At 46.5% G+C, this 72,089-nt stretch overlaps 2 protein-coding genes and 1 non-coding gene across 3 annotated transcripts in view; 1 reads left to right on the top strand and 2 right to left on the bottom strand.

Annotated features, from left to right (window-relative positions):
* The window catches only part of LOC103171960 (alpha-1B-glycoprotein-like), a 23,499-nt gene extending 15,455 nt beyond the window's left edge, over positions 1-8,044 (top strand). The window contains exons 7-12 of the mRNA XM_042345465.1: positions 2,311-2,595; positions 3,124-3,408; positions 4,795-5,079; positions 5,938-6,036; positions 7,230-7,257; positions 7,993-8,044. Coding sequence (XP_042201399.1) covers positions 2,311-2,595; positions 3,124-3,408; positions 4,795-5,079; positions 5,938-6,036; positions 7,230-7,257; positions 7,993-8,044 — 1,034 coding nt within the window. The remainder of the gene's footprint in view (positions 1-2,310; positions 2,596-3,123; positions 3,409-4,794; positions 5,080-5,937; positions 6,037-7,229; positions 7,258-7,992) is intronic.
* A 15,120-nt stretch (positions 8,045-23,164) lies between these two features.
* On the bottom strand, positions 23,165-50,383 carry LOC103171666 (immunoglobulin superfamily member 1-like). Its single transcript, XM_042345466.1, has 11 exons — positions 50,298-50,383; positions 46,778-46,926; positions 45,128-45,163; positions 43,280-43,615; positions 38,612-38,896; positions 37,344-37,628; positions 27,865-28,149; positions 26,557-26,835; positions 25,579-25,677; positions 25,267-25,299; positions 23,165-23,907 (listed from the first exon to the last, which is right to left on the bottom strand). Exons 1-11 carry the CDS (start codon positions 50,381-50,383, stop codon positions 23,843-23,845), a joined length of 1,938 nt encoding a protein of 645 aa, XP_042201400.1. The 3' UTR covers positions 23,165-23,842.
* A 19,788-nt stretch (positions 50,384-70,171) lies between these two features.
* On the bottom strand, positions 70,172-70,258 carry trnar-ucg. Its single transcript is given in 2 exon segments — positions 70,172-70,207; positions 70,222-70,258. It is a non-coding gene; the product is annotated as a tRNA-Arg (tRNA).
* Between the last annotated feature and the right edge of the window lie 1,831 nt (positions 70,259-72,089).

Genomic DNA, 72,089 nt, shown 5'->3' on the forward strand with positions numbered 1-72,089 from the left:
AGGGAGCTCATGAAAGAGGAATGAGAACACGAGAGGTGAGCACAGCGGAATGGTGAGCCCTGGGTACGGTAAGAAAAGGGGAATGAGCACAGGATGGAGAGCAGAGATATCGGGTCAGCCTACGGAAGTGAGCACAAGTGGTTGAGCACAACTTGTTGAGCAGAGGGTATGTAATTCAGGAGGAACTAGCAAACGGGATGAGCACAGGTGTAGGGTGAGCGCAAGAGAGTGAGCAGAAGTGGGTGAGCACATGCAGGTGAGCACACGAAAGGGAATTCAGGTGGGGTACCACAGGTTTCGAGCAAAACTGGTGAGCTCAGATGTACGGTGAGCCTAAGGGAGAGAGCACAGGGGGAGTATTAATACAGTGGGGATGCGCATACTGGTGGGAGATTAGGCGGGGTGTCAGGACAGGGAGTGGGAGAGCATAGGGAGTGAGCAAAGGGAGCTGAGCACACAGGCGTGAGCACTCTGGGGGATCAAGTTCGGGGGTGCGGGTGGTTGGTGTTTTTGAGCACAGAAGGGGATACGGTGGAAATGTTGTGAGCACAGTGCGGGAGCACGGGTTGGGGTTAGCACAGGAAGTGAACACAGTGCGGTTGAGCACAGGGATGTGGCGAGCACAGGGGGATTGAGTACGGAGGCGATGAGCGTAAAGAAGTGAGCATAGGGTGGAGTGTGATCATGGGATGAGCAAGCAGAAAGCAGGGGCGGGAGACGGCGAAAAGATCAAAGGGGGGCGTAGCACGGAGGGGAGGAGGGAGAATTAGTAAGGTGGGAGTGAGCCCATGGTAGCATCTTGGGGCCGCGGATCAGTTGGGATTGTGCCCAGTGTGTGCGGGTACACAGCGCGGGATGATTACAAGGAGGGGCGATTTATCACAAGCTTTTGAGCACAGGGTGTTGAGTACGGAGAGAAGGATGGGCACCAGGTGGGCAAAGAGGTGGTGACTGAAAACAGCGGGGCTCAATGCAGGATTGGTGTGCTGAGCACAGAGGGTTGAGCAAAGTTGCGGAGTACGGGGCGATGTGTTGAGCACACGGTGATGGTTGAGTACAGGTGGAGAGGCTGAAAACGGTGAGAGGGGCTGAGCCATGTGGGAGTGGCTCGTCAAAGCAGAAGGGGCTGAGCACACGGGGAGCGGCTGATCACCGGAGGAGGTGCTGATCACGGGGGGAGGGGCTGATCACAGGAGGAGGGGCTGAGTACATGGGGAGGGGCTGATCAACGGAGGAGGAGCTGATTTATGTGGAAGGGCTGAATTCATGGGGAGGGCCTGAGAACAGGGGTAGGGGCTGAATAAAAGGTTGCGTGGATGAGCACGGGAGGGGGGGGGGGCTGCGCACAGTGGGATGGGCTGAGCACAAGGGGAAGGGCTGAGCACAGGGATGATCAAGGGCGATGTAAAGACTCTGGTTCTCTTGACTTGTGACTATTGACATACAAACAATGACGGGACTCAGATCCTTACACCAAAACACACAAATAACCAGTGTCGCTCATGACGGTAGGATTCCCAAGGTGCTGGATGTGAATTTCCCCGACACCAGATGTTTCCATGGCAGGAAGGAATCTTTGAAACCATAATAATAAGAACAATAATAATTTGAGCAGAGCAAAAGAAGACACACTCGAGAAATTTGCTTCTGGTTTTGAATATTACACCAAGATCTGTAACGTCCACCTGAAAAGGCAGAAAAGAACTCATATTGAGTACGGAGAGAAGGATGGGCACCAGGTGGGCAAAGAGGTGGTGACTGAAAACAGCGGGGCTCATATTGATACCAAAGTGACACTGATCCCCAAATCACACTGACCCCCATCTCACACTGACACCCAGCTCACACTAACCACGAGATCACACTGACGTCGAGGTCACACTGAACCTAACTCAAGATGACATGGAATTGACACTTACCGAGCTCACACTGACCCCTTACTAACTTTGACCCAGAGCTAACATTTACTCCGACCTCACACTGAATGAGCTCTCAGTGACACCGAGCTCATACTGTCCCCGAGCCCAGACTGACCGCGAGCTCACACTGACCCCACGTTTAAATTGACTTCAGCTCACATTGAGTCTAGTTCACAGAAAAACTGAGACCATGGTCAGAAAATATTGTTTAATTACAGCAGAAACCCAGATTGCAATCACGACCCTGATTAGAATCAGTCAATCTTTCTGCTTTGTATTTCGCCTCAGACAGAAACAGTCTCAAAGGCTGAGGTTGGGTTCATTGTGGAGCGTGATGTTTTGTGTGAAAGCGAGAGCTTGTGAGATGATTTTTCCCGTGTTTTATTTCCAGATCCACTCCAGAAACCCACCATTTTACTGAGGTCAGGATACCGGTTGTTTGCGAAAGGGGAAAGCGCTAACATCTCATGTTCTGGGATTTATCCTGGCAGCAATTTCGCTTTACACAGAGATGGCGAATTTATCACATCTCAACCAGCTACAGAGAGTAGCAACACAGCCACATTCACTCTATCGGATATCAGGGCAGGAAATTACTCGTGTAAATATACTACGTGCATAGACGGCGCACAGTTCAAATCACCAGAGAGCGAGCGAGTGGGAATCTCTGTGTGGGGTAAGAGCGAGAGCCTGGACTCTCTCACCAATCTGTAAAATGGCCGCCTTACTGCCCCCCATGTATACTCACCTCGATCACACTCATTCCGCCCGCCCACCATCAGCAGCGAGTCCTCGTATCATATTTCCCTGTGTGTTACGTCGTTCCCCTAAACTTTATGTTTGATCCCCTGGTTTTGATCTTATTCTGTTGTTCAAAAACACATCTCAGGTTCACCAGAGAGTTTGAGAATGAATTCTCGGCCTATCGTCACTGGCTAGAATTGTGTTTTGCCGCAGTTCCCAGCCTCACTGCCTTCCTTAGCCACCCAGCTACTGGCCGTTGATCCCCTTCTCTCTTTGCAAGGAAACACTTGTTGTGGTCTATCCTGAACCTGCCCCTCAACCCGTCCAAACACCCCACCCACTCATAACGCCTCCTCCGTGTGGGAAATCAAGCAATTGGTCACTTTTACTCTGGCCTGAACAGTGCCTGGGTCATTTGGTGAGTGTTTGTGAAATTATCTTTGCTGTGTTTTAATTCCAGATCCGCTCCAGAAAACCATCATTTCCCTGAAGCCTGATTCCCGTGTGTTTGTGAGAGGGGAAAGTGCTGAGATCTCATGTTCTGGGAATTATCCTGCCAGCAATTTCTCTTTATACAGAGACGGCGAGTTTATCAAATCACAACGTGCTCCAAAGAATAACAAGACGTCAACTTTCACCGCATTGGAGATAATTGCAGGAAACTACACGTGTATATATACTAAACAAATAGATGGCCGAGAGTTCACATCACGAGAGAGCGAGCGAGTGGGAATTTCTTTGTCGGGTAAGAGCTGAGTAAAATCTGACACAATAACTTCTTTGTGTTTTGACCATTTTCGGGAGCTCCTGTTATAACCACTCTTTGCAACATCGACCATATTTCCATGTGATCTTCTGGTGTCCCCTATGTCTCCCTTTCCCACACCTCCCCACATGCTCTGCTGCCCCCAATCCTTCACACTTTAACCAGCACACACCCTACTCGCCGTCTCACTTGTACACCCCCATTTAGCCCCTCTGCCCAGCTCTGCCACATTCACGCATCCCACGACCCTTTCTCCCCTCTTTCCTCCCTCTCTCCCCGGTCTCTCTCCATTCCTCGCCCCACTCTCCCATCTCTTCCCCATTTCCCCCTTTTCCCCATCTCCGTCCACTCTTACCCCTCTCTTCCTCTTCACTTGTCCCTCTCTCCCCTGCTATCGCTCGCTGTCGCCCTCACTCGCTTCCACTTCTTTTCCCCGTCTCTCCCACCCCTCTCTTCACATCTATATCTGCACTCTCTGTCTCTCACTCCACTCAACTAGGATAATATTTCTAATCCTCCACGCTTCCGCTCCCCCATATTCTCTGCTTCGTCCCTCAAATTCCTCCACCCAAACCCCCGCACCCGCACACCCCCACCCCACCAACACGCCGCTGCTGACTGTGAACACAGCTTACCGTTAATGTGGCAGTTTGGCAAGATTTCCCACTGTTTGCCCAGCTGGGAGCACACTACCTGATAGAGCTTTACTTTGCAGAAGCATAGTGGGATGGTCCTTTGCCCCCAGAGACTAGCCTGACCTTTCCGGTCCTGCCGTGAGCCAGTGACTAATCGCGGTGGACTGAATTCTGATACTCTGTTGTCAAACGCATCTCCTTCGATCCAGTTCACCTGCTGTTAGTCGCTGCTAGTCGCTTTCATGTGAAGGACTCACTTCCATGTTGATGTTTAAAGATACGTCTGAATATCACACGAAAAATTTAGACGGATTTTCCGTCCCAAGTTGGCGCTGTGTATTACCCCAGTCCCCGGCCACACTGCCCTTCCTGGCCATCCCGCTCCCAGCCGTTGCTGCACATCCTTTTGCGTAAAGTGCAACGTTCTGTCCCTAACCTGCCCCTCAAATCTGCAACCATTCCCGCTCATCCTGACGCCTCCTTCTTGCCACGAAACGGGCAAATGGTTACCTTTACTCTGACCTGATCCATTCCATGTCACAGAGCAAGTGTTTACGAGATTATGGGGACTGTCCTGAATATGCCCCTCAAACCTTCAAACACCCTCTCCCTCACGATGCCTCTTTCATGCCGGAAAGCACGCAAATGTTCAATTTTACTATGACCTCAACAGTGTCTGTGACACATAGCGACTATTTGTGAAATTATCGTTGCTGTGTTTTAATTACAGATGCGCTTCAGAAACCCACCATTTCCCTGATACCAAATTCCCATATGTTTGTGAGAGGGGAAAGAGCTCAAATCTCATGTACTGGGAATTATGTTGGCAGCAATTTTGCTTTATACAGAGATGGCGAGTTTATCACATCAAAACGAGCTCCAGAAAATAACAATGCGGCCACGTTCCCTCCAACGGAGTTGATTGCAGGAAACTACACTTGTAAATATACTGCATACATTGAAGGACGAGAGATCACATCTCCAGAGAGCAAGCGAATGGGAATCTCTGTGTGGGGTAAGAGCTGAGTAAAATCTCACAACGTCACCTGTTTTTCTTTTGACGATATAGAGCAGCTCCTGTTATAATTATATTTTACACCATCGATCATGTTTCCACTTTATCTCCTGGTATTGGATGCAGTGTTTGTCCCGGGCGGAAATCCCATCCCCGTGGAAAAAANCTCTTTCGAAATCCAAAGTCCCGAGCGAAGATTCGAGATGTAAAGCCTCTCTCCTTTCCGTGGAGGGAGAGAAGCCATTCATGAAGCTAATATTTATCATACTATTGTGTGTTTTTTCTGTGAGAAAAGAGTTGGAGACCCATATCTTCCTGTAATAGAAGAGCTGTTAATTGAGCAACTGCACCATCTGGAACCCAAACTCTTCATATCCAGTGAGGAACAACCAAACCGCTCACACTGACTTGTGGTACTAAAGCCGAGGTGGAACATTCCCTACTCTTAGTCAGCAATCTTCTCCTCAAGCTCTGGCCGATGAGACAGGCTGGACTGTGCTGTCATCAGCAGTATCCTGGTATATTGCAGACGAGCCTGCCTAAGGGACCGGACTGGACACCAAATTAGAAGTTGGAATCTATTCCGTTTTTCCGCAGTTTGGAAGGTCACCAGCGTACACCGCAAAGAGTCCCTGCTTAGCACATCCTCCTCACTGTCAGAGGCGAGAGGCTTGTCCCATGAGGCCAGACAAGGGGAACATCGGCTAAATTAATTAGAACAAAGAAAACATTGCTTTCTGTAGCACTTTCACATCAGTATGAGATGTAACCTAAGAGATGTCTTTCAATGAGTAGTGTTTTCCCCCATATAAAATCTTCAAAGTCGATTATTAACTGTTTGTCCATTTCCCTCTCCAGCTAACTGGACCGGACTGCAAACTGTAGGACTGGCTTTGGGGATTGTCACTGCGTTAATGGTCACTGCGTTTATACTGGGATTATGTGTGTATAAGAGAGGTAAGTGTCCATTAATGCCAATGAATATAGTTTGCAATTACTGAGAATGAAGGCAGAGACAGCAATGGATCTGTGCACTTTGTTTTGGTGTTCTGCTATGTCAATCAGTGCAGATGTGGAGCCGAGAACAGAGATACCAAATCACTTTTCGCTTTTTGTCAACTCATTTATTCTTGGGAGAGATTAGACAACATGACGGTTCTGAGTTAGAAACACATAACACTGTTGATGATAGCACAATCGGCAATGGGCAGTTCCCCAATTAACTTAGAGTATGTGACAATATCGTGCATCATAGGCTGTAGCCAAGAATCTTCTTGGTTTGAGATCACTGTAATCAATAACCAGTGTAGAAGCTACTGCAGTTTGAAAATATTGTTCTAATGTTAAGTTCATCCGTCTGTACCAACGGTTAGACCGTTAAACCGATGTCCTGTCTGACAGATCATGAGGATGTTACACATCCTGCAGCACCATTGGAAAACAGCAAGGGGTTCCCCTCAGTATCCTGGCCAACAATCCCCACAATAAATTGTTCACTCTCTCCATGGCTATTTGTGGTACACTGCTGTGTGCAATTGGCTGCCGCATTTCAATTTTAAAAAATGCACAATCACTTCAGCTTCAGTAAGTCATCTGAAGCTCGTAGAGACACATCGACATGGTATTCAGGCACTGCATCAAGTAGAAGGATTATTATTGTTATTTAATCTTGATCAAAACCAATGCAGGAGAAGACTGTCTGAACAGACCCTGTTCTGTCACATTGTGTACCAAAAAGCAAAATGAATTCCGCTAGAGTCAGCAGATTACGTTTCAAAGCAAAATATAACAGAGAATATAATACAATAAGCTATCGTAATGATTTACAGTGTCATTACACTGAATAATAATAATAATAATATTGTTCGACGCTGTTGAAATGATGGATCTTGGGATTTGAGGGTGGGAGCGAAGGGTAAACCCGATGAAATCTGGAATGTAATTCCAAAGTGCGGGGCTGTGTGGCTGAAGGCACGTCCACCGTTGTCGGTAATCCGTGGAGGGTTGGAGGTGGCGACTGCTCTTGGTAAGCGGCCCTGTGAATGTCTTTGGACGCTGGATGAAAGGGGAGCATTATTATTAATAAAACCACGAAATGTATATCCAGTAATGATGAATATTTCATATTTATTACATGTTGGTACTTGCAGGTAAACAGAACAGTCCAAGAGGGGAAAGGTGAGTATATTTCTCCTCTATTTAATGCACACACACATCCTGCCTGTGCAAGTACTACCACCCCCATTGGAGCTCTCTATACTAAAATCCTATTCCTGCTCGAACCCCATTGTTTTTGCTGGTGCTCGCACCCCATTTCAGCTCTCCACTTTAATCACATATGTGCTCTCTCATACTGCCTGTAAAGCTGCTCACTCCAACACACATCGGCAAGATTCGTAGGGCAGACCAGTCATTGGGGCAATAAATCCTCCTAATCAGCTCCTGTTACCCTGCAAAACAAACCGGCAACGGGTAGGGTGGTCCTAACTCGAGAAGCAGAAGGAACTTTGCCAGACAGAACTCACAGCAGCAATCTATGTGGTTTTAGCTGGTAGTTCCACGACAGTTACGCCAGTGCACACTTTGAGGTAGCCAAACCCTGAGTTTCGCCAGCCTGTGTCTAATCCTCTTGGTGACTAGTTTCGCAGATGTACTCCACATTCATTGGAATCTCAGGAATTCCCATGTGTAGGAAGCATGACTGGAACTCACTGTCTGGTATGGATACTTGCAACAATGATGATGGATTTCCCCACTGGTCAGACACTTGACTGCCACCACCCCTCCACACTCCTACCCCAACCCTCGACCCCCACCAGCTCCGGTTAGTCCTTTGACAAGGACGGGGTTGTTTTACTCTCCAGTGAAACAACAGAGAATTCATCGCTCACAACTCTCTGTTTTTTTTTACAGGAATTTAGTCACGGGCGACGTCCCACAAACCAGCAACGTTACATGTGAGTGATAGATTTCCTGGGTTTCAGTCCAGGTGGAAAGTATTTGATGACATGGCCTGGTCAGCCATCTGCCCGAGCACCACACAAAGCTATTGCTTGCTCATGAATCTCCCACAAACCAGAGTTTATTGTCCTCTTAGCATCTCTCTGGCTCTACCTCTCCCCTTGTATCTTAGTCTAGGTGTCTGCTTGTTTCAAATTCCCTTCTCTCTTTGTCTGTCTTTGTGTCTTACTAAATGACAATCTGCATCTGCCACTCTCCTTTTTTCTTAGTTTGTCTGCGTGGCTAACTGTCTGCCTGTCTGTATGTTTATCTGTCTACATATTTGTTTGTGTGTCTGACTGTCAATCGCTTCAGGCAAAATGAGACACTTCAAATTTTTCTGTCCTTCAGATGTGACGACAAACCATGGTCTTTTAAATTCTGTTCTGGTGGATCTTACAGAACCCGCGGTGCTCAAAAAGAGAATTTGTCTCTCCCGGCCAACAATCTCTCCCCCGCCAGCAATTCCCCAGAAAAAAAAATATCGTTCCTACTGTGTCTGTGCGTTTTTGGGGCTGCTGTGCACGAACGCATGCATGATAATTAATGATCATTAATTTAATCTTTTAAATGCTTAATAATATTATTAAGTATCCTCTCTCTCTGGCTCTGCCGCTCCCCTTGTCTCTTAGTCTGTATGTCTGTTTGTCTCCAATCAGTTTCTTGCTTAGTCTGTCTGTGTATCCACTGTGTGTCTATCTGTGTCTTTGCCACTCTCCTTCTCTCTTTGTCTCTCCGCGTCTGTCTGTGTATCTGCCTGTCTTTTCTTCTATTTGTCTGACAGTCAATCGCTCCTCTCAATTTGAGCCACTTAAACTGTCATGTCCTTTAGATGAGACAATTAACTGAGGACCCTTCTGCCTGTTTGGGTGGCTATTAAAGATCTCACGTCGCTCTTCAAGAAGAGCATTTGTCTGTCCTGGCAAACCATCTCTATCTGGCCAACAGTCCCTCAGAGAAAAATCGATCACATAATGTGAGTGAGTTAGTGGGGCTGCTGGCATTAATGCCTGCCGCGATTCACTCACAAAAAACACAGTAACTCCAATATATCGTCAATCTTTTGAAGCGCTTTGCGACATCTCGTTGTCGTGATGAGTATTTTTTTTCAAATGCACTGATTATCTATGTATTACCGTTGGTTAGTATCGGCATTATCGTTCTTAATTATTAATTGTCATTAATAATATTATTATTATTCAATTCAATAATCTCACTACGATTGAATGATATTATTATCCTTAATAATACTATTCAATCATAATGAGATTATTGAATTGTGCTTGTGTTAAATCCAGTTTCCGTTGTTTCAGATGCAACGGTGAGAAAGGCTCCACGGACGGCGCCTGCAGCGGTGAGTAGTGACAGCATCATTGCCCTGTGTTAGCCCAGCTCAGCACGTTGTCAGCCCAGCTCAGTTCCTGTACAGCCGAGCTCAGAATATCTGTCAGTTTGGCTCAGGCCTTATACTAACCTGGCTCAACACAGCTCAGGCTCTGCTTCAGCCTGGATCAGCCGGCAGCACTGTCGACTAAGCCAGAAAGCCATCGGTTTAAGCCGAAGTCGATTCTTGGACATTACTGTGAAAGAGAATGGCGTATCTCCCATTATCTTGGCCGACACTAAATGCTCGCTATTTTCATCAAAATAATAATATTTTTTGCTTTCGGTATAATTACTTTTACATGATGAGGATATCTCAAAGCACTTCACAAGATTTATTATATAGAGGAGTGACTGTGAGTTGCAGGGACGTTTCTGTGCACAATTTGGTTGCTGCATTGGGTTATGATTTTACTGTCCCTACCATTGATAGAAAGTGTTGTAAACCACTTTCAGTCATACTCGCAAACTGAGAACCATGCAAAACATATATTTGTGTGTTTGTCTGTCCATGTTTGTGTGTGTCTGTCTGTGAATGGATCTGTGTCGGTCTGTTAGCTAGTTTTAGTGTTTGTCAGTGCTTGTGCGTATACCTGTGTGTGTATGTGTGTGTGTGTGTTTGTGTGTGTGAATGTGAGTCTGTATATCTGTATACGTCTGTGTGTATATTTACGTCTTACATAGAAGCAGCGCCATTCACATCAGAGGAAATACGTAAATGCAAGAATATTATCATTACTATCGGCTCCTCTTTATTTAGGAGGGAATTTAACAAGGATCACTTTACTTGATCACACTTGCATGCATTTTAACATCCGTAGGGATCGCATGTGTGTGGGAGGCGTTGGCGGAAGGTGTTTTCTCACTGAACTCCAGCAGATGTGTTAATTGTTGGCCCGTTTGCAGGACGCTGACATCATCTACGTCAATTTGACGTTAGGAAACAGGAGTAGTAATGGCCGTGAAGCTGATGAGGAAGAAGGTCCTGTCTACGCCACAGTGAGAGTTTAGCGCGGAGGCTAGCGGATATGAGTTTCTCACTCTCCTCACTCCATCTCCGCATCGTCGCCTATATTCAATACCAGATTTAGTCTGATTACAATGGTGCTCTCACATCACCTGTCACCCTAACGCAGATAGATACTGTGTTCGAGACTGAGAAAGAATGAGTGAAGGGGAGACAGAGTAACAGAGAGAGAGATAAAGACAGATTGAGTGAGAGACACAGAGACTGAGTGTGAGAGATAGTTTGAGAGATTGACAGTGGGACTCAGACTAAGAGAGAAACTGAGTGTGTGTGAGAGAGCGAGAGAGAGGCAGAGAGACTGGTTGAGAGCGAGACTGATTGAGTGTGAGTGAGAGAGCGAGACAGTGAGGGAGAGAGAGAAAGAGAGAGAGAGTCTGAGGTTGAGACAGCATCAGAGGGAGAGATAAAAAGAATGAGAGCCCGTGTGAGACACGTTGAGAGATTGAGTAAGAGTGAGGCAGGATGTGAGAGAGAGAGGCAAAGAACGAGACTGGGTGACAGTGAACGTTGTAATCCGAAATTTTATTGCATAATTTACGGGATGTTCCAACGGGCAGCCACAAAGGAGAGTGGTTGAGAGATATAGAGCGGTTGACAGAGAGAGAATGTGAGGGAGATCGGGAGAGAAGGGGAGAGAAGAGATAGAGTGATGCAGAGAGAGTGGAAGAGGGGAGATAAAGAATGCTTGTGGGAAGAGTCCTGTAGCTCAGTGGAGTCCTGTAGCTCAGTGGTTAGAGCACTCGCTTTGCAAGTAAGAGACCTGAGTTCAATTCCAGGCAGAGGGTGAAACCTTGGGCAAGTTTCCTTACTCCACACGCCTAATAATAATCCCTCCAAAACTAAAAACAATAATTAAATTGGTCATTTTCAATCTACGACTGTTTGTGGGACATTGCTGTGCGCAATTGGCTGCCGCGTTCGCCCACAAATATACAGTCAATTCACTTTACAGTGTGTTCTGTGAAGCGCTTTGGGACGTCCTCCCGACGTGAAAAGCGCTATATCAAATGCAAGGATTATTATTATTATTATTAAGAGTGTGTGAGAGCGAGAGTCAATGTAAGAGAGCGGAACAGAATGATTGAGAGGAGGAGAGTGATAGTGTACGATTGAGAAGTACCAGGGGGGCGGCTGAGCGAGAGAAGGAGAGAATGATTGAGAGGGAGCGTTTCGCAGAGAGAGAGAAACAAGAATGTTACAGAAGGACAGAGATAGGGATTGGATGGAGAGATTGAGAATGGTAAAGCGAGAGGGCGATTGAGAAAAAGATTGAGTTTGAGAGGGTTAGAGAGGGGGAATGGCTGAGGGAATGAAGTAGAGACTACGAGGGCTAAGAGAGTGTGAGAATAGAGATTATCTGTGTTTGGAGTTGGGGTGGGATTGCGGAAGGAGGAAAAGCGGGAGGGAGATGAGTAACCGAGAGAGGGAGGAAGAGGTGAAAAGTTTATGATAGGACAGAGAAAAAGGGGTAAAGTGTAGGAAACTATTGAATATGCACAGCTGCAGCTCTAATAGTTGTTGTTTGACGGCTTGTGTTCTTTATTCATAAACAGCTGATGGTAACCGTACCTGAGCGATTCCAACATCCAAGCCAATATATTCATCCGATTAACCAATTGCGGTGAACTTTACTAATCTGCGGTAAACTTTGATTTGATTACGAACACTTTGTAAACATAAATGTGATTCGAATAAATGTGTAATTTTGATTATGTATATGCTTGCTAATCTTTTATAACGTTTTACTATTTACAAGGAAATGTGTTGCAGTTCATACTTCAACGCAGGATATTAAATTAGATAACACTTACAACTGGAGGTTCTCGGTGGTTAAACCAGCTAGCAAATAACTGTCACGGTGAGAGCTTGCGGACTGACATATACCATCTTGATGCTAAAGCAAGGGACAGTGATAACAGAGGCGCTGTATAGTGCCTCACTGCACCTGGGCTGTGACTTTGATCAATCACAATTAGTTACAAAGGCGTTATTGCTGAGCTGGTCATTGTGGTGAAAGTGAACAGCTGGTCACCGTGGTGAACGTGCTGAGATGGTCACAATGATATCAGTGCTGATCTTGTCACCATGGAGTTGGTGCTGAACTGGTCACCATCATGTTAGTGCTGAGCTGGTCACCATGATGTTAGTGCTGAGCTGGTAATAATAATAATAATAATCCTTGCATTTGATAAAGCGCTTTTCACGTTATCACAGTGTTACTGCTGAGCTGGTCTCCATGTTGTTGGTGCTGAGCTGGTCACCATGATGTTAGTGCTGAGCTGGTCACGATGGAGTTAGTGCTGAGCTGGTCAGGATGGTGTTAGTGCTGAGCCGGTCACCATGCGGTCAGTGCTGAGCCGGTCACCATGCGGTCAGTGCTGAGCCGGTCACCATGGGGTTAGTGCTGAGCTGGTCACCATGGTGTTAGTGCTGAGCTGGTCACCATGGTGTTAGTGCTGAGCTGGTCACCATGGTGTTAGTGCTGAGCTGGTCACCATGTTGTTAGTGCTGAGCTGGTCACCATGGTGTTAGTGCTGAGCTGGTCACCATGGTGTTAGTGCTGAGCTGGTCACCATGGTGTTAGTGCTGAGCTGGTCACCGTGGTGTTAGTGCTGAGCTGGCCACCAAGGTGTTAGTGCTGAGCTGGTTACCATGGTGTTAGTGCTGAGCTGGTCACCATGGTGTTAGTGCTTTGCTGGTCACCATGGTTCTATTGCTGAGCTGGTCACAATGGTGCTTGTGCTGAGCTGGTCACCATGGTGTTAGTGCAGATGGTCGCCATGGGGCTAGTACTGAGCTCGTCACCATGGAGTCAATGGTTAGCTAGTTACCGTGCAGCTGGTGCTGAGCTTGTCAGAACGGTGATAGTGCTGAGCTGCTCACCATGTCGTTAGTGCTGAGCTGGTCACCATGATGTTAGTGCTGGGCTGCTCACCATGGTGTTAGTGCTGAGCTACTCACCATGGTGTTAGTGCTGAGCAGGTCACCTTGGTGATCCTGCTGAGCTGGTCACCTTGATGTTCGTGCTGAGATGGTTATCATAGTGTTACTCTTGAGCTGGTCTCCATGTTGTTGGTGCTGAGCTGGTCACCATGGTGTTAGTGCTGAGCTGGTCACCATGGACTTAGTGCTGAGCTGGTCACCATGTTGTTAGTGCTGAATTGGTCAACATGGTGTTAGTGCTGAGGAGGTCACCATGCTGGTACTGCTGAGCTGGTCACCATGGTGCTAGTGCTGAGCTGGTCACCATGGTGCTAGTGCTGAGCTGGTCACGATGGTGTTAGTGCGGAGCTGGTCACCATGGTGTTATTGCTGAGCTGCTCACCATGGTGATAGTACTGAGCTGGTCAACATGTTATTAGTGCTGAGCTGGTCAACATGGTGTTTGTGCTGAGCTGGTCAGCATGGTGTTAGTGCTGAGCTGGTCAGCATGGTGTTAGTGCTGAGCTGGTCACCATGGTGTTAGTGCTGAGCTGGTCACCATGGTGTTAGTGCTGAGCTGGTCACCATGGTGTTAGTGCTGAGCTGGTCACCATGGTGTTAGTGCTGAGCTGGTCACCATGGTGTTAGTGCTGAGCTGGTCACCATGGTGCTAGTGCTGAGCTGGTCACCATGGTGTTAGTGCTGAGCTGGTCACCATGGTGTTAGTGCTGAGCTGGTCACCATGGTGTTAGTGCTGAGCTGGTCACCATGGTGTTAGTGCTGAGCTGGTCACCATGGTGTTAGTGCTGAGCTGGTCAGCATGGTGTTAGTGCTGAGCTGGTCACCATGGTGCTAGTGCTGAGCTGGTCAGCATGGTGTTAGTGCTGAGCTGGTCAGCATGGTGTTATTGCTGAGCTGGTCACCAAGGTGTTAGTGCTGAGCTGGTCACCATGGTGTTAGGGCTGAGCTGGTCACCGTGGTGTTAGTGCTGAGCTGGTCACGGTGGTGTTAGTGCTGAGCTGGTCACCATGATTCTATTGCTGAGCTGGTCACAATGGTGCTTGTGCCTGGCTGGTCACCATGGTGTTAGTGCAGATGGTCGCCATGGGGCTAGTACTGAGCTCGTCACCATGGAGTTAATGCTAAGCTGGTTACCGTGCAGCTGGTGCTGAGCTTGTCAGAATGGTGATAGTGCTGAGCTGCTCACCATGTCGTTAGTGCTGAGCTGCTCACCATGGTGTTAGTGCTGGGCTGCTCACCATGGTGTTAGTGCTGAGCTACTCACCATGGTGTTAATGCTGAGCAGGTCACCATGCTGTTACTGCTGAGCCGGTCACCAATTTTTAAGTGCTGAGCTGGTCACCTTGGTGTTCCTGCTGAGTTGGTCACCTTGATGTTCGTGCTGAGATGGTTATCATAGTGTTACTGTTGAGCTGGTCTCCATGTTGTTGGTGCTGAGCTGGTCACCATGGTGTTAGTGCTGAGCTGGTCACCATGGAGTTAGTGCTGAGCTGGTCACCATGTTGTTAGTGCTGAGTTGGTCGACATGGTGTTAGTGCTGAGGAGATCACCATGCTGGTACTGCTGAGCTGGTCACCATGGTGCTAGTGCTGAGCTGGTCACCATGGTGCTAGTGCTGAGCTGGTCACGATGGTGTTATTGCGGAGCTGGTCACCATGGTGTTATTGCTGAGCTGCTCACCATGGTGATAGTACTGAGCTGGTCAACATGTTATTAGTGCTGAGCTGGTCAACATGGTGTTAGTGCTGAGCTGGTCAACATGGTGTTAGTGCTGAGCTGGTCAGCATGGTGTTAGTCCTGAGCTGGTCACCATGGTGATAGTGCTGAGCTGTTCACCATATAGTTAGTGCTGAGCTGGTCAAAATGGTGCTAGTGCTGAGCTGGTCAACATGGGTTTAGTGCTGAGCTGCTCACTACGATTCAAGTGCTTAGCTGGTCAACATGGTGCTAGTGCGGAGCTGGTCACCATGGTATTAGTGCTGAGCTGATCGCAATGGTGTTCGTGCTGAGCTAGTCACCATGGTGTTAGTGCTGATCTGGTCATCATGGGCCTAGTGCTGAGCTCGTCACAATGGAATTAGTGCTCAGCTTGTCAAAATGTGTTAGTGCTGAGTTGGTCAACATGGTGTTAGTGCTGAGGAGGTCAGCATGCTGATACTGCTGAGCTGGTGACCATGGTGCTAGTGCTGAGCTGGTCTCCATGGTGTTAGTGCTGAGCTGGTAACCATGGTGCTAGTGCTGAGCTGGTCACCACGGTGGTAGTGCTGAGCTTGTCACCATGGTGCTCGTGCTGAGTTGCTCACCTTGGGTTTAGTACTGAGCTGGTCACCATGGGACTCGTGCTGAGCTGGTCACCATGGTGTTAGTGCTGAGCTGGTCACCATGGTGTTAGTGCTCTGCTGGGGCGATTGAAAGCGTCATTGTTCTCGCGATTACTGCGACGTCACTAAGTCAACCAGAAAGGAAAAAGAGCCGGATACAACATCAATAACTTGCACTTCTATTGCGCCTTTCACACAGGGTGGTGTCTCAGAGTTTCGGGGTGAGGGGTAAACGAAGGGGGGTTGCTTTCTTAATTCGTACCTTAATTCATACTTAATTCATACCTATTATTATTAGTGTTATGGACAATGATCATTATTTCCAGCACTAACAGTCACTCGTAGCAGCACTGGTAATGCTCAGCCGTTCCACCAGAGACATTGCTCACTGGCATCGCAATCCTACTTCCTTCTCACACTTGAGCCGCTACTCATTCTTCTGCCCCTATGACGCGGTATACCTCCCTTCTCTCACATGTATCTTGTCCGATATGAAGCCAACCAACGGCTCGCTTGATGCCATCAGTTTGGATTCCCTCAAGGCCTGATAGTGAACCACAGCAAATACACTCTGGGAAATCCAAAACCAATTACTGGGGCAATATCCCTGGGGATTGCACAACTGAAGACTTTAGCAAACGAAATGATATTTTTGCAATGATACGTTCCCTCTGCAAAATCACAGGCCTTTGTTCAGGGCTTTTTTTTGTTGTTGTTGGGATTAACATGTAATTAACAAAGTGTTTTATCCATGTTTCTAAGATGGTTGGTCGCCCAGCTAACCAATCTGACAAAGAAAGCATCTATAAATGAGATATAAGGTGAACGCGTCTGAGGGGTTTCAGAAATATTTTGATGCCCTACTTTGTGCAGTATTGCTAAGTCCTGACGAGTTTGTTGTGCAAACAGACGCTCCATGAACCGGTAGAGCTGCGGCACTCTACGAAACATTACATAGATGGAGCATCTATCGTTACACCTCTTCGTAAAACTCTACTCTTGTGAGTCATTTGGCTCTTTCAGAAAGCCAGCACAGGCACTGGGACGATGAGCTGAATTGCCTCACTGTTTGCCGTAGAATTATATGCTTCTGTGATTTTGTTGCAAATTCAGCCACAACAAAGCTCACGTTTCCTACACTCAAGGAGTGTAATCTTAAATTGAGTAGTCTGGATTGCATAAACACTGGGAATGTTCTCAAGATCAACCTCTGCGGATTTACATGGATATGGTCCAGTAGTACCTCAAAGCACAGTCTTGCTAATTTACGTCTTTTGTTATCTGAAATTGGTAAATCAGGATACACCTCTTGGAAATTCCACTTCAATAAATGGGAATCCTCATGTGTATCTTATTTGCATTGAACAATCAGCGTTTGGTTTGGATACTCTTATTCGAACATGGCATACTGCTGAGCAAAATGGAATGCAGTAAGTCCATATCACGGCCACCTAACGGGCAAAATGTTTGGTGCCTCTCATTGGTTATGTGTCCCAGTGCTGAGGGTGGCGCTGTGCGTGAAAGAGTGTTTTGTGTCCCGAGAGCTGATGGTAGCGCTGCGTGTTTGTGGCTGTGTATGTCCATGTGCGTGTGTGTGTGTGAGAAAGAGAGAGAAGACAGAGCCTCTAATGTGCCCCAGTGCTGAAGGTGCGTTGTGGGATAGCTAAAGCGTGTGATGTGCCTCCTGAGCTCAATTTGCTGATGTATGTAATGTGTATGTGTCTGTGTCTTTGTGTACGAAGCTGTAATTGAGCGCCAGTTCTGAGGGTGGCGCTGTAGGTGCGATTGTGTGCGGCTGCATTGTGTCTCCGGTGCTCAGGATGGCGCTGTGGATGTCTCTTTGAGATCCTGTAATGTGCCTTCAGTGCTAATGATGGAGCTGTAGGTATGTGTGAGCAAAGCTGAAATGTGGGAGAAGCAGAGGAGAGCAGTGGGGCTGACCACAGTGTTATAGACAGAGGAGAGCAGCGAAGCTCATCCCAGTGTGAGAGACAGTCGAGAGCAGCGAAGCTCATCCCAGTGTTAGAAGCAGAGTAGAGCGGCGAGGTTATTCCCGGTGATAGAGACGGAGGAGTGCAGCGAAACTCCTCAAATCTTGGAGATCAAATTGTTTTCAAATTGTCCAGTGAATATATTTAGCTGCATTGTTATGTTTAATCAGATATTCTGTGTATTATTATTGTTACGTTGCCGATGTCCATGTTCCAATGAGTATACCCAATAAAATCAGCAGCCTCGAATGGGTTAGAATGGGTTAGAAAAAAGAGTTTTTGTGAAGTACGGAAGGTTATTCTAATAGTCGTTTTGATTTACATTTCGATGTTCACTTTATTTTAAAGTGCTCTCATACAGATGAGGCGGTGTATTAGAACGGGGATTTGCCCGCAGCGCTTGTTTTGGGTGAAAATTATGTTTTCAATAAAAAGTATTATGTATATTCCGTATCGCAAATGCGATTCACAGCGCTACGGTTTTCAATTAATTGTTTACCGTTGTTTAGCAAGCAGCAAGTAGTATCCCGGTTCTTAGTTGATTGGCGAATCGCTTTTCTGGGGTAATAATGCCTTCAATAATAATAATAATTATAGTAAGTTAAATAAAAGTAGTAAGATTGTCACTTCAATCCACGACTGTTGGTGGGAAACTACTGTGTGAAATTGGCTGCTGCTTTTCGCCCACTAAACATATAATAAAATCACTTGATAGTATATTCTGTGAAGCGTTTTGAGACATGTCGAAGGCGTGATAAGGCGCTATATCAATTGTAAAGATTATTGTTTTTATTGACAGCACTACTGATACTAATGTAGCATAATGGGCAGCAATTAAAATCATGGCCCGTACGGGGATTGAAACGGCGACCTTGGCATTATCAGCACCACGCTATCACCAACTGAGCTAACCGGTCTGACTTGCTGAGTGAGTCATAGTAAGCTCTGATTAATGATATATACTATGTAACCCTGTGAATGACATACTTCGGGATATTTATTGCACAATCGAGATTTAGGTTATTCAAGCAATTCAATCGATATACTAGAAATTGTAGGAGCTGATCTCTGTGATTCAGTGCATTTAATAAAGGAGAATATTTTCAACAGTTTTAACTTTAGCAGCATATGGATTATTTTTGCGAGTGACCCTATCATCCCGATCCTGCAAGACCCGTCTCAAGACTCTTATCTCAACACAACCTCCTAGCAAAGAGACACAGAGCTAGGCAGGAGTACACTGGAATGCGAACGATGACCAGGGAAGATAAGGACAGCTGGATCTGGAGGTTGGATGGTAGGCCAATTGCGTTTACAAGGGCAGGTGTCCTAGCTGCAGGACTGTTAGAAACCTGGGAAAATTGGAACAGGAGCATGAATGGGAGGATAACCAGCAACTTAAACTGAGAAAATTTTAAAGTGAGCAGGTCACATGGACAGAGATAGAAAGAAGGACTGAAACTTGAGGGACATGGAGTCAGGTGGTTTGGTGAGACTAGATAAGATGGAATAGGAGGCGTATTGTTCTTTTGCTGAGGACTCACTAGCTGATAGCAGGAGCAACAACTTCAAGATAGGGAAATAATCCCTGGAAAAAGTGCAGAGAGGAGAAAGAAATAACGAGACGAAAGGAAGTATAATACAGATGGCTGGCGAAAACGTGTGTAAGAAAGGTAGCCAAAACTTATAGGATTTCGAGCTTCTGAGGAGAGGAAGCGGACGGACACCAACGGAAAGGAAGAAGGTTGCATATGAGCGAAATAGGACCAGTACAGCTATCGCTGGAGTGGACCGCAAAGAGAAGAATGCGAGACTTTTACGATTAGAAACAAGCCATAAGCAAGCCAGAACATTTGTAACAAGCAGCACACAGCAGAGAGTGTTTAACTTCTGTATCAGCCTTAGAACTCCGTCACGATTGCCTCCCTGCTCGGCAGTATCTCTCATACTTAAGAAAACACGCAGCCAATATACATGCAAAACAGTTAGAAATCATTTTGGCACCTCTCATATCTCAGAAGCTTTTATGCTTTGAATTGTGGTATTTAGTGTATCTTGTTAAGATAGTGCTTTAGTAGTTATTTAAGCGCGACGAGTAATGATGATGCGTCGGGTGTAATGCTTGCTTATGTATGTGTGTGTTCATAATTGCTTTTAAAACCTTTTATTGATATCCTTGGCCTGGCTTCTGAAAAAAACAATTTTACAGAAGGCACATTACAGCTTTTCACACACACAAACAGCGCCATCGTAAGCACTGGGGGTACTTTACCGGATAGACACACCAGACTCCTGCATGTTATATCGTATTGACCTGAGCTGTTTGCAAGGCTCACTATTTTCATTTTGCTCAGCTGTGTTTCACGTTCTAACTTATAACGGTTGAGAATATTCAGACTAAACCCGAATTGTTCTCTGCAATCGATAAGGGAATATCTATTTGTTGGAATGCAATATGCAGTCTCTCACTGGAAGGATGCTTCCAGGCAAACCAATTGCAAACAGTTTAACGCATAAGATGGCAAAACGGTGTTTTCTCGCATACTCTGTTGTGTTGTTAGGCTACTGCTGGATTCTAACCATGAAAATCTGCAGATGATGGTACTGAGTGCACTTGTCAGGCAAACTTTCCCGAAAACTTTCGTAATCCGGATTACCCAACTCACGTTTACCCTTCTTTGTGGTACGATAAATGCGTCTCCTTGGCGCCGAAATGGTAACACAAACATAGAATCATTGAATTGTACAGCACAGAAGGAGTCAATTGCCTGTGCCTGTGTCTGTGCCGACTCCCAGAAAGCGAAGCCAACGGATGCTCAAGGGTAGATTTTCCCAATGATGTATAACATCAGATGATCAGCACTCAGAATGCGTGGGAGAGCACGTCAACCAGACCGATCTCTGAGCGGCCATTTGCAAAATATTCTCTCTTTGTACGTCAGGGCTATGTAACACTGCATACAATTATTTTATGGCATCAAAGGCTCGGAAACCGCCGCAGTCAAGTGCACCTTATTTCTGATTGATGGCTGGTTTCTTTTTTCTCTCTAACAGCCTTTGAAAGGCTAGTTTCAAAGCTGGAAACCGCCAAACATAAACTCCATTTGATTCCTGACTCTGTGGTGAAGCACGAACTGACCCAAATTGAACAATATGTAATAAAAGATTAGCAAGCTTAGATGTAATTAAAATTAAACATTTCATCAAACAAATGAATGCGTACAGCGGTTTAGCAATCAAATTAAAGTTTACGACAGGTTAGTGAAGTTAACTGCACTAGTTCCCAATTTCCATCACTCTATATCTGTTAGCCCCCTCAACAACAACAAGATTCCATTTATAAAGCGCCTTTCACGTCAGGAGGACGTCCCAAGGCGCTGCACAGTTGGGTCATGACTCGAGCAGGCGGGAAATGGTCAGGGTGAGGGGAGGGAAGGGAGGAAGCGAGGAGGGGGGAAATGGTCAGGGTGAGGGGAGGGAAGGGAGGGAGCGAGGAGGGGGAAGAGAGTCGAGAGGGGAGCTGAAGGCTCGGTCAAAGAGAAAGGTTTTGAGACCGGCCTTGAAGGAGGAAAGGGAGGAAGCAAGGCGAAGGCACTGGGGGATGGAGTTCCAGAGCCTGGGGGCTGAGAGGCTGAAGGCCCGACCACCGATGGTAGGGCGGTTGGGGCGGTGACGTGGAGCAGACCGGAGCCAGAGGAACGGAGGGTACGGGCAGGTAGGTAGGGGGATAGTAGGTGGGAGAGGTAGGAGGGAGCAAGGCCGTGAATGGCCTTGTAGGTGAGGATGAGGATCCTCGCTTTCAGAATCGCTCATACTCTTTCTCTGTCAATCACTCTATCTCTATCTTTCAACCGCTCTTCTTCGCGCTCTTCCTGTTGGCCCAGTATGTAAAATAAGCAATAATATTACTGATCTAACACCCACTCTCACTCGAATTCGCTCTTTTTTTCTCTCACTTTGTCAATCTACCTCTCTCTCATTCAATTTGTGTCTCACAGTCTATCACACAGGCTCGCTTTTTATCGCTCTCGGTCTCCAAATCACTGTTTCTTCCCCTGTCTCTCTCACAGACTCATCTCGTGCATTCTCTCTCTCACTCAATCTCTCGTACGTTGGCCATGTCTTATTCAATATCTACCATTCTCTCTCCGTTTCATTCAACCTCTTATCTGTATCGCACTTGGTCGCTTTGTCTCTGTCGCTCTTCATCGCTCTCTCCATCACACCCCGAAACCCCTCACCGCCCCCTGCAAACAGCCCAGCGATCAGTTTTGATGAGGATAAGGTGGAAAGGTACCCCCACCCGATCCATTCCTCCACGGGGATCCCAACCCACAGCTCTTTTGTGTATGTGTGAGTCTGTGAGTTTATATGTACGTGTGAGTGTCTGTAGGTATGATAATGATAATGAACATGTGGTTGTGTGTGGGTGTCTGTGAATGAGTGTGTGCGCATGTGTTTGTAGGTGTGAGTCTGATAGGGTGTGTGTGTGATTGTGCATATATGTGTCTTCTCACACCAGCGTCCCCGAGACGTACCGCGGATGTTAGCATTCTTGACTGGTGAATCAGGTAAATTTTTCGACGATAAATGCACCTCCAAGTAACCTGGTATTTCTGATATTCTCCTAAGCTGAAAGAAGCTGTTTGAATGTAAAGCCTACACACACATGAACACGCACAAACAGATAGACACACACGCAGTCACAATTCCACACATACTCACATACATACACAAACACTGAGACACACACACATACACAGAAAAACCGACACAAACATTCAATATAAAGTGTAAGAACTTTACAACCAAGTATAGCGCCAAATTGTGCACAAGCAACGTCCCAAAAAGACACAGTCACTCTACTCTATACTAAGTCATGCCAAGCGCTTCGATACCTCATTCTGATATAAATGGAGCCGAAGCAAATGCTTCAACTATTATTAAATAATTATTTAAAGTGAGCGAACAATATCGGCCACGAAAATGAAAGAACACTCTCTTCTCTTTTTGAGTATTGCCAAAGTCGCGACTTGGTGTTAAATCCACGATCTTCTGGCTCAGTCGAGACACGAGGCCTGAGCTGGGCTGATACAGGGCTGAGCTGTACTGACATAGGGCTGTGCTCGGTTGACACAATACTTAGCTGAGCTGACAGAGGGCAGATATGGGTTGACACAGGGCTTAGATAGACTCTGTCGGGATGACACAGGGCCTGAGCTGGGCTTTGCCTACAATGGGCTGAATCAGTGGTGAGCTGTAATGACACAGTGCTGAGCTAGGCTGACACTATGCCAGTAAAATGGATACAAGCCATCATTGGAGGAATGAATATTCATAGGTTCTCAATCACACATCTGAAGCACACAAACGAACACAAACATGATTTAAAACCGACACCTTTCAATAACACCCACTGGTATTTATTGATATTATTAAGGGTATCGGTAATTATGAGCAATTGTCAACGATAATGGCAATAGTAATGATTATACAAAGAGTAATGTATTAATAATCCTTTCATTTTAAATAACCACTTAACCATCATCGTTATGGCTGAAAGTACTTCGCAGGATAGACTGCACAATGAAGTGACTTTACTTTGTGTGCGAAACGTGGCAATCAGTTGCACACGACAGTGCCCCACAAAGAGTCATGGGGTGAGTGTCAGATTTTATTTGGCGGAGGATACCGTGAGTGAGAAATACAGTATTCAAGTAATGCTGTTGGATATTTAATTTCTATCTGAACAGGCAGACGGGACCTGGGTTTATCATCTGAAGAACAGAACTCTTGAAGCGGCTTAAATTGAGAGAAATGGATGACAGACAGACGCGCAATCAGAAACGTAAGAGTAAAACAGACTCATTGGCAGTCTCGCAGACATCACACACAGACACGCAGAAGATACACAGATATACACACGCTGACTCATGGACAGTAGGACAGACTAAGAGAGATGAGGCGTGAGAGAGCAAGAGTGAGGCTTAAAGAAAATTGCCTCTGGTTTGGGGGAAGCTCATCAGCAAACGATCAGTTTGTGTGGGGCTCGCGGACACGGCTGATTGTGATCAGCTCCACTCTCTGTAGGATCAAACCTAGAAAACGTTTAACTCAGGTGGGACTTTGCTGGTTTTATGTGTCGCCTGCTGAGGTTGTGTTCCTGAAAGAAAAACACAGAGAGGAGAGAGCGATGGATTCCCTGCTTTTACTGAGGAGGATTACAGAGCTCAGTCCTGGGCTTGTCACAGGACTAACCACCAACTATTTTCTCTCATCTGGGGGAGGGTGAAATGGTTGCGTCCTGTTCAGCACATCTATCTGCTGCTCGTGTTAGTAAAGCATCAGGTAGTTTTCCAGATGATGATTTTGAAAGCCGTTTAAGCGAAGGTTGAACGCAGAGTCCTGCCCTGATTTGGAAACAGCAAAACGTAATAGGTTTCTGTGTCAGAAAGCTCGGTGATACGAAGGTGTGTGGGAGAGGTGGGAGTCAATGTGAGTGGGGTGGGTGATTCCACGGAGCGTGTTTGTGTGGAGATGGTCTGTGGTGATTTGGATGAGAAAGTGAAGCTGTGCAATTATTTCCGTAATCACAGGAGAGTTGATTTAAGTAGGGCTGGACGTATAGGTGTAGATAGGGCAATCAGTTGCATGAAACATGTGGAAACACATTATCTTGATTGCAAATTGCAGTTAAACATTCTACACACCGAAATTCCTGTGTTTGTGAGAATGAGTATTTCTGCAAAGCCAATCGCCATGAGGATTAGGCACAAGCTGGAGTCCTGTGGAGTCCTGTAGCTCAGTGGTTAGAGCACTCGCTTTGCAAGCGAGAGATCCGAGTTCAATTCCAAGCAGAGGGCGAAACCTTCTGCAAGTTTCCTTACTCCCCACAGAGCCTAATAATAATCCCTCCAAAAAAACAATAATAAATTGGTCATTTTCAATCTACGACTGTTTGTGGGACATTGCTGTGCGCAATTGGCTGCCGCGTTCACCCTCAAATATACAGTCAATTCACTTTACAGTGAGTTCTGTGAAGCGCTTTGGGACGTCCTCCCGACGTGAAAAGCGCTATATCAAATGCAAGGATTATTATTATAAGCTTGCGAGATTCAGGCATGGCATCTGAGTGTGTAATGGGGTAACTGCTGCGGTCCAACCAGTTAAAGCCACATAGTTTGCCTTTGAGGGCACTGCCCTGCAAGGTTTCCGACCGTCTTTTCAGTTACAAATATCCTTCCCCTTTGTGGTTTGGCTTGCAGACTTGAAACCAACATAATTACCCTCCCCTCACCTAGTCCTCACTCAACATCCTCCACGCCACAAACAAAGCTCTCAATGAGGTAAATTTCATGCCACCATTGACGAGTCCGCACTATCTGGACCTGCCGAATTGTGGGGGAGCACAACAAAATTTGAAACGAGCATAGAGTGGGATTAGAGCAGTGAGCTCCATTGGGGGAGTGAACGCCAGCACTGACTATGAGCAGAGAGTAGAGAATGGGATTAGATTAGAAACCTCCAATGGGGAGCGAGTCCCAGCTCGGACACCCTGGGGAAAGAACAGAGAATGAATTTAGAAGAGAAATGTTCTCACCGTTACCCACTCGAACTGTTGTTTATACCTGCAGTTACAAAATGGATAAATTTCAAACATTCTTCAGTAATAGTTGTGCATTCTAGTTTTATTATTATGAATCCTTCTCTTTTTCCCAGTGTCAAAGGGCCTTCACACATACTTGTTGCCAAGTGCAGTTTCCTACCCCACGAACGTAATTGCTGTCTTTTCCTTTATTTCCAACAATTATATCCTAAATTTATGGCCACTTACCTCTCTTATACACAGAGAAGCCCAGTATAAGCACAGTTATCACTATCGCGGTGACAATCCCCACTGAAAGTCCTACAGTGTGCATCACGGTCCAGTTTGCTAGTGAGGGAAAAGGAAAAGCAGCAATTTGTCATCTTTAAAGAGATACAACGTACCAAAATGTATCATGTTCAAGAACTCAATCAGGTTTCATCTCATCCGGATGTGAAAGTTCTATAGAAAGTAATGTTTTCTCTCAACTTTCTCTTTTCCAATGAAAACAGCACTATTCCCCACCATTCTATCGTGATGAGAAAACTTTCTTGACCCTGAGAGGGGGAATCTGTATAGGGGCACTCTCCTGGCTGCAAATAAAGTTGTTTAAAATTTGAATCGAATCCAACTTTGATTGTGGTCTCCAGGCTGGAAACTGATCCAGGCGGATCAGTAGTATTCCAAGGCACTGCTGATACAGCACAGTTCAGCCTTGATCACCGGCAACAATTTGAGGAGAAGATCGCTTACTGGGAGCTGGGATTCTTCACCCTCAGTTCCGTATAATACCCCATTTAATAGGGAACTGTTTGTGTGGTCCTCGCTGAAAACGAAGGAGTTGTGTACCACATTGCTCTTCATGACAGGCTGTGCGGTTTAGCTTGTTAAGTATCAGCTGTGCTATAACAGCATGATATGGGGCCTCCAAACCTTGTCTCGCAGAAAAGCACACCTTAAAGACGTGACGATTCGGCAGCAGCGTCTCTCCGTCTGGGGAAAGGAAGCAGAAACACTCTTCACCTGTCGTTTGGACAACGCTCAGGATTTTGGATTTGGAATTATGTTTCATCTTGGGGATGGGTTTCCGCTCCACTCAAACCACTCCAGTCAACAACAAGAGATAACATAGAAATGTTATCTCTATTGTAAAGAGTGGTGGTAACAGGAGCTCTTTATGGTCAAGAGACAAACAGGTTATTGTGTGAGATATTACTCAGCTCTTACCGCGAACAGAGATTCCCACTCGCTCGCTCTCTGATGATGTGAGCTCTCGGCCGTCTACGAGTGTGGTATATTTACAGGTGTAGTTTCCTGCACTGATCTCTAAGGGGGTGAATGTGGCCGTGTTGTTATTCCCTGGAGACGGTTGTGATGTGATAAACTCGCCGTCTCTGTATAAAGAGAAATTGCTGCCGGGATAGTTCCCAGAACACGAGATGTGAGCAATTTTCCCTCTCACCAGGAAATTTGGCGTCATGGAAATGGTGGGTTTCTGGAGCGAATCTGTAATAAAAACACAATTAGAATACTGAGAAAATAATCTCAGAAGCACTCGCTCTGTAACAAGGGCTTGGATCAGGTCAGCGATAAAGTGACCGTTTGTTATTCTCAGAATGGTTGTGAGTTCAGGACGAGGGGAAGGGGATGAGGGGCAGGATCAGGATATGCTCCAACAAGTGCTTCTTTACAGAGAGGGTGGGGAAGGGACGACTGGGAGCGGGGTGGCAAGGGAGGGTAGCGGGATAACACACAGTTCCAGCCTGGAAAGGGAGGAAGGAAATCAATATTAATCTCAAATCGGTTCTACAGGCGTGTTTTTAAACAAAAGGATAAAATCACATACAGGGGATAAAGCAAAGCTTTTAGGAGCTACATATTCAGACAGCGGGAAACATGATGTTGGGATTCACTGCCTGAACCGGGAGTGAAGTCAGACAGATTACATACATTTAAGAGGACGCTATACCTTCAAAGTAAGTAAAGGCGAATAGAGGCTGTGCGAGAGAAGGAGATACACGGAGGGAGTGTGTGGGGAAGTTAATAATAATAATACACTTTGCATTTGATATAGCGCTTTTCACGTCTTCTAAACGTCTCAAAGCGCTTCACAGAATACACTGTAAAGTGAACTAACTTTATATTTGTAGGCGAACGCGGCAGCCAATTGCGCACAACAATGTCCCACAAACAGTCGTAGATTGAAAATGACCAATTTATTATTGTTTTTGGTTTTGGAGGGATTATTATTCGGCGTGTCTAGGAAGGAAACTTGCCCAAGGTTTCGCCTTGCCTGGAATTGAACTCAGGTCTCTCGCTTGTAAAGCGAGTACTCTTACCACTGAGCTACAGGATTCCATGCGGGGGGGAGGGCGGACTCTCTATTGCCCTCCCAGTCAGTGGAGGGTAATAGAGAATGGGGATGGGCGTGAGTGGAAGAGAGGTTACTGTTTTTGGTGTAAGGACCTGGGTCACGTCAGGGGCAGTGAGTGACAACAGGTATCCAGACACTGTTGTCCAGATATTCGCACTTACCCCACAGAGTGACTCCCACTCGCTCGCTCTCTGGTGATGTGAGCACCCGTCCGTCCATATTTTCAGCATATCTACACCAGTAAGTTCCTTCCCTGAACTCAGATGGGGTAAATATTGCCGTGTTGCTATTTTCTGGAGCTGATTGCGAAGTGATAAACTCGCCATCACTGTATAAAGAGAATTTGCTACCAGGATAATTCCCAGCACATGAGATCTCAGCACTTTCCCCTCTCACAAACACCCGAAAATCTGGCTTGAAGGAAATGGTGGGTTTCTGGAGCGGATCTGGAATTATAACATCATAAAATGAATCGCACAAACATTCGCTCTGGGCACGAACATGGATCAGTTCTAAGTAAAAGTGACCAATTGCTTGTTTGTCAATCTTGAATAGGTTGTCAGGACGAGTGGGACGTGGAGGGGTTGAGGGAAAAGTCCATGATCGATCCACAGCAAATGTTTCTTTGCAGAGAGTGAGGAGGGGCGACGACTGTGAATGCAGTGTACATGGATGTTGGTAAGGTCGGGGATTGGGATAACATGCAGCTCCAGCCTGGGACGGGGTGAGCGGGAATTCAATTCGGAAATCTCGTGTGATTTTATGATGTGGTTATAAACAGGATAAGATCGCAGATGATGAAACAGAAGATTTAACAAACAAATGTACGTGAAGTGATGCGACCACTCACTGCCTGAGGCGGGCCTGGAATCAGCCATTACATGCACATTCAAGAGGAAAGCAGCTATTTCCAGGAATTAAATAGGAATGGAGGCTGTGGGACGGAGGGAGCGTATGGGAGAGTGTAGTGGAGTGGTAGCAAAAGACGGTGTGGAGGGACGGCGGAGAGAGTGAAAGAAGGGGTAACCGACATTGTGCGCATGAAGGGGTGAGTGGGGAGGAAAGTAATAGAGGGTATGCAGGAAGGAAGTGGGCGACATAGGGGGAAGTAGAAGTTGTGGGATTAAGTGAGGTATAAAGTTCCTGAGAATCAGGGAGGAATAGAGGTGTGCATTAGAGTGAGAACTAGAGGGTTGTGAGGAATGGTATGGAATGGGGAGAGGAATAAAGGACTATGGGTGCGGATGAATAGAGTGTGAGGGAGGAAGGGAGGGACGAATGAATGGAAGATGTGGAGCGAGGGAGAAATGGGGAAAGACTCGTGTCACAGAGTGAGTGGAACAAGAAGAATGATGGAGGGAAGAGCTGTGATCGCTGTTCTTGGACACAAGGGCAGTAGCTGATCATTGGTGAAAGTCCAGGCTCTGGCACTTACTCCACAAGGAGATTCGCACGAGCTCGCTCTCTGGTGATGTGAGTTCTCGTCCGTCCATGCGTTTGGTATATTTACACGAGTAATTTCCTGCCCTGGTCTCCAATGGGATGAATGTTGCATTGTTGTTGTTCTCTTGAACTGTCAGTGATGCGATAAACCTGCCATCTCTGTATAAAGAAAAATTGCTGCCAGGATAATTCCCAGAACACGTGATCTGAGCACGTTCCGATCTCAGAAACACCCGGGAGTCTGTCTGAAGGGAAATGGTTGGTTTCTGGATCGGATCTGCAATAAAAGTGCAGTAACGATAATTGAAGCAACAATCTCTGTGTGGTATCAGTACAGTTCAGGTCCGAGTAAATGTGACTATTTCCTTGTTTCTCATCCTGCAGAGGTGTCAGGACGAGGGGAATTGGGCGGGGTTGAGTGGCAGGTTCAGGACAGACCTCAACATTTGTTTCTTTACACACTCGGTGTGTTAATGACGGCTGCGAGCGGGGTGGCCATGGAGGGCAGTGAGGCGGGGGATTGGGAAGGGAAGGGAGGACGGAAATTCAGTCTAAAGGTCTCGTGTGATCTTCAGGAGTGCTTTTAAACAACAGAACACGACCACGACAAGCGGGTCAAACAGAGAATTTAGGAGCAACGACAAAAAAGAGAGGGGAGTGTGGTGATGGGAATCACTTCCTGAAGCCGGGCTGGAATCAAATAGTATAGATACATTCAATAGGAGCCCAGATCTTCACAGAAGGGAAAGGGCAATTGAGGGTGTGAGAAGAGTGGAGCTGTGGGCGGTAGTGTGCGGAAGGATGGAGAAACCGTGGGTGTGTGAGGGAGTGGAGAGAGAGTGGGGAAGATCGGAATACAGGTCATGAAAGGAAGGGAGGAAATGATGGAGTGGGGGATATATTGTGTGGGACGATGGGAGTGAGTGGGAGAGATGTCAATTGTTTTCAATGTAAGGACCTGAGACATATCAGGGGGCAGTGAGTGACCATTGGTGATAGAATCCACACACTCGATCTTACCCCGCAGAGTGACTCCACTCGCTCACTCTCTGGTGATGTGAGCTCTCGTCCGTTCATCTGTGTAGTATATTTACACCAATAATTTCCTGCCCTGATCTCCGATGTTGTGAATGTTGCCGTGTTGCTATTCTCTGGAGCTGTCCGTGATGCGATAATATTGCCGTCTCTGTATAAAGAGAAATTGCTGCCAGGATAATTCCCAGCACATGAGATCTCAGCGCTTTCCCCTCTCACAAATACCCGGGAAGCTGGCTTCATGGAAATTATGGGTTTCTGGTGCGGATCTGGAATTATAAAATAATAAAGATAATCGTACAATAATTCGATCGGTGACACGAAAATGAATCAGTTCACAGTAAAACTGACCATTTGCTTGTTTCGCCGCCTTGAATAGGTGGTCAGCACGTGTGGAAAGAGGAGAGGTGGAGGGAATGGTTCAGCACAGACAATGAGTAAATGTTTCTTTGCAGAGAGTGAAGAAGAACGATGGCTGAGAATGGGTTGCACATGGATGGTGGTGAGGCCGGTTAAAGGGATTACATACAGCTCCAGTCTGGGACGGGAGGACGGGAATTTAGTCTGTACATCTCGAGTGATCTTCAGATGTTTGTAATCAACAGTGTAAGATCGCAGGCCATTAAACAGAGGATTTAGAAGCAACGACACCACAGAGATGGGAGTGAAATGATCAGAATCACTGCCAGAAGTAGGGATGGAATCACACAGCAAACACACATTGAAGAGGAAGCCAGATTCCACAGAATGGAAAGCGGAATACAGGCTATGGGAGCGAAGGTGCGGTTGGGAGTTAGTTTGTGGCAGCGATGTAGCAACAGAGTCTATGGGAGAGAGGGAGCAGAGAGTGCAGAAGAAAGTAATAGAGAGTGTGGGAGGAAGGGGCAAGTGGGGGAGAGGGGAATGGAGGAAGGGAGTATGTAGTATAGAGAGGAGCAGAAGGTGTGGAAGAAAGTAAGTTACATAGGGTCTGAGAGGGAGGGAGGAATAGAGGTGTGCAAGTGAGTGAGAGTTCGAGCGTAGCAACGAAGGGTGTTGGAGGGAGTGAGCAATGAAAGGCTGTGGGTGGTGAAGAAGAGAGAATGAGTGGTGAAGAGAGGGAGGGATGAATAGAAAGTTTGGAGAGCGGAGGAAAGGGGAGAAAGTTGTGTCACAGCGCGGGTGAAACAAGTGGGAGGATGGGGGGGGAAAGGCTATGATCGCTGTAATTGGACATAAGGGTCAGTATATGATACTTGGTGAGAGTTCAGGCTCTCGAACTTACCCCACATAAAGATTCGCAGTCGCTCGCTCTCTGGTGATGTGAGCTCTCGTCCGTCAATGCGTTTAGTATATTTACACCAGCAATATCCTGCACTGATCTCCGATGCGGTGAATGTGGCCGAGTTTTTGTTCTCTGGAGCTATCCGTGAAGCGATAACCTTGCCATCTCTGTATAAAAAGAAATTGCTACCAGGATAATTCCCAGAACATGAGATCTGAGCACTTTCCCATCTCATAAACAATCGGGAATCTGGTTGAAGTGAAATATTGGGTTTCTGGAGCGGATCTGCAAAAAAAAAAAGCGCAAAGATAATCGCACGAACACTATCTCTGTCATATGAGTGCAATTCGGGTCAGAGTAAGTGTGACCATTTGCTTCTTTCTCAGCCTGCAGAGGTGTCACGACGGAGAAAATTGGGCGGGGTTAAGGTGGAGGTGCACGACAGACCCAAGCAATCGTTTCTTTACACAGACGGAGGGTTAACCACGGATGGGAGCGTGATGGCCAGGGAGGATAATAAGGCCGCGTACCGGGATAACACACAGTTCAAGCCAGGTATGGGAGGACGGGAATTTAATTTGAAAGTCTCATCTGAACCGACGGGTTCAAACAGAGAATTGAGAAACAACGACAGCACACAGAGCGGAGTTAGTTGGTGGGATTCACAGCTTGAATCGGGACTGGAATCAGACACTATAGAAACACTCAACAGGAGGCCAGATCTTCACAGGATAGAAAGGGGAATGGAGTGTGTGGGAAGGAGTGCGGATCTGGGCGAGATTGTGTGGGAGAATGTAATAGCCGAAGGTGTGTGACGGAGGTGAGAGTGTGGGAAAGATTGGAATGCAGGGAGGGAGGGAATAGCGGAGAGCGGAATATATTGTATGAGAGGAAGGGAATAAGTGGGGGAAACGTCAGTTACTTTTGCTCCGAGGACTTGTGTCACGTCACTCTTTGTCTAAAAGAAGTCAATACAGCCAGAAATTTAAATCCACAGCGTTCAGATGCTACAACTTTGCTCAGCCTCATCTCCTGTGAAAAGCATCTCCCCCTCTGCTCAGACCCTCACCCTGTGCTGAGCCACTCCGCCTGTTCTCAGACCCTAACCCTTTGCTCAGCCACATCCCCTGTGGTCACCCTTCCCAATGTGCTCAAAAGTTTCTCTGTGCTCAGCTCCTTCTCACGGTGCCCAGCGGCTTCCGATGTGCTCTTCCCACCCCCACCAGTACTCCGCCCCGAGCTCGACACCTCCACTCACCCAGCCTTTTATCCGTCCCACTCTCCACACCAACTGTGCTCTCCCTGTGATCAAGTATGCTCAGTACGCCTATACTCATCCCGCTTTGCTCACCCCAGTATGCTATGCTCATCCCTCTTTTGTTGCCACCATTTCCTCAAACTCCTGTGCACACATCCACAATGCTCAAATGCTCTGTTTTTACCCACCTGTGCTCTCCCCACTTTGCTTGTCTCGCCTGTTCTTATCCACACTTTTCTCAATAGCCATTGCTCAACCAAAAGCTGTGGCTACCACCTTATGCTCCATCCACCCTCTGCTTACAGCTTTTGCTCATTCTCCCTGTAATTATCCACTTGTGCTCACTCCCCTGTGCTACCCCCCTTGCCTCGCCACCCATTACAAATCCTACCTGCGGTCGAACCACTTTGTTCCCCAACGCTCAACATCCCAAATGTGCTCACCCATCATTGTGCTCATGTACCACCTGTGATAAACCATCCCTTTGATCAGCCGAAGCCTATGCACAAAACCGCTGTGCTCAACCCCTGTGCTCATCCCCCGCTGTGGTCTCCTGCTGTGCTCATAACGCACTGCTCTCACCACCCTGTTCTTACCCTCTTCTACTACCCTAACCTGAGCACACGCTCCCGTGCTCCCAAAATGTTCTTGGCCCACCCAGTATTCAAGCTCTCTGTGGACACCCCACGGTACTCACCGACCCTGTGCGCATCCTCTTATGGTCACACCACTATACTCCTCCTCTGTGATCACCCGCTAGTTCTCAACCCCAGTAATGACCCCTCTTCTCCCTACCACACTGTGCTCGCCCTCCTAGTTTTACAACCCTGTGCTCACACTTTGTACTCACCTCCCATATACACACATCACCTACAATCACTCACACTACGCTCACACTACCCTTTGATCATCACACCACTGCGCTAACCCCCCTGCTCCGACACACCCGATTCTGAACTATTCTGTGCACACCCAACTACGATCACCTCCGTTTGCTAACACCCCGTTATTGATGCACTGTCCTGCACCCTATTGCTCTCACCGCCGCTGTGCTCTTCCCAGTTGCTCTCCCCGCCCCTACGATTTCCCGATTTTGCTCAGCCTCCATTGAACACCACCCTGTGCTTACGCTATTTCCCTCAACACCCATTGCTCTCCTCCACCTGTGCTAATGCTCTTGAACACAGCAATCATTACTCTGCACCCTGCGCTTACTCTTTTGTGCTCACCCACCATTGCTCTCCCACACCTGTGCTAAATCCTTGTGCTCTACCACCAGTGCACTTCTCCGGTGTTTGCTCACACAGTGTTCAACCCCCATTGCTGCCGCCACCCCTTGCTTAACCTTCAACCTCTAAACTCACTACACCTACGTTCATCACCGCTGTGCTCACTTCAGTACTGTGCTCACCCTTCCAATACAAAATACTTCTCCGCTGACCCATCGCTGTGTTCATCCCACCCTGTGCTCAACCGTCCTTGTGCTCACCACACACTTGTCCACTACACCTCAATGCTCATCACCCCCTGCATTAATCACCTTGTGCTCATTCATCTGTGCACGCAACCATGTTCTTGCTCCCCATGTGCTAACCTGTCGTGTCCCGCCCTGTGCTCCCACCCACTTAAGCTCCACACCCCCATGCTAACATTCCTTTCCTCAGCCGTCTGATGCTCCCCGCCACCCACAGCTCAAAGATCCGAAGCTTCGCTCCACGTTGATCTTAAACTATTGTACTCCTCTCCCTGCTCTCGCCCCACCCTGTGGCCACACCACTGTCCTGACCGACACTGTGTTCACCCGTCTGTGCTCAATCCGCTGCTTTCACATCGCTCTGCTCATCTCCCCTGTGCCGACACTCCCATATTCACCGCACACCACCGCCAATCCCACTTTACCGAACCCTGTTCTCACCATCCCTCTTTGCAGAAACTCCACATTTGCTCATCCCTCCCTCTGCACAAAAGCGAACTGTGCTGCCCCATTCTCTGGCTTACACCACGGTGGCCCCCACCCATGTTCTCACTTTCCCTGCGTTCATCGCCAACTCTCACCCATTGCTCTCGCCACCGTGCTCACGCACTTCGCTCATCCACCCTAAGCTCATCCGCTGATTAATTCTACGATTTGCTCATACCCCTATGCTCATGTCACCTAAGCAAACACAAACTATTCTCATCCCCGCTCTGCTCACCCTCGCTGCGCTCAACCAACACTTGTGCACACACCAATCTTATTTTAAGAATAATGAACTCATCCCCCTGTGTTCACAAACCTCGCAAACTGATCACAAAACCCTGTGCACACATCCTCTTTGCTCAGCTCCCTTTAGCTCACGACATTTGATCAACTACCTCTGTACATAAACCGCAATGCTCACTAACCATTGCTCACGAAACTGTGCTCCCACACTTCTCCTTAACTCCTAATGTTAAACCACAATTGCTCTCTGCATGCGTCTGCTTACCCCCTGGTGCTCACTCCCAATGATCTTAAACCTCTGTGCTATCCCCTGTTGTGCATACTAACTCGTATTCCACACCCAATTCTCAGACGCTTTTGGACGCCCACTTGTGCTCCAAACCGTTCAACACCTCAGCGGTGTCCACCACTACATTTTGCTACGCCCGCCCTGCGCTCAACCCCAAACAACTTGTGCTCTCCATACTTTTTCATCCCCTGTGCTCAATTTCATGGTACTTTAATGAAAGGCACCTTATTTTCCTCCCTTATGCACACACCTAGCCTAATCGATACTGTGGTCAACATTTACCGTGCTCACCCCATCCCTGTGCAAACCCCAATCCATGTACACAACCACCTATGCCCTCACACCCTTTGCTCAAATCCACTGTGCTCCCCCATAATAATAATCCTTGCATTTGATATAGCGCTTTTCACGTCTGGAGTACGTCCCAAAGCGCTTCACAGAACACACTGTAAAGTGAATTGTCTGTATATTTGTTTGCGAACGCGGCAGCCAATTGCGCACAGCAAATTCCTACAAACATTCGTAGATTGAAAATGACCAATTTATCATTGTTTTTGCAGGAATTATTATTAGGCGTGTGGAGTAAGGAAACGTGCCCAAGGTTTCGCCCTGCCTGGAACTGAACTCAGGTCTCTCACTTACAAAGCGATTGCTCTAACCGCTGAGCTACAGGACTCCACAATCTATGCTTAACCACTTGTTCTCTCCCGCCTTTGGTATCCCCGCTGCGCTTACGCATCCAAATCTCACCCTCATTTCTCTGCCGCAAGTACTTTCCACCGAGCTTATCAGCTTTTATGATACACGCTGTGCTAACCGCCTGTTCTCTACCTTCCCTTGTGTTCATCAGTCCTGTTGAAGTCCGCTTTTCTCCCACCATTCCGGCTGATGCACCCTGCTCTATTCACTGCTCCCCGTACTCCCCTCCACTCATTCCTCCAACTCTAACGGTGCTCACCCAATGCATATTCACCCCTCTTTGCTAACACGCATCTCCCTGCGTTCTCTCCACTAGTGCTGAACCACACTTGTCTCCCGCGTTCACACTGTTCCCCCTTTCGCACCAATCACTATGCACACCACCGCACTTCGCTCACACGTCTGTGCTCAAAAATCCTATGCTCATCCCCCTTTCTCACCGCTGTGTGCTCAAGCACCTGTGCTCTACCGCTGAGCCACCCCACCTGAACTTATCTACCTGTGCTTATCCCCATTGTAATCAACCCCCTGATTCTCATCCGTGCATGTGCCCGCACACCTGTGCATACCCTTCCACCTTTGATCAGGACGAGGGGGAGGGTTTGAGGGGCAGGATTAAAGACAGATTCCAGCACGTGTTCCTTTAAATACAGGCTGGGAAGCGACGGCTGGGAGCTGGGTGGATAGCGTAGAAATGCACAGTATCAGTCTAGAACGGGAGGGCGGGAAGTCTGTTTTAATCTCAATTCGGATCTACAGGTGTTCTTTTAAAAAAAGGACAATATAACATACAGGGGATTAATCTGAGTATTTCGGAACAACCGTTTCACACAGAGGAAAATATAATGGGACTCAATGGATGGACCTGGAGTGAATTCACACCGTTTAGGTGCACTGAATAGGAACCTAGACCTTCAAGGGAAGGAAAGGGCAATAGGAGCTGGCGAGGGAAGTAGAGTTTCGGCGGAGTGTGTGGGAAGATTATCGCAATAGTGGGAGTGGCAGGGAGGGCGAAGAGAGTGAGTGGGAGGGGAACAGAAAGTTTGGGAGCAAGGGAGTAAGTGGGAAGTAGAGGGCGCAAAAGAAGGAAGGAAGATGTCCAGAGGTGAATAGATAGTGTGGGAGCATTTGAGCAATATACGATGTGAGATGCAGTGAAGGATGGAGGAATAGACGTATGGGAGGTAGGGAGTAAGAGAGGGTTGGGAGGAAGGGTGTGTGAGGGAGTCAGGAATAACGGGTGTGTGGGGGAAAGAATAGAAGTTTAGAGGACAAGGGAGAAGGGATGAATACAGCGTGTGGAGGGTGCAAGGAATGACAGGAGATTCGTTTCGTAGTTTTGGTGAAACAAGATGGAGGATGGGGAGGAGGCGTGCTATATTTGCTGTGAATGGACACAAGCGGGCAGTGAGTAACCACTGGTGATAGAGTCCAGGAACTCGCACTTACCCCACAGAGTGACTCCCACTCGCTCGCTCTCTGGTGATGTGAGCTCTCGTCCGTCCATGTGTTTGGTATATTTACACCAGTAATTTCCTGCCGTGTTCTTCAACGAGGTAAATGTGGTCTTGTTGTTATTCTCTGGAGCTATCCGTGATGCGATAATATTGCCGTCTCTGTATAAAGAGAAATTGCTGCCAGGATAATTACCAGAACATGAGATCTCGGCGCTTTCTCCTCTCACAAATACCCGGAAATCTGGCTTCATGGAAATGTTGGGTTTCTCAAGCGGATCTGGAATTATATTATAACAAAATGAATTACACAAACATTCGCTCTGCGACACGAACATGGATCAGGTCAGAATTGACGTGAGATATTGCTTGCTTCTCAGCCTTTAATAGGTTGTCAGGAAAAGTGGGACAAGAAGCGTTTGACGGACAGGTTCAGGGTAGACCCTCAGTAAGTGATTTTTTACAGTGAGTGAAGAAGAGCGATTGCTGTGAATGGGGTGGACAAGGATGATGGCGATATCGGGGATTGGGATACCACTCAACTGTAGCGTCGGAAGGGAGGACTGAAATTCAGTCAGGACATCTCGTGTGATCTTCGGACGTGTTTACAAAAAAGAGGATATGATCGTAGGCCATTAAACACAGGATTTAGGAGCAACGGCCAGACACAGAAGGAAGTGAAACGATGAAACCCCCTGTCTGAAGCGATGGTGAAATCAAAGATTATAGAATCATTCTGGAGGAATCTAGACCTCCGCAGGAGGGAAAGGGACATATACGTTCTGGCAGCGAGGTAGCAAGTGGGAGGGACTGAGTGGGAGGGATACAGCAACGAAGGGTTTGGAAGTGAGGGGGCAGAGAGTGAGGGAGAGCGTAATGTGAGTATGCAATGTAGCTTGCAAGCGGGGGAGACGGGAATAGAGTGTATGGAGGAAGGAAGGTAGTGGGATAGAAGGGAGTAGCAGGTGTCTGATCAAGTGTGTTATATAGGTTCTGAGAGGAAGGGATGAATAGATGTTTCCATGCGAGTGAGAATTCGAGTTTAGGAGGAAGGGTGTGAGAGGGATTAATAAATGGCTGTGGTTGGGGAAGAAGAGAGAATGAATGGAGAATAGGGAGTGATGAACAGAATGGGGAGACAATCGTCTTAAAGAGCATGTGAAACAAGTGAGAGGATGGGGGGGTGAAAGGGCTGTGAAGGCTGCTATCTGACAACAGTGGCATTAAATGATCAATGGTGAGAGTCCAGGTTCATGCACTTACCCCACATAGAGATTCGCAAACGCTCGCTCTCTGGTGATGTGAGCTCTCGTCCGTCCATGTGTTTGGTATATGTACACCAGTAATTTCCTGCCGTGATCTTCAACGAGGTAAATGTGGCCTTGTTGTTATTCTCTGAAGCTGTCCGTGATGCGATAATATTGCCGTCTCTGTATAAAGAGAAATTGCTGCCAGGATAATTCCCAGTACATGAAATCTGAGCGCTTTCTCCTCTCTCAAATACCCGGGAATCTGGCTTCCTGGAAATGCTGGGTTTCTGGAGCGGATCTGCAATAAAAATGCAGTGACGATAATCACACAAACACACTCTTTGACCATTTGCTTATTTCTAAGCCTGGGGATGTTTCAGGATGAGGGGAATTTGGGCGTGTTTGAGGGGTTTGTTCAGGACAGACCCTCGCAAACGTTTCTTTAACCAGAGGGAGGGTAACGACGGCTTGGAGCGGAGTGGACTGGGTCGACAGTGAGTCCGGGGAGTAGGAAAGCATACAGTTCCAGCCAGGACTAGAGGACGGGAATTTATTCTGAACGTCTTGTTTTATCTTCGTGATTCTTTTTACATAACAGGATAATGCCACGACCAGGGTTTCAAACAGAGAATTTAGGAGTAGAGACTTCACACAGATGGGAATCAGGTGGTGGGACTCACTTTCTGAAGCGGGGCTGAAATCAGACAGCATAGATACACTCAAGAGTAGGCCAGTAGGGAAAGGGGAATAGAGGCTGTGGGAAGGAGTGAGGTTGTGGGCGGCAGAGTGTGGGAAAGATGGAGCAACCGAGGTAATGTGAGGTAGGAGAGAGAATGGGGAAAATTGGAATACTGCTTTTGGAAGGAAGAGAGGGAATGGTGGAGAGGCGAATACATTGTGTGGTAGAATGGGAGTGAGTGGGGGAAAGGTCATTTGCTTTAACGACCTGAATTACGTCACTGTTTGTCTGTAAACAGTCAAATGACCCAGAGAATTCACATCCACTGTTCTCAGTCCCTCCCCTGTGCTCAGCCACTCCCCCCGTGCTCAGCCCCTCTCGCAATGCTCCGCCCCTGTATTGTGGTCAGTCAATCCCGCTGTGCTCAGCCCTTCCCCAAGTGCTCAGCCATTTCCCTGTGATCTGCCACTTACATTGTGATCAGCCGCTCCCTCTGTACTCAGCCTTATCCGTTTGCTCTGCTTATCGCCTCGCGCTCCCCCAATTTGCTGAACACTCTGTGCTCAGCACCCAACGCTTCGATGAACCCCACCCCCCATTTTAGCGACCTCCTGCACTTAACTCACCCTGTGTTCAACACCCCTATGTTCAGCGCCTCCCCCTAGATCCACCCCTGCCCGCCTTGCTCAGGCCCTAGTTTTCATCAACTCTCCTGTGGTCTGCCAAATCCATATGCTCCAGTCCCAGCTGCTCACATCTCTTCGCTCAGCCTCATACCCCACCCTACTGCTTACCCTTTGTGATTTCAAATCCCTCACGTGCTTAGCATCCATGAGTTCATCCCTCCTCTCCTGTGCTAAGCAGCCCTACCATCCCGGGCGACACCGTGCACACAGCCCCCACTCTGTTCAGTGTCGCCCTCGTGCTCAGCTACCAAATGATTCTCAGCCCCCCGGTGATGAGCCAAAACCCAGTGTTTCCCCCTTTGCTCATGCCTCTGTGCTCACACCCAGTGCTCACCACGTGTGCTCAACCCCTCTACTCACCCAAACCTGTGCTCATCCCACTGTATGCACCGCCTATGCTCTCACTGTGATCATTCCCTGTGCTGTATTGCCCTGTACTCAACCCGTGTGCTCATTTCGAAACCCGGGCTACCCGTGATGTGATCACCTTCTGTGATCAGCAAATGTGCTCAAATGACCTACGCTCATCCGCTGTGCTCAACGACTATGATCAGGTCCTGTTCTCACTCCTCCTTTGCTCTCACAGCCTGTGATCACCCACCCCTGTGATCAAACCCTGTGATCACCATCCCAGTTCTCACCCCCTGTTTTCACCACCCTGTGCACAAACGCTGTGTCTCACGATTTGCACCACACCCACTGTACTCACCCTCTATGTACAGCCTCTGTGATCAATACCCCGGTTCTCAACACTTCTGTGCTCTCCCCACACCTATCCGCACAACTTCTGCGCTCACCTTCCGCCACCGATGATCACCACCCTGTGCTCAGCCTCCTATACGCACACCGTTGTTCTTACTCTCACTTTGCTGCCCCGTTGTGCTCCATCGTTATGATCAAATCTCTGCTCCCCCCTCGGGCTCAACACATTGATGCTCCCACCTTGAGCTCACCATCCTGTGTTCAGCACCTGTTCTCGCCCACCCTGCGCTCATTACCGTTGTGAGCACCACGCTGTGCTCAACGAACCTGTGTTCATCCATCTGTGCCACACGCTGCGCTGCTCCTCTGTGCTCACCCGTTTGTGCTCAACCCCGCCTGTGCTTAACCCTTTGCAAAACCCATGTGCACAGCCCCCTACTGTGCTACCCTCTTTGTGCTCACGTCCCCTATGCTTACCCTCCCTTTGCTCAATTCCGCTATGCGCACACTCCGTATTCTCAGCCAATTTTGCTGACCCTCCTCATGTTGCTCAACCAACTGTGCTCGCTTCCCCTGTGGAATCCGCCTTTGGTCACCCAACTATGCTGATCCCCCTGTTGTTTCTACCATGTGTTCAGACCTAGTCTACTCTGCTACACTATGCATAAACCCGCTATGCTCATCCCTTCTGTGCTCACTCCCCGTTTCTCACCGCAGTATGCTCATCCCCTTATTGTTAACACTCTGTACTCACATCCTCTGTGTTTACGTCCTCTTTGCTCAATCCCCTTTGCACACACTCCCTATGCTCAAATACCCTATGCTCAACCAGCTGAGATCACCCACCTTTGCTCACCGCACTGCACTCACTCCCCTGTTCATACCCACACTGTTCTCCACAGCCTTTGCTCTCCCCACCACTGTGGCAAAAATCCTGTGCTGACCCCACGCTGTGCTTACCGCTTCTACTCACTCTCCCTTTATTAACCACTTGTGCACGCTTCCCTTGTGCTTACCCCCCATCCCTACCCGCATTGCTCACCCAGTGAGCTCATCCTACCACTGTTCTGCTCAACCACCTGTGCTCACCAACCATGTACTCCCCCTCTCTACTCAGTCCACATTACTCAGCCCACTTTGATCACACCACTTTGCTCAAACTCCTGTACTCCCTATTCTGTGCTCACACATCTGTGTATTTCGTCCCCCTATGCTCACGTACCACTTTTGCTCAGATATTCTGTTCACTTCCCCAGTGCTCACGTCTCCTGTGCTCACATGTCTCGGCTCAGCCTGCACTGTGCTCGCCGCCTCCCAGTGCTCATGCACACGTGATTACGCCCCATTTCTCACACCCCTCCTCTCACTCCTCTGCTCCACTTCCGTGTTTGCTCAATCCCATGCTCACTCACATGTTATAACACCCATTTACTCAGCCATCTCCAGCAACCCCATCCTGTCCTCACCACACCGTGTACTCACTCACCCGGTGCTCACACGAAAACCTTTGCTGAACCATCTGTGCTCAACTCCCTGTCTTCACACCCATTTGCTCATCCACTCTATGCTCAGACCGCTATGCTGAATCCCCACTGTGCTCAGCACACTCTGTGTTCATCCACTGCTGCTTACCACCGCTTATGATCACATCATCCTGTGCTCACCCGAACGTGCGCTCATCGCTCCACTACTTATTCCGCTTGTCGGAACCCCTATGCTCACTCCCCCTATGCTCAACCTTCCTGTGCTCACCCGCTCTCCCTTTGCTCCCTCACAGTGCTCACACCCCTCTGCTCAAACACCCTGTGCTCACTTCCCTGTCATCACGCCCTACTATTGCTCACCGAACAGAGCACCCCGACAGTACTAACCCTCTTTGCTACCCCCCTCTCTGCGCTCACACAACTTTGAACACCACCCCTTTTCTCGTCTTCCTGAGCTCATCCCGATGCTCAAACACCTGTACTCACAGACGCATGTTCTCAATCTCCCACGCTATGCTCACCCGCCTTTTGTGTTCAATCTTCACTCAACCATTCCCCCCTCCACTGATCGCACCTTCCGCTATGTACATCCTCTCTGTGATCACTCCACTTGTGCCACCTGTACTCAAAGCACAGTGCATACAATCCCCTTTTGCTCTCCTCACCTTTGCTCACCCCATCTCCTTCGGGTTAACCCCTACTGATCCACCCCCTTTACTTGCCCACAACACTTTGCGCTACACCCCTTCCTGCTCACCTCCATTTTGATGAAGTTCCTGTGAGATCCCATGAGTGCTTGACCTTCCCAGTGTTCACCCCATTTTGTGCACCCTTATTTCTCCCTTCCTTGCTCCCGCCACTCTTCCACCCCGAATCCTCGCACATCGTGTTTACCACCCCGCCCCCACAAGAACGATGTGATGATCAGAGGCAGCGTTAATTAATTGAGCCTGAGACGTCGATATTATAGTAGGGTCACGCTGAATAGTTAGCACAGGCCCATGTACGTGACAAATCACATCCAGATTTAACAATAATAACCTCACATATTGTGGGATAGAAAAGTTATCATAGATGTGCTTTACTGAAAACATGAGAACGAAAGAATTATCAGAGACTGAACCATTTACCTGAGCAGATGACGCCGGCATCAGAGGAGTGTGACCAGGAATAGTGACCCCAAGTCCCTGATGGACAATCCCTCAGTGCACGTTCGCTCCCTTTGCACTGAACACCATAAGTGGAAATGGAACCTGAACCTCTGCCAAAGTGAGCGTCTCCTGGTGCTAATAACGCAGCTCCACAGCCCAACGCCTTACACACCACAGCCGCAGCCTTCATATCCCAGGTCAGATCATAGCCATAATAGCTGTAGCCGTAAACTGTGCCCCATTGTCCATCGTGGTAAACCTCCACCCTCCCGGCACACGGACTGCTGCCATTCACCAGCCTCACACTCACAGCCTCTGAAAAACATCACACAGTTTATTAAATGTCTGTTTCCAGGTTGATTTCCAATCCCCCAGCCCGTCAACAGGCGCAGATCAGCCTCTTCCATCCACTGTACAGCTCCCTTCAGAGCATAGCGAGCCCTCCGCTCCCACATCACGCCCCCAACCCCGCAGAACAGAGACCACTCCCCCAGGACATAACGCCACCCAAACAGGCGCCGCCCACCCAAGTGAAAGCTACAAGACCCAACGCTCAGGGCAAAGACAACCACCAAGGCACAATTCAACAGACATAGTCTCTTCTCCTGCAAAAGGACCCGCCCAGACACAGTCCTTCCGAAAAGGTAGAGCCACAATCTCCAAAGAATTGCTCACATCCGTAGCACAGCCACGCCCCGCACCCTCCCCATTCCAGTGTACAGCCATACTCCCCAGGACATAGCCACATCCCAGGCATAGTATGCTCCTGGCAAAGACCACTTGCAGAGGCGCAAACCCTCCCTCAGCGCACAACTCCCTCCTGCCACCCCCAACGGCATGATACCTGTCCGAGTCCCCGAGACATATCTGCCCCCCTCCCCCACCAGGGAACAGCAGAGACTCCACAGCCCAAAAGAGACTGGCACAGAACCCTCATACACAACAAATCCAATGAAGACTTGGACGTCCTCCCGAAATGAAAGCCGGAATAAAAACGTAATAACTTTGTTTTTGTTGCAGTTCTTGTTCTCCAAGGATCGGCCATCCACCAGGCACTGCTGCGTCGCCTCCTCGTGCAGAGTCGCTCCGAAATGCACAGACACCCCCCTCCACATAGTGACCAGTCACTTCTCCAGAGGGAATCAAACCCTCCCCAGGATACATCCTGTTAAGACGTCCCAGGGCACAGCCCCTCCTTACAAACCTCCCCCACAGGCACCACCCTCCCCATGGCACATTCGACATCAGGAGCCCTCTGCAGTTCACATCCCTTCCCCAGGGCAGAGGTGTCCCAACTCCAACAGCCTTTACCCCCCGGCATAGCCCCTCTCGGAAAACAGCTCTAATCATTATCAAACATTGGAGCAGTCCATGTAGCCGCACCCTCCAAACCACCCACCTCTCCCGCTCAATTTTTCACCATCCTCCCAGTTGACACCTTATCAAATAGCGTCTGTAAACCCAAAAACACAGCAGCCACATCAACACGAACTGTTATTTATGCAGCGACCCTCACAACGGATAGCGTTTCAAAGCGCTTGACAGAGGCGCAACAAGAATCTGAGCCGGTGGCTAAGGGAGCAGACCTGAGGCGCGATCGAATGGGAAGGTCTTCAGGCTCCCACATGCAGATGGAAAACGAAAGGGCAAGGCGGTGTGATGGAGGAAGATTGTTTCAGGGTTACTGGACTTTGGGGCTAAAAGCGCGGTACCGTTGGCGGCGCGAAGTTTAAATTGAAGTTGAGTGGAGTTGAAGAGAGGCCGAGTCTCGCACTCAGCAGCTAGTTTTCCCACAACAGCTTCTGGCTGTGAGATTGTGTTACGTACCTGCAGATTCCACAGTCTTTCTCTCCAGAAATATCACTGAACAAGGGGAAAAAACAAGAGATTAGCAATCATTAATTAGGTAATTCACACAATCAAGAATCTGATCTGCCCGATCTCTCACACCATCAATATTCTGTCCTGATCAACAGGGCAGCCATTGAAATTCATCACGAAAAAGGGCCCCAGTGGGGAACGCACACTATGACAGGCACGACAGGGAGAGAGAGGATGGCAATTGATCAGATGAGAGAGCAGCAGTGGAAGAGTAAGCACCAGCACAGACACGACAGGGAGAGAGAGAGCAGAGGATGGGGTTATAACAGAGCGCTCCAGTAGGGGCGAGCAACACCATTTTTTTCAATCAAAGCGTCGTAGAAATCTTTAATTCTCTCCCACAATTACCGTGGATGCTGGCGAATATCCATCCTTACCTTGAAGAGTGAGGTTGGTAGTGTTTTGTTAAGTCAGTGTATTCAGGGACGTGAGGAGAAAGCAAGGGATTGGAATTGAAAGGATTAGTTGAGGTACAGGTCAGGCATGCTCTAATTAAGTGGCGGATCAAGCTCGAAGGGCTGAGGGGCCTTCTCGTTCCCATGTTCCTTGACTCAACAGGGGGAGCATTGTGGAATGTGATCAAAGTAGAGAGCTCCATTGGGAGCACCAGCACAGACATGATGGGGAGAGCAGTGGGATTGGGACTGAACACAAAACTCTTCCACAGACCCACACACGCATCAACTGGTTGAACAAAATTTTTTGTATGCGAGGATTGCTTGTGTTTGTGTTTCGGATTTGCTTTTCGAAAAAGAGTATGTTTGGTGACGGCACAGAAACTGAAACTCCTTTCCTCACCTCCCTTCTCTCGCTTCTCCTTTCTGCTTTCCCCTCCCCGCTCTAATCTCCTCTCCACTCGCTCCTCTCTACACCATATCCTCTCCTCTCTACTCTGCTGATCCTGTCCTCTCCTCCCCTCTCCCCTCCTATCTCTCCTCTCCAACCCTCGCTCGTCTACTCCCATCGATCCTGTCCGTTCCACTCTCCACTTCACCACCCTCCTCTCTTCTCTGCTTCCTCATCTCCTCTTCCCTCGCTCCTCTCCTCACCTCTCTCCTCCCTTCTCTCCTCTCCCCTCGCTACTCACCTCTGTCTGCTCCCTTCTCTCTTTTATCAACTCCTCTCGCGTCTAACCTCTGCACCTTTTCTCGCACAACTCTCTTCTCCCCATCTCCGTCTCCTCTCTCCTCTACTCCCCTCACACATCTCTCCGCTCCCATCCTTCCTCTCCTCTCCCAACTCTCCTCGCGCTTTCGCCTCTGCCATATGACCTCTCTCTTCTCTCTTCTCCTCTCCCAGCTTTCCTGTTTCCTTTCTATTCTCACCTCTCTCTCCCTCTCCTCTCTTATTTCTTCTCCCATTTTTGCTCTCTAATTTCCTGCCTCTGCTCTTATCCCCCTGACTCATCTCCTCTCTGCTCTTCCTCTCGCTCATATCCTCACTCTCCTCACCCCTCTCTCTTCTTTGGCCTCTATCTTCCTTCCTCTCCTCTGCCGTCTCTCCTCATCTCATCTCTTCTCTGCTCGCCTCGGTATCTGGCAGGAACAACAACAAGTTACACTGACACTACGCTTTTGAGTCAAGGGACCTTCTCACGGCTCTGAACAGCCAATGATTTTAGGTGGAGGATCTTGAGACCTTCTCCCAATTCATCAGTTTTGCTCAGGCTCCACTTGCTCCCAAGCACCGAACGGATCGTGGTGCATGAGAGGACACGGACTGCAGATTTCTGGATGATCGGCAGCCTAAGGATGAAAGAGTTGGAGAGGCCGACAAGCAGGGAGATTGCGTAGTCGAACCTGGATGTGATACATGCGTGGATGAATTTCTCGGCGGCATTCAATGAGAGAGTGTGGCGGAGAACAGCAATTTTGCAGAGCGGGGGAAAGGCCCAGCGGGTCGTGGCATAGATGTGCTGATGAAGGAAGGCTGTGTATCGAAAATGAGTCGAGGTATGTTTCTCTGATTGAGTTAGAAACTATACTCACCGAGTAGGAACACAAAAAATGGCTTCATCGTGAGGACGAAGGCGGAGCTGGTGATAATCAAAGACTGAAGGCTTGTGTCTGTGTCTGGAGGGGCGGGGTCTCCACAGACTTGGAGAAAAACACACGGTGGAGAGCTCAGGAGCAGCTTTTCTGCGATCACTGAGCTCTACGATCCCCAAAGAATCACTTCCCTGAAACACACAGATTCTGAAACTTTTTCTCGGCACTGAACACAGGAAAGCAGCATAGTCATGGTGCTTTCACTGGAACTAAAACACCCCTGTCATGCACACCTCCACCATTGTGTATCTGTAGGGATGAGGGACAACATTTATCTGGAGACACAAGTCAAACTGGGAATGTTCTCCTTACAGCAGAGAAGTTTAAGGTGGGATTTAGTTGAATTAGGGATCAATATTATGAGGGGGTTTTGATGGCTTAGATAGGAAGAAACTGTTTCCACTGCCGCGTGGTTTAGTTAGCTGAGGACACATATTCAAGATAATTGGCAAAATAACTAGATGGAAAAATAGACAAGGAGAAATATTTTATCGAAAGTTGTTAAGGCATGGAAAGCATTGCCTGAAAGGGTGTTGGAAACAGATTCAATAACAACTTGGAAAAGGGAATTAGAGAGGTACTTGAAAAGGGAATTGGATGGAGACATGGGGGGACAGGTGGTCGATTGAGGTAATTTAAATGGGAGCATTTAAAAGGATATGGGGAAAGATTGTGGTTGCATGACTGATGGGGTAGCTCTTCCAAGGAGCTGGCGCATGGATGATGGGTAAAACGACTTCCTTTCGTGCTGAGAATATTAGCATTCTCGGAATATATAATTCACACACCCCGTGTCATTCTCGCCAAATTGCGACAGCCTGGCCCCAATTCACAGACCGTTATACAGAACAATCCACGGGATATAGAGTCAATTAGCTTTACAGTATATCAGACAAAGCGCTTTGAGGTGTCTCGAAGACGTGATAAATCGCGGAATCAAGTGCAAATATTGTTATTATTATGATTTTCATGCAGAATATTACACTGGATGTCGTGGATTCTGATCTTTCATTAAACTCAGCCTCACCTGGAGCCACGTCAACCCCCTGAACCTCCTCATCTAATCGCTATCCCGAACCCTGACCCAGACGCTGACCATCTCCCTAAACCAGCATTCAACTTCACCCTGAACCTAAACCTGACCCTAAAACCCAAATCCGACACTATACCTGACACAAAGCTGAGCCTCACTAGGCAATCACTAACCTGAGCTTCAACTTTATTTGGTGGAAAACCTAAAAACAAAAAAATACTGTAGGAAGCGAAATAGGAACAAGACTTGAGATATCCAGTTTGATTACGGTTCTAAGTGTACTCTCTATAAATACATATACTTGCGCTTTCCTCATTACACCACCAGAGCATCTCAAACCGCTTTACAGGCTGCCCAAAAGCAAACAAAATATGCTTGTCTGTTTGTCATTCGGTCTGTACGTATCTCTATGTTTCTCTCTCTCTCTTACACACATACATAAACACATACACACACAAAGTGTCTCTCGTACTCTCTATCTCTCTCTCACACACACCGAACATAAGGCCATAAGACATAATAGTAGGAGTAGGCCTTTCGGCACCTCGAGCCAACTCCGCCATTTAATAAGATAATGCCTGATTTCTACACTAATTCCATTTACCCACCCTATCTCCATATCGCTTAATCCCTCTATCCTTTAGAAATCTATCAACCTCAATTTTGAACAGGTCAAAGTACTGAACATCGATAGCATTGTGGGCTACAGAATTCCACAAGTTCACCCTTTGAGTGCCGAAATGTTTCCTAAATTCAGTTCGAAAAGGCTGATCCTTAACCTTGAGGCTATGAACCTCGTGTTACATTCTCCAACCCGGGGAAATCCTCTCCAGGCAACTTCCCTGTTAAGAACCTTAAGAATCTTGACGTTTTCTTTAAGATCACCTCTATGTCTTCTATATTGTCGAGAATATATGCCTAGTTTACTCAACCTAGCTCATAGGTCAACCCCCTCATCCCATTATTCAATCTAGTGAACCCTCTCTGAGGCGAGTATGGCCTTTCTAAATAAGAAGACGAAAACTGCACATTACAAAATTCTAGTTGCCGTCTCATCAAGTCCTTATACACTGCAGCAAGACTTCCTTACTCTTGTACTCTAAACCTTTTGCAACGAAGTCCAACCTAGACATTTTTCTTCCTTGTTGCTTGCTTTCCATGCCTGCTAAATTTCTGTGATTATAATCCGTGATTGGTGTACAAGTACAACCAAATACCTCTGGCCACTAACAATACCTCGGCTCTTCCCCTCTATAAAATCATCCACTTTTCTACTTTTACTACCTAAGTGAAAAACGTCACAATTCCCCACGTTATACTCCATCTTCCACCTTCTTTCCAAGCTACCTAGCCTGTCTACTTTCCTTTGCATTCTTCTCGTGCCATTCTCACAGGTTTCTCTCCCACCTAGCTTCGTGTCGCTCGCGAATCTAGACGCGTTAAGTTCTCTTCCGTCATCTAATTCATTGATATATATTCTGAATAATTGAGGTTCAAGCACTGGTCCTTGTGGCACTCCACTGTTCACCACCTGCCAATCTGAGAAGGTCACCTTCATCCCTGTGGTCTGTTTTCTTCCTATTAACCACTCTCAAATCCATGCGAATATATTACCATTAATTCCATAGGCTCTAATCTTATGCAGCAGCCTTTTATTTGGCAGCTTGTCGAATTCCTTCTGGAAATCAAAATACACCACAACTACACCCTATCTAACCTGTTAGTTGAATACTCAAAATTATCAAAAATATTTGGTAAAAATGACTTCCCTTTCGTAAAGCCACGATGAATCTGCCTAATCATGTTATGATTTTCTAAGTGCCGTACGACGGTGTCCCTATTTCAGCACCCTAGAGTTTTCCGCTATCACCGATGTCAGACTAACTGGTCTATCGTTCCCCATTTTTCTTGTCTCCTAGCCTTCTTAAACGTTACGTTTGCGACCTTTCAATCAATGGGAACGTTTCAAATCCAGGGAATTTTGGAAGATCATTAACAAAGCATCCACTATCTCTGCAGCGAACGTTTTTAATACCATAGGATGCAGGCTACCGTTCCGGTGGATTTATCGGTTTTTAATCCGATGAATTCCTCTAGTACAATTTCTTTATTGATGTTCATTTCTTTAAGTTGATCACTAACATTCGGCTCTATTTTCGGTAAGTTTTCAGTGTCCACTAACGTGAATAAGGAAGCAAAATATTTGTTTAATGACGCTGCCATTTCTTTATTGCACATTATAATTTCGCCTGTCTCTGCCTCAGTGGACTCACATTCACTGTTGATAGTTTCTTCCTGCTTATGTACTTGTAAAAAATCTTACACTCTGTTGTATTCCTAAATAGTTTACACTCATATTCCGTTTTCTCCCTCTTAATCAGTTTTGTGGTTTTCCTTTGCTGATCTCTAAAGCCCTCCCAATCCTCAGGTTTACTGCATTTTTGGCAGTATTTTATGCCCCTTAATCTTATACTTTTCCTAACTTCCCTAGTTATCCCAGCTTGAACCACTTTTCCCTTGGAATTTTTATTTTTCAATGTAATATGTGATCCTTAAGAATTATGTGCTACATCTTGAAACGTTTTCCACTGCTGCTCCACTGTTATGTTTTTCATCTAATTACGACGTCTATTTTATCCAAATCTTCTCTTATACATTCAAAGTTGATTTTATTTAAATTTAAAATTCTTGCTTCGGATTCGACTATATCAATCTCTAACTTAATGTTGAATTCCATCATGTTTTGGAGTCCTGTAGCTCAGTGGTTAGAGCACTCGCTTTGCGAGCAAGAGATCTGGGTTCACTTCCAGGCAGGTCAGGGCGAAACCTTGGGCAAGTTTCCTTACTCCACACAGAGCCTAATAATCCCTCCAAAACAAAAAACAATAACAAATTGGTCATTTTCAATCTACGACTGTTTGTGGGACATTGCTGTGCGCAATTGGCTGCCGCGTTCGCCCACAAATATACAGTCAATTCACTTTACAGTGTGTTCTGTGAAGCGCTTTTGGACGTCCTCCCGACGTGAAAAGCGCTATATCAAATGCAAGGATTATTATTATATTATTATTATTATGTTATGATCACTCTGCCCGAGAGGAACCTTGATTTACAGATTGCTGATTTGCTCTTTTCATTACACAAAACAAGTTCCAGGACAGCCAGTTACCTGTTTGGTTCCTCAGCATATTGTTCTAGAAAAATATCTCTAATGCAATCTATAAACTCATCCTACAATTTAGTGAGTGTATCTCTTTCACTGTGTGTGTGTGTATCTGTCTCATTCTGTGTGTATTTCTCTCATTCTGTGTGTGTTGTTGTCTCACTGTTTGTGTTTACTCTCACTGTGTGTGTGTCGCTGTCTCAATCTGTGTGTGTTCCGCTCAGTGTGTGCGTTCGTATCTCTCCCTTTCACTCCATTTATGTGATGTGTTTCTCTCCACACTGTGTGTGTGTGTATTTCTCTCTCTGTTTCTCCTTCGCGCTGTGTTTGTTTACTTCTCACTCTCTGTCACTGTTTCGCCCTTACTATGTGTGTATTACTGCTTCTGTCTGGCCACATTTCTCTCATACGGTGTGTTTATTTCTCTCTCTCTCTTCTCTCTCTCTCTCTCTCGCTCTCTCTCACTGTGAGTGTATAATCTCTTCCTGTGTGTGTGCTTGTATCTCTGCCCCACTGTGTGTGTCTGTTTTTCTCTCTCACTCTGTGTGTGTCTGTGTATGTCTCACCCTCTGTGTATGATTAACATCTCTCTATCTCTCTTTTTCCCTCGCTCGGCGTTTGTATATCTGTCACACAGTGCTTGTGTTTTTCGCTCACTCTTTTGGTATATATATATATATCTTTCACTCAATCTCTGTCTATGTATCTCTAAGTCTGTGTTTGTGCATTTCTCTATTACTCAGTTTGTGTGTATGTTAATCTGTGAGTGTGTGTATCATTTCTCACTCTCCGTTTGTGTTTCTCTCTCACTCCATGTGTTCCTCTCACACACTGTCTGTGTGTTTCTCTGTCACTCTGTGTATGTTTATTTTCTCTTTTTCTGCGACTGTGTTTCTCTCACAACCTATGCGGGTGTTTCTCTCTCAAGCTGAGTGTGTTTTTGTGTATCTCTCTATCACTGCTTGCGCGTTTCTGTGTGCGTATTTATGTATACATTTCACTCTGTGTGTGTATCTCTCTCATTTAGCGTGTGTGTATTTCTCTCTCATTCTCTGTGTATGTATTCCTCTCACAGTGTGTGTTACTCTTCCACTCTTTGGATGTGTACCTTTCTTATTCTGCGTGTATAAATCTGTGTGTGAGTGTGTTTCTCTCTCATTTTCTGTGTGTACTTTTCGCGCTGTTTGTGTGTTTTTCTCTCTCACACTTTGTGTATTTTTTGTCTCATACTGTGTGTGTTTTTCTGTCTCACACTCTGTTCGCTTCTTTCTCACACTTTATGTGTCTCTCTCTCACACATTGTGTGTGTCTCTCGCACACATTGTGTGAGTTTTTCTCTCACACTCTGCGTGTGTTTCTCTCGCACACTTGTTTCTCTCTCACTCTGTGTCTCTATTTCTCTCTCACTCCATGTGCTTGTGTGTTTCTGTCTCTTTTTCACTTTAACGCTGTGTGTGTATTTCTGTCTCTCTCTGTTTCTCTCTCATATTGCCTGTGTGTGTTTCTCTCTTTCTCTAAGTCTGCGTATTCCTGCCACACCCTGTATCTGCTTCTCTCTCATTCTGTGTGTGTTTCTCTCCCATTGTGAGTGTGTTTCTCTCTTTTTGTGTGTGTGTGTTTCTCTCTCACTCTGTATGTGTTCCTCGCTCACTCTCTGTATGTGTTTCTATCTAAAACTGAGCTTCTTTTTGTGTTTTTCTCTCTCACATTTGTCTGTGCTTCTCTCTCACTCTCGGCGTGCGTTTCTATTTCACTCTGTGTGGGTCTCCCTCTCACTTTGTGCGTGCGTTTCTATTTTAATCTGTGTGTTTCGTTCTATCACTCTGCGTTTGTTTATCTCTCTTCATCAATCTCCGTGTATTTCTCTCAAAGTGTATTTGTGTTTCTCTTCCACACTCTGTGTGTGTTTTTCGTTCACACCGTGTATGTACTTCTCTCTCTCCGTGTTTCTCTCTCAAACTGCGTGTGTTTATTTGACTTTATGTGTTCTCATTCACACTGCGTGTGTAGTTCTCTCTCTCCATTACTCTGTGAAACTTTGTGTGTATTTTTCCTTCTCTGTCCAGCACGTTAGGCAGTCCTCCAGAAGTGAAAATTGCCATAAAAACGCAATTTTGTTGTACGTTTTGCTGTTTCTCTCTCATGTTGTGTGTTTATTTCTCTCTCTCTCTGTCTCGCTCGCTCTCGTTATCACCCACAAATACATACATACACACCACGCACGTACGCAAATTATCTCCCGTACTCGCTGTGTCTCTCACATACACAACGAACTTAAGACCATAAAATATAATAGCAGAAGAAGGCCATTCTGCCACTCGAGACAACTCCACCATTTAATAATATCATGGCTGATCTTCTACCCTAAATCCATTTACCCGACCTATCCCCATATCCCTTAATCTCTCTATCCTTTAGAAACCTATCAACCTCAGTCTTGAATGTGTAAAAGGACTGAACATCCATAGCCTTGTGGGGAATAGAATTCCACAAATTCACTACCCTTTGATTGACGAAATATTTCCTCAATTCAGTTCGAAAAGGCTGATCGTTAACATTGAGGCTATGACCCTCGTGTTAGATTCTTCAACCATGGGAAATCCTCTCACGGCATCTTCCGTGTATTTCTCACTTTCCATCTCTCTCCTCCTCTCCATCTCATGTTTGCGTCACCCTCTCTCTCTCTCTCTCTCTCTCTTCGCATGTGTGTTTCTCTCTCACTCTCGCTCTGTGCTTCTCTCTCTGTGTGTGTTTCTCTATCACTCAGTGGTCGTTTCTCACGCTGTTTTGTGCAACTCCCCCTCTCTCACTGTCTCTCGCTGACGCTGTTTGTTTGTGTGTGTATTGTTCACTCTCATTGTCTCTCTCTCTGTTTGTCTCTCACTCGGTGTGTGTGATTCTATCCCTCTCCCTCTGTTTGTATTTTTCTCCCTATCACACGGGGTGTGCTTGTCTCTTTCTTTCACTCACTGGGTGCTTCTCTCTCTATTACTCTCTGTGTTCCGCATTATGTATATTTCTCTCTTTCTATTCTCTCTGTCACTACTTCTCTTTCTTTGTTGTCATATTTGTATACCCCCCACTGTAGCTATCTACTTTAATCCATTTGAATACACAGACTGGCCAGGTTGTGGCTGGCAGCAAGGTTGCAGATCACGTTAACTGGTATACGAAATTCTGATGGACAGTCGTACAACATTGCCATCTGGAAGGGTTAGAGACACTGTCAAGCTCCCTCTACACTGTGTGTCCACACTCCCAGGTCAGAGTTAGAGACACAGTAAAGCTCCCTCTTTACTGTGCCTCCACACTCCAATGTCAGGGTGAGAGAAACAGTAAAGCTCCTCTACACTGTGCGTCCACACTCCCAGTTCAGGGTTAGAGAAACAGTAAAGCTCCCTCTACACTGAGCGTCCACACTCCCAGGTCAGGGTTAGAGACACAGTAAAGCTCCCACTACACGGTCCGTCCACCTGCTGAGGTCAGATCAGGGATATTCAGTCGCCATTATTTACTTTCCTCTCGATATCAGATCAGCGAAACCCACCCGATGCTTTTGCTCTGTGTGTAGCCGACAGGACATCACTAAGGGACTCTCACAATAACAACATTTAGAGTATCTTCCTGTCACTGGAAACAAATCTAACTTTCTGTGTCAAACTGAGTGAGTTCAAGCCTGCGGATTGTCAGAGAGCAGCAGCGGAAGGGAGTTGCTGTGTCCCGGTTTCCTAGCTGACAATCCAACAGATAAAATCATTAACTTCATGGCTGTTTGTGGGACGTTGTTGTGAACAAATTGGCTGCTGCGCTTTGTAAGGTTTCTGTTATTAATGTGTTAAAACAATATATGAAACAATTGTATGATATGAACCTATTTTCGGTAAATGCTGCTGTTAGCAGCAATGACAACGGAACAAAACAATTGAGGGGAAGCTCAATGTCAATAACAGGAAATGATACTGTACAATGGTCTGTCTCTACCCCCCCGCATGCCCCCCCTCCGCACACAACCACCGCCATCGCACCTCCCCCAACCCACCCACCACCTCCACCCCCCCCCTCCCCCCTTCCACACACACATACCCAAATCTTCTAGTCCATGCGTCACTCGCACAGTGTCTCTCTCACACCTCCCCCCGGTTCTCTCTCTCCAACCCCGTCTCTCTCTCCTCCCCGAGTCCACTGGCCTCCACCCGCGTTTCTCTCCCATCCCAGAATATTTCTCTAATTCCCCCCAGGATTCTTTCCCCTCCCCATGGTTCTCTCTCCCCTCCCACCAGGTTTCTCTCCCCTCAGCGTGTCTCTCCCAAACTCCCGGTTCTCTCCCGTCCCCGGGGCTTTCTCCAATCTCCCGAATTTTTTTCCGCTTCTCTCGCGTCTCCCGTATCTCTTTCCCCTTCCCCTGTTTCTCCCCTCCTCTCTCTCCACGTGGTATCTTCCACCCGGTTCTCTCCGCAACCAGATATCTCCTGCCCCTCGGTTTTCATCCTCCACACCAGTGTCTCAACCATAGTTGTCTCGCTCCACGGGTCACTCCGCCACCCTCAGAATTTTACCCGTGTTTCTCCCCCCGGTTACCAACACCAGGTTTCTCGCTGCCCTATTCCTCCCAGCCTCGAATCTCAACCCCACCCGGTTGTCTCTCCCCTGAATCTCTACCTCACCCTTGGTCTCTCAGCCCGTTTATCAAGCCCCCGTTCTTTCCCACCCTGTTTCTCCCCTCGTTTCTCACCCTCGCGTCTAACAACTGGTCTCTCTCCCGCCGCGATCGCCCAACACAACAGCCCCCAACCCGTTCATTCCCTCCCCTGGTCACTGCCCTCGGAATTCTCCAAAAACTCCGATTTCTCTCGCTCCCCGTTTCTTCTGCCGGGTCTCCACCTACCAGTTCATCCATCCAGACAATCAGGTCAAAGTTTGAGACCCCAAAAAACTCCCTCTTCACTGAGTGTCAATGCCAACATTCCCAGCTCAGCTATTGAGACACAGTAAAGCTCTATCTGCACTGTGTGTCCAAACCCCCAGCTCAGGGTTAGAGACAGAGTAAAGCTCTGTCTACATTATGCGTCGACACTCCCAGTTCAGGGTTAGAGACACAGTAAATTTCTCTCTAAATTGTGTGTCCAAACTACCAGATTAGGGTTAGACACAATAAAACTCCCTCAACAATGTGTGCCTACACTCCCAGATCAGGTTTGCAAGAGAGCAAAGCTACTCCACGTTGCCTATCAACATACCTATTTCAGAATTTGCGACGGAGCAAAGCTACCTCTGTAAAATAAGTCTACATTCCCAGGTCATCGTAAAATACACGGTAAAGCTGCCTCGGTAGATTGGGTTCACACTCACAGTACAAGGTTAGAGACAGAGAAAATCTATCACTACAATGTCGATCCACTCACACAGGACACCACAGCGACAGACGTGAAGTGTAGCGACAATTTCTTCCGTTTCTCACTGTATAAGTTCAGCATAAACCTACCCGATGCTACAGCTTTGTGTGCAGCTGAAAGCAATGAAGGACAACCGCAATAAATGTATGTAGAGTCAATCAGTTACAGTTTCAAACTGAGTCTCCTCAATGCTGCAGATAGTTAAAGAGCTCCATGGGAAGGAAGTTTCTCTCTTCCGGTTTCCAGACCGACAATTCACCGGATAAAGTATTCATAAAGCTATCGGTGGGTCATCGCCCAAAATTGGTGGAGCTTTGGATGTTTTCGGAAAAAAATTGAGGAAAATTTCAGGGAATTGATTGGTGTTATTGGGGTCCACTTTATAGCCCACCAAACTTTTTTCACTTTATTGATATAACTAAACATAAGGAAATAACGCATAAGACTGTTACAAAAGATATAAATTACTTCTTTCGCATCAACTGTGCCGCCCTTCCTTTTTTGAGAGAGGTGTTTTGTGGTGCATATCTAGCTGCAGGAGCTCAACACTTCCTGTCTCTCAGGAGCGACACAGCAGGCAGATTCGGAGAGAAGTAAATACTGAAATAAACAAATGGACTCATAGACACAAGAGAGAAACCAAACTGACACAGACAGAGACACAGACTCACAGAGATAGAGATACACAAACACGGTCACAGACAGAGGAAACACATTCACTGATATATCGATATATAGACGCAAACAGATAATGAAGAAACATATCCACATTCACACAAAGATGCTCAGAAACACATACACATACAGACGGCACACACACGTACGCACCGAAAAACGTACATTCAATGGAGATTGGGACATACAGGCACATGAAGTGTTATACTCCTGTCTCCTATTCTCGCTTCTCCCCCTGGTTCACCACCCACCTCCGCTCACTGAAGAGCCAGGTGCGGGCCGCTGAACACTCCCACACTCCGACTACTACCCATTCTCCCCTACACACCTTCGTACCCGTATCCCCATCCTCTGTCACCAAACTCATCCTCTCCCTGAAACCTACCAACCTGCTCCCTTGAACCCATCCCCAATCCACTCCTTATCTCCCAGCTCCACCTCCTTGCCCCACATATCACTGACATCGTCAACCTGTCCCTCTCCTCTGGCTCTATTCCCATTCCCTTAAAAAAACCGTCCCTTTATGCGTCGCAGCTATCAAGCTACGGGCCCATCTCCAACCTCCCCTTCCTATCCAAGGTCCTGGAACGAGTTGTCGCCTCCCAGCTGCGCTCTTTCCTCTCCAACCACTCACTATTCGAACCCCTTCAATCGGGTTTCCGTGCTGCCCATAGCACAGAATCTGCCCTGGTCAAGGTCACCAATGACATCCTGACCATCTGTGAACAGGGCTCCCTCTGCCTCCCCGTCCTCCTCGAACTATCGGCAGCATTCGATACGGTCGACCACGCTATCCTCCTCCACCGCTTGTCCTCCCACCTAAACCTTCAAGGCCCTGTCATTGAGTGGTTTAGGTCATACCTCTCCCAACGTCTTCACTTTGTCTCCTCAAATGGCTTCTCCTCCACCCCCCGCACTGTCTAGTGCGGTGTCCCTCAAGGCTCTGTCCTCGGTCCCCTCCTCTTCACCCTCTACATGCTCCCCCTTGGTGACATCATCGGCAGACATGGGGTTAACTTCCATTTGTATGCGGATGACACCCAACTCTACCTTTCCTCCTCTACCCTGAATTCCACAACCACCGATGTCCTGACAGCTGCCTGTCCGACATCGAGTCCTGGACGAGAGATAACTTTCTTCAGCTCAACGTACGCAAAACCGAGGCCCTCCTGATTGGCTCACGTCAGCGCCTCCGCACCTCAGGCGCTGACATCATCAGCATCCAAGGCTGCACTCTCCACCTCTCAAAGCCGGTCAGGAACCTCGGGGTTCTGTTTGACCCTGAGCTGTCCTTTCTCCCCCATATCCGCGCCACAACTGGCACCGCCTTCCATCACCTCCGGAATGTTGCCAGACTACGGAACTACCTCACCCCTCACGCTGCTGAAACTCTGGTTCACGCCTTTATCACCTCAAGGCTGTACTATGGGAACTCTCTCCTCGCCGGCCTTCCCGGCACCTCCCTCCACAAGCTGCAGGTCATCCAGAACTCTGCAGCTCGTGTACTGTGCCGCACCAGGCTTCGGGACCTCATCACTCCCACCCTCGCTCGCCTCCACTGGATCCACATCCCCCAGAGGGTCGAATTCAAGATCCTCATCCTCACCTACAAGGCAATTCACGGCCTCGCTCCCTCCTACCTCTCCGACCTACTATCCCGCTACCTAACCGCCCGTACACTCCGTTCCTCTGGCTCCGGTCTGCTCCACATCCCCCGCCCCAACCGCCCTACTATTGGTGGCCGGCCCTTCAGCCTCTTAGACCCTAGGCTCTGGAACTCTATCCCCCAGTGCCTTCGCCTTGCCTCCTCCCTTTCCACCTTCAAGGCCGGTCTCAAGACCTTTCTCTTTCACCGTGCCTTCAGCTCCCCTCTCGACTCTCTACCCCCTGCTCGCTCCCTCCCTCCCCTCCCCTCACCCTGACCATTTCCCCCTTGCTCGGGTCGTGACCCAACTGTACAGCGCCTTGCGACGTCCTCCCGACGTGAAAGGCGCTCAATAAATGGAATCTTGTTGTTGTTGTTGTGTACTCATACATTCAAAAACATGGAGACGCACAATGACATTCACGAAGCATAGAGAAACCCACAGACACGCACCATCATACGGACACACAAAGCCACTCACAAACATGGAGAATCATACACACACTCACAAACATAGAGACACACACAGACACTCACAAACATGGAGAGTCAGACACACATTCGCCAACATACAGATACACACAGACACTCACGAATGCAGCAAGACACTTAAACACTCTCAAACTGGGGAGTCACACACACGTACTCTCACACGTACAGTGAGACGCACACACACACACGCAAATAGAGAGGATGACACACCCAGTCACTCACAATCTCAGAGGGAGACACATACACACTCAAACACATACACACACACACACACAAAGAGACAGATAGAGATACACAGACACTCACAATCACATACAGACAAAAACAAAATTGAGCGAAGCGCATTTGACGCCTTTGCCATGAAGCATATTTATACGGAGCTTTTCTGCCCCCAATTAAGTTAAACGTGAAAGATTTCGGGCCACAAAAAAACATAAAACATTGTTCCTGTAACTGAACTGAATTCTGCTATTGCTGCAGTTTTGAAGCAAGTGATGTGATATGAACATATGGAGGGTCGGTACCTGTTTAACATCAACTTCACGAATCATTGCAGAATACAATCAATTGAAGTGAAAGAAGTAACTATGAAGATGTATATTGCGCTCAATATATTTTCATTTTATCATAAGATGTCATTTGAGTGTTTCCCAATCACAGTCAGATACGGATACTCGTTTTCTTACCATTGAACAACAACAAGTTACATTTCACACAAGACAATACAGAGTCGGAGGATTTGATCTGAAACTACACCGAAGGAAATATTAAAAATAAGGCAAGGAAAAGTGGGCGATTAGGTTTTACAGTGGAGACTCAAGACAATAGTGAGAGATTGAGCTGCAGTACATTTCCAGAAGCTGATGCCTTGTGCCTGAAAGTCAACACCACTTGTGAGACTGAAAGTTCGGGGCACCCACAGAAGGTCAGTGTTAGCTCAGTGCAGGAGTTGGGTAGAGATACACAGGGAAGGTCAGGATTAGTTCACTATAGTTGGTGTGCAGAGACGTGGGTGTCAGGAAATCAGAAAGATAGCGTGGTGCTGGGTCATGAAGGTGATGGCCTTGAAGCAGACCGTCCAAATACAGGATTAAGTGGAGCCCCGGGGAGATGTGGAGTAAATCTTGCTTTTACTCCACGTTAGAAAAGTTTCACGTCCGATTGACTGCACTAAGTTTTCATGTTATTTTTCTGGTAAGATTTATTCAGATGTCACCATGCACATATTTATCTTGGAAAGAAGAAACTGAGGAAGTTCGTATACAAATACGATATTAATCTCATACTTAATTTCATCTCTATGATAAAGAGGAAAAAGTGAATAAGCGCTTGAATATTATCCCTTCACCGCCCCAATCACCCCAAACAAACAAAAGTAAAATTAAGCCGAAACAGTACTTGAACTCTTGGACCCTCACGTTGTCGATTCAGCTATCCGGGCTCCATGATCTATGTACAACACGTGTTTTGTTCAAGGCTGGACTATGGGAACTCTCTCCTCGCCGGCCTTCCCGCCACCTCCCTCCACAAGCTGCAGGTCATTCAGAACTCTGCAGCTCGTGTACTGTCCCGCACCAGGCTTCGCGATCACATCACTCCCACCCTCGCTCGCCTCCACTGGCTCCCCATCCCCCAGAGGATTGATTTCAAGATCCTCATCCTCACCTACAAGGCCATTCACGGCCTTGCTCCCTCCTACCTCTCTGACCTACTATCCCCCTACCTACCTGCCCGTACCCTCCGTTCCTCTGGCTCCGGTCTGCTCCACGTCCCCCGCCCCAACCGCCCTACCATCGGTGGTCGGGCCTTCAGCCTCTCAGCCCCCAGGCTCTGGAACTCCATCCCCCAGTGCCTTCGCCGCTTCCTCCCTTTCCTCCTTCAAGGCCGGTCTCAAAACCTTTCTCTTTGACCGTGCCTTCAGCTCCCCTCTCGACTCTCTTCCTCCTCCTCGCTCCCTCCCTTCCCTCCCCTCACCCTGACCATTTCCCCCCTCCTCTCTCCCTCCCTTCCCTCCCCTCACCCTGACCATTTCCCCCCTGCTCGGGTCATGACCCAACTGTGCAGCGCCTTGGGACGTCCTCCTGACGTGAAAGACGCTCTATAAATGGAATCTTGTTGTTGTTGTTGTTTTCTCGTGATAACAGTGCTGGTCTCTGTATAATTGTCCTGTTGTCTATGTAACAAGCCTGATCTCGGTATAACTTGCCTGGTCACTGCATAACGGGCCTGGTCTCTGTATAAGAGGCTTGTTCTCTGAATTATATCCCTGGTCTATATAACAGACCAGGTCTCTGTATAACATGCCTGGTCTCTTTATAATGTGTCTGGTCTCTGTATAAGTGGCTGTAATATTCAAGATTGGTTAGATGTGGAGAGAGAAGGTTCAGGAGCATGAATAGTGAATCGCGGTAGATATTTTGCAAGAAACATCTACCATTCCCCCGTAAAAAAATAAGGTTTGGTTATGACGTGCAACAATTAGTATCGGAGACACATTACTTGATTTATTTGCATCTATGTTCCGCATATTCCAGGTGATTCCACGTCCACTGCTCATCTCGCCCCACAATCGGCTTTCAACTTTTCTGCCTCCAAGCTTTGGAGTTCGTTCCCATAGTCTATTCGTCCTAAAGCATCACTTGCCTCCCTCAATCCAGCTTTCAATACCCTACTGTTCGACTACGCTTTCTGCCACCAACAACCCTTAAACTACCTGCTGCCCTCCATGAACGCTGATGTCAACAACAACAACACAATTATAATTATAAAGCGACTTTCTTGTCTGGAGAAAGTTCTGTGGCGCTGGACAGACATATTTCCGACACGAACTGGGGATAGCGATGTGGGAGGGAGTACGGAAGTTGGGGGAAGAGGGGAGTTGGAAAGGATGGTCGAAGAGGAGTGTACTCAGATGGAGGGCGCGACACGGAGAGCGAGGGAAAAATATTGCTTCGCATGGCTGAGTCTCACAACCACTTTGCTCGTTTCCCACCCCTTACTTCTCCATCTGTCAATCCCTCTGATTCCCAAATCTGCTTTCAACCGCGGTGTCTCCCACCTCCCCCCCTCGTTCCTTCGACTCTGTGTCAAACCACTGTCTGATGCCCCGAGTCGCTGCTCCGCGGGAATGTCTGTCGTCCTCATCACAGGGGCCAAAGTTGATGAAGTCTTTATGTTCGAGAGACATTTTAATATTCAATCAAATCACAGCAAATTTGATTTGCTTCCTGGATGCTGTTGCGTTTGAGTAAATCATGATAGTTTTGGATGTAATGAATCAAAATATTCTTTATTTCTTTCGTCTTTTTAATATATAATTGTACAGAATCGTTGAAGCCACATGAAGCCATCAGTGCACAAACTGATTTTCACACACGCATATTGACACATATACATTGAAACACGCAAAAACACAGAGATACACATATGCGCACACACTCACAGATGGTGAAAGAGAGACACAGAAATAAAGCTGCGCTCAATCATACTATACACATAACGGCAGACAATCGCCAACATACGGAATTGTTGATATGACATTTGTGCTAACAGTGGGTCTTCCGGGAGGGGAGGTAGAGAGAGACAGAAAATGAGAGATGGCCTCACAAAGTTACCATTGCGGATATACAAGCAAGAGTGGTAAGAGTCACGGAACGGCTACTGCTCGCGTATTCACACACACAGGCAAACACATTCTCACACACTGTCCTACACGCACATGCACATAGTTACTCACGCACTAACCCACACATGGACACATTGACACACACAAAGTAAAAGGTTCATAAACACAGGCACAGACACTCACAAACACAAACTGACAGACATACACTGACCGACAAACGCACAAACACAGTGACCAACAAATTCACGTAAATTCACTCACTGACCTACAGGGACACAGTCACTCCCACACACTGAACGACAAAAACACACACAAACAAGCACTGATCTTCACAAGCACTTATTCACTTATAAAACCTAAATAATACAAAAATGCAGAGGCGCGCTCGCACACACACATGAAGCCAAACGTACACAAACTGACTTTCACACTCGCACATTGACAAAAACACACTAAAACACACAAAAATACAGAGATACACATATGCGCACACACTCACAGGTGCTGAAAGAAAGACACAGAAATAAAGCTGTGCTCAATCACACCATACACATAACGGCAGACAATCGCCAACATTCGGGATTTACCCTCTCAAAACATCTCTCTTAAAACACCCTTAAACGAGTGTGCAGACGGAGAGAGTAGAGGGAGTTTCACTCTGTCTCTATGCGTGACCTGGAGATTTGGGTGGTGAGATTGGAGAAAGCTTTCTTACGAAAACCCAACCTAAGTGTGTGGACAGACCGAATATCTGATATCCGCTCATAGAACAGGTTACCAGAGTCACTTGCAAATTTAGCTGAGGTAATATCTAACAGATAAAATGAATGGAAAAGTCACCACTTTGCTAAGCTCCTCCCTGAATTTTGTCAGGGTAACGGCGTAAATACATGTGTTTGTGCAGGAACTCAAAAGCTGCAGCATGTAACCAGTTCGGCAGGTAATATACAGAGGGTCACCGGGGACTGATTTGTAATCTATTTTAGAAATCCTCCAAGAAATGAAACATAGAACATACGTTATCCATAATAATATAAAACTGGTGGAAACAGCAAAGAGTAAAACAATGGATTTTTTTCGATTATTCATCTCCGGATCACTGTCACTTTCTCCTCTATTCCTGTCCATGTTACTGTTTCCCCGCAATCTATTGCGGGCTCTGCTGGCCACCAGTATGTGCCGGACCGTCAGGGCGTTTAGCAGCAAAATCAAAACGAATGGGGCAATTGGCGTTAAAATATAATTAATTGTATCAAACGCTTTCCATGCGAGTGAAGTGAAATAGCTTGTTTTTGGTACGCACCCCCACGGTATATTATTAATTATGTACTGCGGTTCAACCACAAAACCCCAGGGAATGTTTACCACAACGCAAAACACACTCAATGCCGCTATTACTGTAACAGAAGTTCTTTTTGAACAATATCTTGTTTTCAGGTTTGGGCAACAAATGGCCACATATCGCTCAAATGTGAAAGCCACAGTTAACCAGACAGAAACTGATGTTGTTGAACCAGCCAGGACCATAAGGAGCCCACAAACAGGTGTGATGGACACGACTGAATGTGGGAGATAAGAAGCAATAACCCGAAAGAAAATCACTGATGTGACAATCACCATCAGATCTGCTGTTGTCATGGCCAACAGATAGCAAGAGATACATTTGGAGAGACCGCACCGCCCTCGAGACAGGATTACAATCGACACCAGGTTAGCTAAAGAGAGATAGAGAAATGCCCATCACAACAATTCAACGACTTGCATTTATTTAATACATCGCAGCAATTGAAATTGTGAATTTGATATGAAACGGGACAAGACCTGACGCAAAGGTAAAAGTCAAGAAAAGAGTCATTAAATCACAAAGATACAGAGACAATCAGACAGCGAGACAGATATAGTGACAAACATAGATGGAGAGAGACAGGTACTATTACAACAAAAGCTTATATGTAAATAGCGCCGTTCACGCGGGGGAGCGTATTGGAGCACTTGATGCAGAGAAACACACAGAGACACAGCCCGAGAGACACAATAACAGACGCAGACAGAAGACACAAAAAGACAGATATCTCGTCAGTGGCTGCATCACTGGTTTGAAATTTGCGTTATTTTTACATTGCCTCTTTACAGTTTGTATTGTAAGTAAAATAGAGTGAAACTGTAATAATGTTAAACAATCTCAACACAGGATTTCTATATGAATCTAACGGGTTATCCTTGTGGAACGGAAAGACAGAAATATTGCTCTTGCCATCGAAAGCAGTGTGAATGTAATCCAAACCTGGCCAGATCCGGAGGTAAAAATATCAGCACGAACTTAGCAGCACAAATTGTCAATCATTTTTAAAAAGGTAACCGAAGAGAAATTCACTGACACAGAGGGACACAGTGAGAGAGACAACATGCGCTAACAGAAATAAACCAACACAGAAAGAATGAGAAAGAGACAAATGGAGAGAACGAGATATACACACGGATAACGAGAAGGAGGGAGAGACAGATAGGGAGTGAGAAAGAGATGGGGAGAGGGAGACATTCAAAGATTTACACACAGAGTCAGAGAGAAGCACACGCGGACTGCACGGGAGAAATACACGGAAGGTGATACACAGATACAGAACAAGAGAGAGACAGAGCAATAGAGAGAGAAAGCGACAGATTGAGACACACAGTCACACACGGATTGGTAGAGAGTTAAAGAGATCAACAGAGACAGATTCAGATAGATAGAGAGATATCCATTGTCAGAGCGAGACACAGAGATAAACACACACAGACTTAGAGATGGAGAGATCCTCAGGGAGAAATATACATAGGCAGATAGAGATACTGCATGTATACAGTGTGAGATACGAAGAGACATACAGACAAAGACAGATACAGAGATATACACAGAAACAGAGAGAGAGAGAGAGAGAGAGAGAGATTCAGAGACACACACCGAAAGTGAGAGTGACAGATATAGTAACACACAATGACATACAATTCACAGACACAAAAATACAGTGACATACACAGGCAGAGAGAGAATCACATATAAAAAACTCACTACCGATAGAGGGACACATAGAGGCAAGAGACAGCCATAAATACACATGAGATACATGGATACACACAGACACCGAGATACAGAGGAACATAGAGACAGAGCGACAGAGATAGAGAGAGAGAGAGAGAGAAAGAGAGAGACGCAGATAGACACACACACAAAAAGACAGATATATCATCGCTATCAGAATTATTGTTTGACAATTTAGATGAATTTTTACACTGTCTATCTTAAGTTTGAATTAAAAGCAAAATATAGGTACAGAATTTCAAATATCGGATTTCTGTAGCATTCTTACAGATTATGTTTCTGAAAGACATCCAGGAAACTATTACTTATGTTGCTAGCATTCGGTCCTCGCTATTAATAGTATTATTAACAATTAATACTAGGAAAAATGCTGTGGATTCCGCGCGTTATGATGTCGTTTTGATGTCTCAAAGCAGTTCATAAAATATCCCAAAGTGAATTCACTGCTTTTCTGGGCGAAATGCAACAGCCGACTGCGCATATTATTAAAATTCGACAATTGCGGTTAAAATGCAAGAAATCGCCTGCAGCCCAAAACTGGGACTGTCGTGGTTCGACATTCAGCTCAACAATGTGAGCCTCAATTCATAAATCTCTGACAAAGGGCCAAGAGCCCCAACCAATGAGACAGACCGATGCTCAAACATAGGTTAACACATTGTCTAAAAGAATAAGACGTGCGATTTTCCGATCTTATTCTCCCACACTATTTTGCTCTATGTAATAAATAATAATAATAATGTCCCCAGAAGGATCAGGAAACCACATATTTCTGAGTCACAATGGAATGCGGTATGAGCTGAGTCAGGCTGCAAATTTTGCTGCAATCTAATCTAACTATCATATTAATTAAAACACTTACCAAGAACTCCGAAGGCAGCGAGAACCGGATAGTAAATATATTCTGTCCTGTTAATTTGCGCAATTGTCATCTTCGCAGAGAACCGATGGTACCTCCTCTCAGTACAGACTGGAACGCACACTAGTAAGATGATACACAAGAGCAGAAAGACAGTCTGATTTATACCAAGTGAGTGCTTTATTTAGTTGATCGTGAATGAGTTTCAGCCTTGTGAAAAAACATGTAGTCTCCCTGAGTTGTGCAGCTTACGTCAATTATTTTTATTTAACCAGCTTGTTACGGCATCCATGCGGAAACCTACCATCATGCTTTCGACATTCGAGAGGACTCTGCATGAAGGGCATGAAGGTTATTACGTAAATGCTGATTATTGCTATTAATATATCAAAACCAGAAAGAGAGATTCACATATTTACGCAATCACAGATGTAAAACTCTGTGTCTGAAATTGAAGGCTCACTCTCTCGCTGGAGGCCCACAACCTCCTGAACTAATTATGAAGAGTATTGAGTACAGTCTGATAAGGAACACTGCTTTACGACACCAGTCTCTGTCGTCCTTAGAGAATTTTGAACTAAACGCCAGCTGTGCAGGGAGGAGTAGCCTGTTGGTTTGAGCCGTAAAATGTCACAAAGTTGGGGTTTGAGGCCTTGGAGGGATATAGTGGTGAGGATCGAGTGATGATCTTTAACTCTTTTGGGGAATGGGGAGCCAGTAATGCAATTTGACTGTACATTGTGTGGGCAGAGGCAGCAGCCCATTGTGCACAACCATATCCCACAAACCGTCGTGGATTGAGTGATCAAATAGATTTTTTAATTTGAAAAAATTATTACCCAGAGAAGTGCGATTTGCTGATCGACTAACAACGTGGTTCCCACTTACTGGTTGATAAATAGACGCGTGGGGATTAAGGAAACTGTTGGGATAAGACCATGTTCATGTAAAATGCATGAAACTTTTATCAATATAAAATGTGTTTGGGTTATGATAAAACGAATGTTTCCTTTCTTTGTTGATCCATGTGTTTAATTGTTGATTGTGGAGACTCAGCAGAATGTCGAAAGAAGTACCAATACAGTATTCTCACAAACAGTTCAAGATGGAGGTTATCAGCAATGAATCAGGACAATAATCAGACAAAATATCAACAGAAGCAGTTAGAAGGAACAGAAGAAAAACTCGCAGGGGATGAGCACTCAAAATATGCATACATAGGCTAAAGGAGGGAAAACGTATATTTCGTAGGGCGTGGTGGAGTGAACACGTAGCAATAGCGTTTGCTGGAGAGAGACGGGTAGCGGTAACATGAACGGTGCGGAATTGGATTAGCGAAGATAGGTTTCCTCCTCGGGCCTGTGTCACGCTATCCTGGTGGTGGAAATTAGTGATGAGACCAGCAGTGTAGCTGTTGTCAGACAAACGATAGGGTGTACGACCACCCCACCGCATGCCCGACGGAACATAACCAGGAGAGAGGCTCTGGGAGAGCCAAGAGTGAACGAAGGCTTGGAGGCCATGGAGAGAAGAAAATCCATCTGGAATATTGCAGGACAGGGGAGAGTAATGGATTCATATTGGGTGTGGGGTGTCAGCTAGGATCAGGGGTTGCAGCCGAAACTCACAAGCCGAGATGAGGAATGGGGGAATCAGAGGATAAAGGGCGAATGGTCAACCCATTGATATTGAGGTGAAGACAGAAACTAAATTGCTGGTCAAAGATGACAGTCATCTGGGTGTTAAATGAAATGACCCGATTAGACGAAGGCGATGTAACTTAGAGGGCAAAGTGCCTGTCTCGTAAACATAGATCTTGAGTTCAAATTCCAGGGGTGCCTTGCTGAATACCCGACCATCGCCTATGTTGTTTATTGCTGCCATGATTGTCACAACATGACGTACATTTCAATTCTAGTCGTTACAGAAAAAACAACAGGTTTAGTGTATCTAGGAAATACTGCATCCCATTGCTGTCAATACATGGAAATTCTTTCATCGACTGTTTTAGTTCCTGGTAAAAATCTACACTGATATCGGAGACACGGCAGTTGTCATTTGTGTCCTGTCGGGTAATCAATCTGTCTCTGTAGTATAGTTGGCGGGATGTTAGCTTAAACTACCATATTTTTGGGGGGCTCCAGTTTGTTTCCAATTGGGTTTTGGAGCCTCTTAACACTGTGAATCGGTTTGACACATTCACGTGAGCTACATGAATGTAAACATTTTATTATTAATTAGCAGAAGTTGCCTATTCCATTGTGCATAAGGGCATATGGCTGCTTTATAGCTGAGAAACAACCGACCAGCATAGAGCTTGTGGTGAGTAAAGACTTGGAAGAATCTGTGAGAGAATATCATCTGGAGAAGTAAGTAAATGGTCAAGAGGATTTCAATTTAATCTTTACATTTATTGACAGGACGTTATTATGTGTATTTCATATTTAATATTATTATTATTATTTTTGCTACTATTGACAGGACTGTTATGCTCCTACATTAGTATCACTGAGTAGTGTTCAGGTGGCGGAGGGAATGTAGCTGTTGGTAGATCGTTTAAATGCTCAACAAAATCTTTGTTAAAAATCCAAGGATTCCTCTCAGTTGGGACACTTTATCAAATAAATTGTTCTGTGATTGCATTTATATTTTTACTTCAAAAAGTTCGGACTCGAGAATATATTTTCCTCGAAAATTTCAAAAGTGAAAAAAAAGACAATTAATAAATGAAATTTGTGACCATAAGTGGGAGCTGAACCGCGACAGTGGCATTATTAGCATTACATAACAGCAACACTGGTGGTGTAAACGCTCTGAGACGCCGTCCGGCGTGGAGGGCGCTGTATGAATCCAAGTTGTTGTTGTTGTAAGCAACAGCCTTCAACAAATGTTTCGTTCAGCATCACGTATGTCAAAAAAACACGAATTACTACTCTACAATATGCATTTATCATAAGAAAAACATTTGTGCCAAAAGACCACAGCAGGAATCGAACCTGCAATCTTCTGATGGCCTTCAAGTTCACCGAAGTCAGACGCCTTATCCATTAGGCCACGTGGTCCACGTTATGCTCAGAAATGACAGTATTGACTAAAATACTGCTTCCAATTATCTAGAAGGAACCATGAGCATTTTGAATTCGTAATTTTGATACCGTCGCCTCCATTTCTCTTTCACATTTAATAATTTGCAATTATATCGCTCAAGCCACGTAGATCTCTGTTAAATCTGAGATGTGTAAGAATCTATATTTACAGAAGATTGATCATAGGAGAGAAACATAATATTTTCCTCCAGTGTCAGTCAGTGCTTCCCTAGTGATGATCGAAACATAAATGCCACTGGCTATTAGCAGCAAGTATGAGACCAGGGTTTGACCACTGCATCTCCAATGTAAACATTTAATTTGATAAATTAGAAGATTTCTCAATTTTTTTAAAACAAATCTTGTGTTATTCTGCTTTTCTTCCCTCTTCTGCAAACCAGCCTGATGTGTTAAGTAATCTGGCCCCCTCGTGGCGAAAAGTTGAGGTGTCTGAATCCAGATCAGAGGCTGGTGATCAAATTATGGTCGAAGTCAATGACTTGGTTAACGTTCGAACGAAACACAATGAAGTGGACAGTCTCATTTACTTAATTATACGTTTTACCAACGAAAAGTAACATTATTATTATTATTATTATTATTATCATATCAGAGCTGTGTTTTCTCAGTTTTAAACGCACTGAGAAATTATTTCGAAAACAATTACGCTTTTATATTTCTGTCTTCCTTCCAACAGCAAAGAGAGCTCACCTCTACAAAACCTCAGCTGCCCCCTTTACCTTCCAGAATCCTGTCCTTGTTCTATTTTGAGATGCTGATGAGTTTTATAAGAAATAAACAACAAAAATGATTCAGAACACGTATTGTCAATAACTTGTGCAAAAGGTTTATGGTCAACAAGTCTGTTCTGATGTGCTGATCTAAAATAAGTTTTACTTATAATATTATCAAGTGATTATTTCAGTGTGGTAAACTTTGCATTGGGCAAGTCTGCGCCACGTGACAACCACAGGTTTACATAACTCACAATTGTTATAAATGTGGAAACATTCCTTCAATCAGTGGAACAATTATAATAACTGATAGCAAAGTTCGTAGTCGGCACGCCCGGGAAGTTTCCCAATGGATTTCTAGTCCATGGCCTTAACCACTCGGCCACGACTACTGACAAAATAGGAATTGATTTGTAGAAAAACGTGCTGCACCTGATTCCTTGATTATTTTTGCCCTGATGATAATTGTCATTTGATTTGATTCCTTGGATTTCGTATAGCGGGATAGTATGTTATCAGATTGCCGAGACAACTCCAAGACTTTGACAAGATTTTTTATTAAGTGACATATGTTGTGAAAATGTATTTCTGCAGAACCTCTGCACCAATTTGCCGACAACAGATAGCCGTGACTTGAATGGCTAATGTTATATTGGCAATTTTTGGCCACAACATTGTAAATAAACTTGAGTCACTTAAACGCCCACTACGTGGTCTATTTATTTATTTATTTGTAAGGGTTGCAGTTTTAGCCAGTGACACCAACTGTTTCGGTGTGACACGGGAACTTTGTAACTTTAGCTTTTTCTATCCAACTTCAGAAAATTTTACTTCGGCATATGTGGGAAGTAACCAACACCAATTCTAAGCCGTTTGGACAATTGTTGTTCAGAGTCAGTAAAACCAATCGCCAAGGCGCAAACATCCAAAAGTATCTGCCAATAGAAGTGTGAAATTGGGTGAAAAGATTCCAACGCACACACATTGACACACAGGTATACACACAAACTGAGACACACATTCACACATATACACCGAAACAAAAAAAATCAGACACAAACACAGACAGACAG

This window comes from Callorhinchus milii, unplaced genomic scaffold, assembly GCF_018977255.1.
Source record: "Callorhinchus milii isolate IMCB2004 unplaced genomic scaffold, IMCB_Cmil_1.0 Scaffold51, whole genome shotgun sequence".
NCBI classification, from domain to species: domain Eukaryota; kingdom Metazoa; phylum Chordata; class Chondrichthyes; order Chimaeriformes; family Callorhinchidae; genus Callorhinchus; species Callorhinchus milii.

Bases quoted from the DNA above. Each gene is read 5' to 3' on its own strand.
- LOC103171666 (XM_042345466.1), bottom strand. From the start codon at position 50,383: ATGAACATCAATAAAGAAATTGTACTAGAGGAATTCATCGGATTAAAA. The intron at 46,927-50,297 runs GTATTAAAAACG...TTTCATCCTTAG, and splicing joins ACGGTAGCCTGCATCCTATG to GCTGCCGATCATCCAGAAAT. The intron at 43,616-45,127 runs GTACGTAACACA...GATGTTTTTCAG, and splicing joins AAAGACTGTGGAATCTGCAG to AGGCTGTGAGTGTGAGGCTG.